Source organism: Pelodiscus sinensis, chromosome 7 (genome assembly GCF_052426305.1).
Source record: "Pelodiscus sinensis isolate ZL-2025 chromosome 7, ASM5242630v1, whole genome shotgun sequence".
Lineage (NCBI taxonomy): Eukaryota > Metazoa > Chordata > Testudines > Trionychidae > Pelodiscus > Pelodiscus sinensis.
Window position 1 is genome coordinate 6,229,798 of NC_143058.1, and position 72,089 is coordinate 6,301,886.

The following is a 72,089-nucleotide window of genomic DNA, read 5'->3' on the forward strand; positions in this document are numbered from 1 at the left end:
TAGATGGAACTGGATGTAGTCTAGACATTCTTTGTCTAGACATACCCATGGGTACATCTAGACTACAGGCTTTTGTCGACAGATACTGTCGACAACGCCTCTGTCGTCAAAGAGCATTTAGACTACAGCCAGATCTGTCGACAAAGCAAGACACTTTTTTGACACAGTCTAGATGCTCTCTTTTGAAAAAGCACAGTGAGGGTGCAATAGTGCCTTTTTTTGACAGAACTCTGTCGACAAAAGGCGTTATTCCTCGTAGAATGAGGTTTACCGCCGTCGACAAAACTGCTGTGTTCTGTCGACTTACGTTGACAGAACTCAGTGGCAGTGTAGACGCAGGTATAGTTTTGTCGACAATAGTCCACTATTGTCAACAACACCCTGTAGTCTAGACCCACCCTTAGGTGGGAGGAGCACATGGTCTGTACACCTCTTGTACAGACTTGGCCCCGCTGATGGTTATTTACATGTTCCTCTGAATTGTAGAATAATTCAGTTGGCTTCTTAAACCCCTGATGACCTAATACGACTTAGTATTATCATGTCAGTTTTCCAGGGGGTGGATCTATGGTACAGATTGGTTAATTCATTTACAAGGCTACAGGGGAACTGTCAAAATTAGACTCTTCTGAATTTTAAGCCTCAACAACACGGCTTGTGTGGAGGGAAATTACCAGGCCTAGTGTGGTTTACCTGGAAGAGAGCTACCATTCCAAGCTCAGTCTGTTGACACTGAATACCCCAGCCACCATCTCTGAGGTGTGTGCATAAGACATCCGAGCCCCATCCCAGTCTGAAATGCCGGGCTGCTATTGAAGCCATGTATAATGCAGGGTTGTTCTTACCCATATTCAGAATTCACAGTTGTGTAGGGCACCTGAAAATTTGGGGCATTGCTGGGTCTTCATACCCACCCACTTCTGGAGAAGATCTAGTTAACTTAAGTGGCAAAGTCTGCCAGACCTATGAGCAGAAAACTGGACCTGGGAAAGAGCCATTCAAGTGGCAATGAAACCATTAAACAGACATTTGCCAACTCCAGGTATCTATTGTCAGTTTCTGAATTTATTGTGTTAGAATCATAGGACACTAGAACTAGACGGGACCTTGAGAGGTCATAGAATCATAGAATCCTAGGGCTGGAAGAGATCTTAGGAGGTCATCGAGTCCAGCCCCCAGCCCAAAGCAGGACCAGCCCCAAGTAAATCATCCTAGACAGGGCTTTGTCAAGCCGAGACTTAAAAAAAACCTCTAGGAATAGAGATTCTACCCCCTCCCTAGGGAACCCATCCCAGTGCTTCCCCACCCTCCTGGGGAAATAGTTTTTCCTAATAGCCAACCTAGACCTCCTCCACTGCAACTTGAGACCATTGCTCCTTATTATGCCATCCATCACTACTGAGAACAGTCTCTCTCCATCCTCTTTGGAACCTCGCTTCAGGAAGTTGAAGGCTGCTATCAAATCCCCCCTCAATCTTCTCTTCTGCAGACTAAACAAACCCCAAATCCCTCAGCCTTGCTTCGTAGTTCATGTGCTCCAGCCCCCTAATCATTTTGGTTGCCCTCCACTGGACCCTCTCCAGTGTGTCCACATCCTTTCTGTAGAGGGAGGGGCCCAGAATTGGATGCAATACTCCAGATGTGAGGCCACATCTGCCTCACCAGTGCCGAATAAAGGGGAATAATCACTTTTCTAGATCTGCAGGCAATGTTCCTCCTAATGCAACCTAATATTTTGTTAGCCTTCTTGGCTCCAAGGCCGCACTGTTGACTCATTTTAAGCTTCTCATCCACTGTAATCCCCAAGTCCTTTTCTGCTGAACTGCTACCTAGCTAGTCAGTCCCCAACCTGTAACAATGCTTGGGATTCTTCTGTCCCAAGTGCAGGACTCTGTACTTGTCCTTTTTGAACCTCATCAGATTTCTTTTGGCCTAATCCTCTAATCTGTCTAGGTCACTCTGGACCCTATCCCTGCCCCTCAGCATATCTACCTCTTCCCCCTAACTTAGTGTTATCTGCAAACTGGCTGAGGGTGCAATCCATCCCCTCATCCAGTACTGGACTCTCAATAGGTTTTTCCCCCTCCATATGCTGGAGCTCTGAGCAATCATACTGCTCTTAAATACACTGCATCTCCTCCTCCTTTTCTCCTTCACCTGTTCCTCCTGAACATTTTACACCCTTCCATGACAGTGCTCCAGTCATGTGAGTCATCCCACCAAGTCTCCATTATACCAATCAAATTATAATTCTTTGATTGGTCCAGGGCTTCTAATTCTTCCTGTTTATTTCTCAGGCTTCTTGCATTTGTATACAAACACCTTAGATAACCAGTTGATCGCCCTACCTTCTCCATCCGAATCAGGGGTCCTCCTTTGTTGCTCGTTCCTTCTTGTGTTTCTTCCTGGTATCCCACTGCACCACTTACCTCTCTTGGTTAGGTGGATCCAATCTCTTCCTTACAATCCTCGTACCCAGAACAGAATCCCATGGTCGAAGAAACCAAAGCCCTTTTTCCGACGCCACCTACTCAACCACACATTTACTTCCACAATTCGACGATCCTTCCCTGGACCTTTTCCTTCAACAGGGAGGATAGACAAGAGCATCACTTGCGCTTCAAATTCCTTGATCCTTCTTCCCAGTGCTACATAATCTGCATTGACCTGCTCAATGTCATTCTTGGCTGTATTGTTAATTCCCACATGGAGAAGCAGGAAGGGGTAGAGATCCTAAGCTATGATCAGTTTTGGAAGACACTTAGCATATGTCTACACTACCACCCTAGTTCGAACTAGGGTGGTAATGTAGGCAACCAGAGTTGCAAATGAAGCCTGGGATTTGAATTTCCCGGGCTTCATTTGCATAAAGCCGGGTGCCGCCATTTTTAAATGTCCGCTAGTGCGGACTTCGTGCCGCGTGGCTACACGCGGCACAGACTAGATAGTTCGGACTAGGCTTCCTAGTCCGAACTACCGTTACTCCTCGTTATGCCTAGTCCGAACTACCTACTCCGTGCCGTGTGTAGCCGCTCGGCACGGAGTCTGCACTAGCGGACATTTAAAAATGGCGGTGCCCGGCTTTATGCAAATGAAGCCCAGGAAATTCAAATCCCGGGCTTCATTTGCAACTCCAGTTTGCCTACATTTCCACCCTAGTTCGGACTAGGGTGGTAGTGTAGACATACCCTTAGTCACATCCTGAATAGCAGCTCCTAGTAAGCAGCACACGTCTCGAGATTCCAATTCTGGCCAGCAGATTGATGACTTCATCCCTCTTAAGAGGGAGTACCCAAACCACCACCTTGCATCATTTTCTCTTGGGGGTAGTGGTCTTGGAACCCTCATCCCTAGGACAACGCATCCCATGCCTTGCGGTAGATGAGCTCTCCTTCTGATCTCTTCTCTGACAGGACCCTGCCAAAGCATTCTCCACAGTAGTGCCTGTGCAGACACCCTGAAAGTGGTCACTCACTTCTAGTGGAATTAGGGATACCTGAGTTGGCTTTCTTCTCCTGGAGGTTACATGCTGCCAGTTTTCTTCCTTGTCCTGTACTGCCCTCACGGGCTCTTCAGCCTGCTGTGCCTGCAGTATTTAATGCTGCCTTCTATCGAGGAAGTCTTCATCTTCTCTGATAGAACGTAGGCTTGATACTTGGGCCTCAAGTCCTCTAATTTTGTCTTCTAAAATGGCAACCAGCTTGCACTTAGTGCAGATGAAATCCCTTCTATCTTCCGGGAGGAAGACAAACATGGAGCATGCTGTGCAGGTAACAACAGCAGACCTATCACCATCCATACCTGCCTTCCTTCTAAGAGATTCCTCAGATGTTTTTAAATGCCTCCTTGAAGGGCAGGAGAGAAACAAAATTAAAGAAAAAGACCACCAAACACTATGGGGCTCCCCCACGGTGAACTTGCAGGCAAACTCCCCCGTTCGCGGCTCGCTGTGTTCACTCTGGCTGCCTTTTTATAAGGCTACATCTAGACTGCAAGCCTCTTTCGAAAAAGAGCGTCTAGACTGCAAGCAGTACTTTTGAAAAAGGTAGCCACTTTTTCAAAAGAGACAACCCACGCAGTCTGGATGCTCTCTTTCGAAAAAGCTCTGTTTGCATTCAAGAACGCCTTTTTTCGAAAGAGCACTTTCGAAAAAAGGCGTTCTTCCTTGTGAAATGAGGAGAACCGCCATCGAAAAAAAGCCGCGTTCTTTTGATTTAGTTTCGAAAGAACGCGGCTGTAGTCTAGACGCAGGTGACGTTTTTTCGAAAAAAGGCTCCTTTTTTTCGAAAAAACCCTGCATTCTAGACACAGCCTAAGGCTGCTGGCTAGGCCTGGCTCCAACCCTTTCCTCTCATTCAGTGAGCCCCGAAGGCCCACCTGGAACAAAGCACTCCCAATTCACACTTTTCAAACTTTTCAAACCGCCGCTTTTTTCAAACTGCCAAACAAACAGTCAAACAAATGCTCACAGACAGACACATGGATACTCACCTCACTAGCTCACAACATAGCCCCCCCAAAAGCCACACTTACCTGAGCTCCTCTCGGCCATTTCCCAGGCAAACTTCCCAGTTGGCTGCTGCCCTGTTCGCATCCAATCCAATCGTGAATCCAATCCCCCGCCCTCACGGCAGGACCAAGCACTGTCTAAATCATCTCTGACAGGTGTCTGTCCAACCTGCTCTTAAATATCTCCAGTGATGGAGATTCCACAACGTCCCTGGGCAATTTATTCCAGTGTTTAACCACCCTGACAGGCAGGACATTTTTCTTAATGTCCAACCTAAACCTCCCTTGCTGCAGTTTCAGCCCATTGCTTCTTCTCCTATCATCAGAGGCCAAGGAGAACAATTTTTCTTTCTCCTCCTTCTAACACCTTTTTAGATACCTGAAAGCAGCTATCATGTCCCCTCTCAGTCTTCTCTTTTCTAAACTAAACAGGCCCAATTCTTTCAGTCTTCCCTCATACTCAGACCAATAGTAGACATAATACATCTTTACTAGACCTTTAATCATTTTTGTTGCTCTTCTCTGGACCTTCTCCAGTTTCTCCACATGTTTTCTCTAAATGTGGTGCCCGGAACTGGACACAATACTCCAGCTGATGCCTAATCATTGAGTAGAGTGGACGAATGACTTTTCGTGTCTTGCTCACAACACTTCTGTTAATGCCTCCCAGAATCATGTTTGCTCTTTTTGCAACAGCGTCACACTTTTGACTCTTGTCTACAGGACCTGAGTTTAAAATTTGCTTTAAAACTTTTTTGTCAATATTTTACTGAAGGTCATAAAATCAAATCTCTAACAAACCATTGTCTCCACTCTGGCTGCCACGAGGCCACATAAATCCTAACTCCTTCCCATATGCGTGAAACAGAAATGCCGTCTCTCATCAAATTATAACCACAATTATCTAGGATCACAAAGCTGTCCAAGGAAGGGCTGTAATGAATGTAGCCACCTGTAAGCTATGAAATACATTAGCCTTCCCAATGTGCAACTCCCATTCACATCCATGGGACTCTGTTCTTTTGAAGGCAGACCAATAGTAGGCAAAATACATATATACAGTTGTGTTTTAGTTCTATTTTTATCAATCTATGGCTTTTTTCCCCCCTTTTATGGATGGGAGAAATGGTACTTATGTTTAATTGTTCTGAGATTTATGGATAAATGTTATGAGAGTATGATGTCTGAAAAAAATCTTCTGCCTGGTTTATCTGAATACAACACACAGTATAAATATAACATTTTTAGAAATCTAGAGCAACAATAATTTTTACTTCCACTTCTGGTGGAAGAAAGTTTTACCCTCTTCTGAAAAGGAGCCAATAGATTTGAGTTTGTTTTTTGAAAGGATGGGGGAATATATGTATCTTCAGCAGAGATGCAACTCAGTGGAAAGGCATTTCCCAAAGCAATAGTAATATGGTGCATAACAATTCAATCTAGGGAAGATTTGAGTGGGATTGATGGGTGGGAATTAAGCAGGGTATGGAAAACGATTGTCTTAATTACCTCGAGCAAATTATGTTGCCTCCTGTGCCTCTGTTTCCCCTCCTATGAAATGAGGGTTATGATAGTAACTTCCTTTTTTTAAGGATCTTTGAGATCTTTGGTTGAGAAGCACCATATAATTTTTTTTTACATTTATTCTTAAGGGCCCACTCTGTTGAATTCATCAACATTTCATCAACATTTCAAAAGTTGAATAATCAATTACTCTGGCTACAAATCATCCACATTACAAGCAACATTATTTTTCAATGCATTATTTATTATAGATAAAAAGATACTTGTGCGGCATACGTCCAACTGGCAAGTAATGCATGCACGTGGGTTCCCCTTGTGTTTCACTGGTAATTACAGTCACAAATGTGGAGATGCATTTTCAATTTGGATTCTTTTGCAACTCCACAGCCCATGAAGGGCTTACAAGGAGACGTGGTGACAAATGAGCCTTTTTGTTGATGTTTGCTCTTCTATACCCCCACTTCTTGGTTAGTATGAAAGAACAAGCAAAGTCTTTCAGAAGGGCTAAAATCAATTATTCTCTTTTCAGGCAGGATCAGTAGGGATGACGAGTAAAGATGTAAAGGAAATTTCATTGACTAATGCTAGGGGAGATAAGAGAGCCTTGTTTTGATCCTATCAAGAGGTGTGTGCCTGTTAGCATGTGTATTTAATGGCACATTGTATAAGCCAGTGTTTCTCAATTGGCGCACTGCGGAGCCCCGGGGTTCCGTGAAGTGAAAGTAAGGGTTCTGTGAGAACCCGGCACTCCCACACCCCCTCTTAAAGAGACAGAGACAAATTGCGGCCTTTTTTTTTTTTTTTTGGTTCAGAATCTAGGGGTTCCTTGAAATTCTTTCAAGCTAAAAAGGAGTCCATGTCCAAATGACATTAGGAAACATTGGCATAAGCAAAGGCACTCTGATTATAAATATTGGCATCATCTCAGCAAGTATCTAAAGCCTCTTTCAACCCAAGTCACATGATCAGAAACATCTGATGCTCCCTTCATAGCTAAAGGCTCAGATCCAGCAGTAATTAGTTACACTGACTTCAGTGATCCAGTTCTTAGAATTAGATTTATATGGCATTTGTTAAAGGCTCAATGGGTTGATGTGAGGATTAAGGATGGAGAGCATTTGTGTGGCCTGCATGCAAATCCAAAGAGGTTTAAGGATGCAATCTCTACTATAGCAAATGGAAAAGATTCACCTTGGGTACCTCTACACTGCATGGCTACTGCAGGATATCAGAGGTATCCTGAAATAGCTACCCCGCATCTATATAAGCCACCCATTATTTTGAAATAGTTTTTGAAATAATGGGCATGCTGTTTCTCCATCCTTGTAAACCTTGTTGCACGAGAGTTTAAGGGATGACTCAAAATAGCATGTTTAGATGCACCAACTTTCAAAATAAGCTATTTCAAAATAGATTTGGAATAAGATACGCAATTTGTCTAACGCAAGTTGCGTATCTTATTTCAAGTTTAGGGTGCTGTGTGTACAGCCTTGACTTTAGTAGAAATCAGGTGGGAGCCCTGAGAATCTTCACAGGGGAGAAGGAAAAAAGGAAACTTTCAGAAATGCCGAGTGCAAGTTCTTACATGTCCTTCTTTTCCAAATGATGTTAGGCACTTTTTGAAAATATTCCTGAAGGAAAAAAAAAAAGAAAATTCTTTAACAGCTGATCTGACATGAAATTCTGATTGGTATTCTTCCAAGAATGTGCCAGCGATATGACTCTTTTGGTATGTCTACACTGAAACACTGTTTTGAAATAACTAGCGCTATTCCAAAATAACTTAGTCCACGTCTACACAGCAAGCAGCACTGTCAAGCTGGAGCACTTCTTACTCCAACTCCTGTAATCCTCATTGTACAAGGAGTAAGAGAAGTTGGAGGAAGAGTGCTCTATTTCAAAATAAGTGCTGTGTAGACGCTCCCTATTTTGAAATAAGCTATTTCAAAATAAAATACACAATTGACGTAGCTTATTTCGAGTTCAGCCCTGCAGTGTAGACACACCCTCTGTGATAGACTGACACAGTAACTTGGGCTGTGTCCAGACTCCATGCCTCCGTCGACGGAGGCATGTAGATTAGCCAGCTCGGAAGAGGGAAATGAAGCCGCGATTAAAATAATCGCGGCTTCATTTAAATTTAAATGGCTGCCCCGATCTGCCGATCAGCTGTTTGTCGGCAGATCGGGAGAGTCTGGACGCGATGCCCCGACAAAGAAGCCTTTCTTCATCGACACAGGTAAGCCTCGTGAAACCAGGTTTACCTGTGTCGATGAAGAAAGGCTTCTTTGTCGGGGCATCGCGTCCAGACTCTCCCGATCTGCCGACAAACAGCTGATCGGCAGATCGGGGCAGCCATTTAAATTTAAATGAAGCCGCGATTATTTTAATCGCGGCTTCATTTCCCTCTTCCGAGCTGGCTAATCTACATGCCTCCGTCGACGGAGGCATGGAGTCTGGACACAGCCTTTGGGAAAACCTGGAAGAACACATAGGCTACATCTACACTGGCCCCTAAAAACGGAAAAGCGATGCAAAGCAGGTAAGTCAGCATAGGGAAATCCGCGGGGGATTTAAATATCCCCCGCGGATTTAAATAAACATGTCCGCTGCTTTTTTTCCGGCTTGGGGAAAAGCCGGAAAAAAGCGTCCAGACTGGCCCGATCCTCCGGAATAAAGCCCTTTTCCGGAGGATCTCTTATTCCTACCTGAAAAGGGCTTTATTCCGGAGGATCGGGCCAGTCTGGACGCTTTTTTCCGGCTTTTCCACAAGCCGGAAAAAAAGCGGCGGACATGTTTATTTAAATCCGCGGGGGATATTTAAATTCCCCGCGGATTTCCCTATGCTGACTTACCTGCTTTGCATCCCTTTTCCGTTTTTAGGGGCCAGTGTAGACGTAGCCATAGTGTGTCTCTCTTGTATGTAGGTTAGGGATAACTATCTTTTTCTTGGACTTTCACAAGAAGTAGGATAAAGAAAAGGATAAGATTTGGAGTATTATGCGAAAAGGAATTTTTAAATTTTGAAACAATGAATTATTGAGTCCCAAATAAAGCATGGAGAAAATTTAGAAATAGATGACCTATTGGGGGGCTATATTTTCTCCTACCTAATCAATGAAAGATGGATCCTTGTGGTAGATTTCCCATTGTGCTTTGCCAAACTAGTTTTCAATGACACCAGCAATAAGGCTTCTATGACTTCTTTTGCGGTATGTGGTGTAGCAGTCAGTTTCAGGATATTAGAGAGACAAGATGGACTGGGTGATACCTTTTCTTGGACCAACTTCTGCTGGTGTGAGACACAAGCCTGGAGCCCTATAGAGCTCTTCAGGTCAGGTGTCTCATCAACTGAAGCTGGCCCGAGAGATGAGAAACACAAGATGGGTGAGGTAATGTTGCCCTTTGGGACTCTAGTCCACTACTCTCCCCTTAGCAAACATAGTGGGACACACTTCTCTTCCTCATCCTCACGCTCACCTCCACCCCCAAATGACAGTGCTTAAGCTAAAGCCCACGTCAATCAATGAAAATACTTCCATTGATTTCAGATCATGCTTTGAATTATGGACCCATGAAGCGAAGAAGCTGCAAGTGCTCTGTTACTGACTTGCTTATTTGGGAAAGTCTGACAGCACCTGTCCAGGCAGGGGACCGGAATCCAGATCTCATTTGGGATAAGTCCGGCTTCGGCTCCGGAGTTATCCATCTGGTCTACCATAGTAATTCTGTTGCGTGACTCGAATCTGTGGGAGATCAACACTTGGTTTTCTAACCATTGTGGATAAGGCACTAGCTAAGGACATACGAAATATGGATTCCATTTTCAGCTCTTCTGTAGAATCCCTCTGTAACATGGAGCAAAGCTAGGGGAAAATCCTTTTCCCTACTCCACCATTATGCCAATTAAAACTGCTTGAAAGAATGAGAGAGGGGTTTTAATTTAGGGAAAGGGATTTGGAATCTCCCACAAACCAGCTAACTTTCCTTATTCCTCTCCATTTTGGACACATTGAATGCTTCAGATTGCAACACCTGTGTATGTTTTCAGTGGGGAGAAAGTAATACAAACTTATGAAAGTAAAAAATAAAGATTAAATTTATAGTAATTTTACCCTTAGCAATAATGTCACCAACCCAAGAATGAAACAATATTGTGATCAAATCAAGATCACAATTTTATTATTCTCTTCCGTATCATTTTTTTATACCAGACACTCGGGGTATGTCTACAGTACAGCGTTATTTTGAAATAGTTAATTCAAAATAGCTTGTTTTGAAATAATGTGTCTACACACAAAATGCATTTTGAAATAGCGTTTTTCTATTTCGAAATCATGCATCCACACTGAGAGGACATTGAATCACATTTAAAGCTGGTTGGAACCAGTTCCGGCAGGGCATCAGGTCAGAACTTACCTTGTGGCCAACAGGGCACCCTGGGAAGGGCTGGAAGCCCCCTCTTTCGAAATAAGCATCTATTCAGCGCTTATTTTGAAATAGCAATTTCAAAATTGGCGCTATTCCTCATGGAATGATGTTTACCAATTTTGCTATTTCAAATTAATTTCAAAATAACGGAATGGCTGTGTAGACGCTAGGAAAGTTATTTTGAAATAACTTTGCTGTGTAGACATACCCTCATCAAATCCTAGAACTGGAAGGGACCTCAAGAGGTCATTGAATCCAGTCCCCTGCCCTCACGACAGGACCAAGCACCATTAAATCATCCCTGACATCCCAACCTGCTCTTAAACATCTCCGGTGATGGAGATTCCACAACTTCCCTAGGCAATTTATTCCAGTATTTAAGCACCCTGATAGTTAGGAAGTTTTTCCTAATGTCCAACCTAAACCTCCCTTGCTGCAATTTAAGCCCATTGCTTCTTGTGCTGTCTCACGTATTGTGATGTTGAGCCTTCCAGGAATGCATTAAGCAACATGACTAAATTTTTGTCCTGTGGTTTCTTGCCCATATCATCTTTCTGGGGGATACAAAGAAGCAGTGGAGTATCGTCTTTGGATGGGGTATCTCTTTTAGTTTTACATGTTGCTCTGAATTGGTTACAAAAGGCAGATCCAAGAACTGTGCCTGCCTTCAAAACAGAACGGGGTGAGGTTTGTGATGGACTTCAGTTTTTGGAGGGAGGTTTTTCTAAAGTTTCAGCCCAGCCCTGGAGAAAATGATCCCCCATCTAGATGTGCTTTGTTCTCATTGAAGAGATTAAATCAATGGCTTAATGGATTAACAATGAGGTTGTTTAGAATCATGAAGGTAATGCAGCAGGCTGACAAAGGACTGCTTTTTGTAATCCTGCCTCCGAATGGATTGAAAAGGGGGAGCTGTTTTTTTTTTCTTTGAAACCCACTCATCAAGAGATCCTGTCTGGACAGTGAAACCAGTTTAGTTGGTCTAGGATGTAAGCTTGTTTTGAGGGCGTGGTTGTTTTTGTTTTGGGTTTGGTTTGGTTTTTTTTTTAAGGCTTAGAGCAGCAGTGGGGAACCTAAAGCCCGGAGGCATTCTATGGCTCCTGAGATTTGGGGCTCTCCCCCAGCATTGGGGAGCCTGCACTGGTGGTCCAGCCCCTCTTGCACTCCTCCGTGGGCCTGGAGCACACAAAATCTATCAGCTTGGGCCCCTCTTGGCTCTCATGTGTGAAGGGGCTGTGGGAAATGTCTTTCTCTTTCTCAAATGACAGAGAGGGTTTGGGGGTTTTTTCCCCTCACTTGTGTGGCCCCTGACTGATTTTTCTGAGGGTCAGTGGCCCTCAACCTAAAAAAGGTTCCCCACCCCGGCTTAGAGCCTGAATAAGAAAGACCACGCTGAATGCTAAGTGTAGAAACTAAATGCTGGTTTCTAACCACAACCACCCTAGTACTATGCATCCTCCCAAAATTGCACCATCTTAATAGCTGTTCTATTCTTCTTATGCCCTCCCCTCTTACATGTGAATCCACCAAGAGCCTTCAAACCGAGGCAATTACTGAACAATGTTTGCAGCCAGCAACGGCCGCTCTGAAAGGCACTTAAAGCTCAGACACTTTACTAATGGTATGGCCAACTTTGGGCTCAGGGATGAGGGAGTTTTTACGGCGCGGCCTCTCAGAAGAGTGTTCTCTCGGTGTTGTCTTAATGGAAGGAACATTCCTTCTTCTAATTGAGCAACTAACAGGAAAAAATTGAACAACTCTGGGTTCAGCTGAACTTCATCCGCTTCCTAGCCTTGGTGTCTGTGCAGTTCCTGGGACCAGATGATGGAGTAGGCCGGTCCGAGCTCTGAGACCAGTGTGACCCTGCCCATGAGAAATAGGAGGGGAGTATTGCCTTACATCTTGAACTGGGGAGCACTCTTCCCTTCTGGAAATGCAACTCACCCACCTAGTGGGGGTCACTGTCCCATATAGTAGGGATGTTAAATATCGGTTAATTGAATCCTTGATTAACCTTGTGAATTCCAATCGGTTAGTCGACTATTTTATCGTCCCCGGGGGTGAGACTGGCAGCCACTGTGCTCCGGCCCCACTCCTGGGGGGCACCCTGCTACCTCATGCTGCAGCCTCTGGTGCCAGGCAGGACCTGTTCTGCAAAGGGAGCCAGTTTAAAAACCAGCTCCCCTCACAGACTAGCTGCCTGCCATGCCTCTCTGATGCCTCGAATACAGAAGCAGCAGCAGTCCTTGTCTGGGGGAAGGAGGAATCTGAGCTCCTGGAGCTGAGCAAGGCTTCCTACCTGCCTGGTAATACCCCTGCTGCGGTTCTGTATTTAAAGTGTAGGTCTCAGACCCAGAGCAAGCTGGGACTGAGCTGAGCTGCTGGCCAACCTGCTAACAAATTTACTGGTGGGGGCGGGGGAATGTGTACAGTCTACAGCATTAACCTATAGGCTTTTGCTAATCAGTTAATCGACCATACTATTACATCCCTCCCATGTAGTGGCACTTACACCACAAATAGTGAGAGATGAGAACAAGGGAGCTCTACAGCCTGAGCTGAGAGCCAGCTGGTTTTATAGCTCAAGCTATGGAAACTCCTCTGCTAAGCTCCAAAGGTCCCCAGTTCAAATCTACCCTGTGGCGATTACACATAGCCTTGACCTCTAGAAGGGAAGACTTCAATTTGCACCACCTTTAGGCTTAGTTTGGTGGCTTGTGCATTCTGGTTACAATCCACACAGCCCAATCCTCTTCCAATGAACAGGCTCCAGACCTGAGAGAGTCCCATTCAGGGTTCACCATTGGCTGGAAATTCCTTGGTTGCCGTCACGTGTCATCTGTTCTCTCAAAAATAGACTCGTTTTCCCCTCTCAGGGACCAGTGTCCCAGCTGCGAGGCCAGTCTCGGGGGAGCTTGTTTTTGGCTGAGCCTGTAGCGTTGCTCCTTTTTTCCCTTAAAAATAACTACAGCATCCGCAGCAACATATACTCGCTCAGCCATGTTCTCCTCACCCACATGCTGAGGAAAGCAATTAGAAGAGTAGCAGTGGAGCTTTGAGGAACAAGTTCCTAACATCCCTGGTAACGTAATCAAAGAATGACCTGGTAGGAGAAAAGAGAGTGGCTGAAACATGGGCTTGGTCTGAGGCCTAACCCAAAGAGAGCAAGAATTACACTGAGTAACAGGCAGGTCCTGAAAAATGCAGATGTTTGCCTGCAAATCATCTGTGGTAAGAGGTTCTTCCCGGACGCTGTGTCTGCACTGCAGCTGGAAGGCTTTATTTCCATCTCTGAGACAGCGAGATCAAAATCAGTCCAGGAGAGGAGATAGGGTAGGTTCATAAAACCAGCCATAGTGAGTCACACCAAAGGTCCATCTAGGCCAGTATCCTATCTTCAGACAGCAGCCAATGCCAGCTGCCCCAGAGGGAATGAATAGGACAGGGATTCATCAAGTGATCCCTCTCCAGTCATCCATTTCCAACCTCTGACAATCAAAATTCATGGCGGATAGATCTGTCAATGGCTATTAGCCAGGATGGGTAGGAATGGTGTTCCTAGCCCTGCCCAACGTGGCTAATAGCCATCCATGGATCTATCCTCCTTAAACTTACCTAGTTCTTTTTAAAACCCTGTGGCTACGTCTACACTGGCATGAATTTCCGAAAATGCTTTTAATGGAAAAGTTTTCCGTTAAAAGCATTTTCGGAAAAGCACGTCTAGACTGGCAGGATGATTTTCTGCAAAAGCACTTTTTGCGGAAAAGCATCCATGGACAATCTAGACGCGGTTTTCAGCAAAGAAGCCCCGATCGCCATTTTCGCAATCGTGACTTTTTTTTCGGAAAACAGTACTATGCTGTCTACACTGGCCCTTTTGCGCAAAAGTCTTTCAGAAAAAGACTTTTGCCCGAACGGGAGCAGCATAGTATTTCTGGAAAAGCACTGATGATTTTACAGGAGATCGTCAGTGCTTTTCCGGAAATTCAAGCGGCCAGTGTAGACAGCTGGCAAGTTTTTCCGCAAAATCATGTGATTTTGTGGAAAAACTTGCCAGTCTAGACACAGCCTGTTATTCTTGGCCTTCAGCACATCCAAGGTGGGACTGTATTTAAGGTGGCTAAGCCAGCCTTACCCACATGCTCAGGGTTTAGCTGATCGCCATATTTGGGGTCGGGAAGGAATTTTCCTCCAGGGTAGATTGGCAGAGGCCCTGGAGGTTTTTCGCCTTCCTCTATAGCATGGGGTACAGATCACAGCTAGAGGATTCTCTGCATCTTGGGGTTCTTCAAAGTATTTGAAGGCTTCAATATCTGAGATATAGGTGAGAGGATTATTCTAGGAGGGGTGGGTGAGATTTTGTGGCCTGCACTGTGCAGGGGGTCAGACTAGATGATCATAATGGCCCCTTCTGACCTTAAAGTCTATGAGTCTATGAGTCTATGAGCCTGCTGCCAAAGCTATGCTTCCCATATTGGCACACTAACTCGATCAAAACTAGCATGTCCTAGAAATGTGTATCTCCAGCCCTGTATTAACATACCCTGCATGTGTAGCGCCTGAACCCAAGTGTATTCCAAGGTAATATTATATCATATACAGCTGTTAATAATGAAAATCACTTCCCCCTCCTGAAAATGAGACCAGTGAAACTTGCCTGCATCCATGATGTTAGAAGGAGTTCAGTAGGCTGGCCTGGTGAGGCACGTTGAATTTTAAGCAGCTTTCATCTGTTGCAATCATATACATCATGTCTTGTATATGATACTTAACTTGCATCCACACCGATTCAAAGTAATCTTGCTTTACTTAGCTTGAGACTTTAAAAATGCATTTTGCGCCTTCTCTTTATTGAACTATCCCTCCTACCCATTCATAGCCGTCACCGGATCATCAAAGCAGGTATGTAAGATGTCGGTTTAGATGAATTTGGGGTCAGCTTTTGTATTAAAATCTGGTTTGGTTGCTGTTCCGTGTGTCTGATCTACTCCATCTCACTGAATTTCTTTCCAAAACAGATGTTTCTTTTAAAATCCCAGAGGAATGCCCATCCCGCTCCTTGTGTGCTATTGGCTCTGTCTGTAAAGCATTACACTAAATAAAAATTAGATACTATTGGGTTTTTTGACATGACAGAACAGGTCATCATCAAATAATCCCTATCTTTTCCCACATTCCCAGCTTTTGACAAACAGAGGCTAGGGACACCATTCCTACCCATCCTGGCTAGTAGTCATTGACAGACCTATCCTCCATGAATTTAGCTAGCTCTGTTTTGAATCCTGTTGTTGTTTGGCCTTCACAACATCCTCTGGCAAGGAGTTCCACTGGTTGATTGTGTGCTAAGTGAAGAAATACTGAGAAACCAATTCTGTTGGTTTTAAATCTCTTGCTTATTAATGTCATTTGATGACCCCTCGTTCTTGTATTCTGAGAAGGAGTAAATAATGCTTCTTTACTTTACTTTCTCCACACCAGTCATGATTTGATAAACCTATATCTTCTTCCCCCTTTAGTCGTCTTTTTTTCCAGCATGACAAGTCCTAGTCTTGTTAACCTCTCCTCATACGGCAGCTGCTGCAGATCCTGAATTTTGTTGCCCTTTCCTGAACTTTTTCAAATGCCAGTCCTCTACATCACTGATAGTTCCTAGCTCAATTCCTGTCTGCAAGCCTTTAACTGTAGGTATTTCTCTCTCATACCCACTCAAATCCTGATTAAATTAAACGTTTTGTAGCCCATGCTCTACCCCACTCTCCATACATGCTCAAACTAAGGATGCTGGAGGCTCTATCTTGGCCTGAAGTGGTTTCCATTATACGCATAGTTTGATTGGCTCTCAGCACTCCTACTATAAAAACTGCTCCAGCCACCCTGGTGTTCCCCTTCACCCACCACACAACAAACCCAGCCTCTGGCCGGGGTCCTCCCTATACCATTCCAGGAGAGAACTCAATAGAGTGTGAAGTGGATCCAGCATGGGACTAGATGGGGAGAGGCGAGAGCATATGATGCTCCCATGCTCCTTCTGGGCCTTCTGTCACTGTTCCAATTGCTTCAGTGTATATGTAGGATTCTAGGGCAGCCACCGGCGTATGTGTGTTTGCAGGGACATATGGGTGGGAGGGATGTTTCATGTACTGTATGCTGGGAAAATAACGTGAGAATATTCAATATTTTTTTAAACACCATTGCCTCTTTTTATTAAAAGTACTAGTTTGATGCAGCAGCTAACACTGTAGCCATGTGCACACAGACGGACTCTTTAGGTGCTTCCTCCAAATGCTTCCCTCCAGCAACCTGGTTTCCTCCCTCCGTGTTCCATGCAGCTTGCTACAAGGGTGGTAGGTCCTATGAGTTGTGTTGTCCTGGAAACCGCTTTTGCTTTGATGCTGAGGAGGAGATGCTAAAGCATTAGTGCTGAGTTGGTGGCTGTCAGATATGCAGTTGCTAATACAGAGCCATTGGTAGTTAAGGGGAATGATAAGAAGTGGGAGGGTAAGCAATAAGCAGAGGGCATCCCAATCTTTCATGCTAAAGGCTCTTTAGGATGTGGCTTCTCATGTCTTGTGTTTGTGCTTAGGGATTTCCATTGTGCCTGCAGATGGGGTATAAAGACCAATAACAACTCTTTGTGATTGTTGTGGCTGGGAGGCAGAGCACTCAGGAAAGAAGGAGGCATCTTAGCAGCTTAGACCAACAGATTAACTTGATCTGACCCAAAATAAAACAGGTCGATTGATTCCCCCCCCCCCCCCCCCGATGGAAAATTCTGCTCACGTCAATCTCAGCCCTCAGAAAATTTCTGTGTCAAAGAAATACCATTTATCTAGCTTTGTTTTGAATCCTATTACAGTCTTGGCTTTTACAACATCCTGTGGCAAGGAGTTCCACTGGTTGATTGTGTGCTGAGTAAAGAAATACTTCCTTCTGTTGGTTTTAAATCTCTTGCCTATTAATGTCATTTGACAATTTCAGTGTCAAAGAAATTCCATTTACCAACTAGAAAAAAGGTTCTCTTGGAATGTTACAGAGTCTACTAGTGTTCGAGGTATTTCCAAGACCAAGTCTAGGGAAGGACAGGGAGACGCTGCACCGACTGAGGTCGGGTGCCCTTCAGCCTCACAGCTTGTGCTTGAAGAACTAACCCCTCCCCCGCCCTTACACAACATTAGTTCCACAAAGCTGAATTACTTTTTTTTTTTTAATGTACAGCCCTTCATAGGAGGCAGCAGGCCTACCTGTGACATGTCAAGACCCAGTGGAGTGCTAGCAGCAGCAAAGTGTACAGAACATATATGGAACCCCTCCTTCCATTGCTGATTAATCGTTAAACTGAGACCTCTCTCACCTCCCAGAAAATGTTGATTGAAAATGGAGGAAAATGTACTTACGTTGTAGATTCCAGTAGAGAGAGAGGGCCACCCACAGATTACTTGGCTTTAATCTCTTCCAATATCGATCACCATCAAAAATCCCTAAAATGACACATGTACTAGATGATGTTATTGGCACTCAAGCTTGAATCAACAAGGCTGTTTTAATGGGCCTTATGTTATCCTTTCCCAATTTATTTAATTGGTTCTTCCACCATGCTGCCAAAAATATTTCGATCTCCTAGCTTTTGTTGTTGTTTTTAGAAGGGGATGCTCTTTGTGATTAGAATTATGTGGCTGTTTTCGGAGGGCATTGGAATGTGGGTGAGGTTGTCATTTGCTGAGGAAAAAGCTAGATTGTGAGTTGCTCCCACCACTTTCCATACTGTGCTCATCAATTGATCTAAATCTGGCGGAAATTCAATGGCTTTACACCAGCATCTGGCTTTCATTTGCTTTGTTTCTGGCTCTCCAATCCAACTTCTAGGGAAGCTTTGTCTGGGATCACTGATCTTCTGCTCAAATCACAAAGGGATGCTCAGAAGTAAGTGATAGACGATTCCCCTTAAAAGATACAATATTCCAGAGTATGTCTACACTGCAGAGTTTTTTCAGAAAATGGCTGTTTTTCCAAAAAAAACTTCACTTACGTCCACACTGCAATCGTGTTCTTTTGAAAAAAAATCAAAAGAACAGAGGGGTTTTTCCAGCATTGGTAATCCTCTTTCTAAAGAGCTCTTTTGGAAAAAGGCATATGTGGTTGGGGAAGAGGGAGTTCTTTAGAGAAAAGAGGAAAAAGCACAGGTGCCTTGGTGGCCAATCTGTCTATAGTAATCACAGCTGACATTCAAGACAGCGTCCATTCAGTGTGAATGCTGTCTTTTGAAAAAGCAGATCGCTTTTTCGATGTGCTGTTGCTGTGTAGACACTCACTTTCGGAAGAAGTTTTTTTGGAAGATCTCTTCCAGAAAAGCTTCTTCCAACAGAAGCTTGCAGTCTAGACATAGTCCCGGTGAGGAATCATGTTGGTCACGGAAGTGCAAAATTGGGGTGACCATGAATAGGGAACCACTCCGATCTTCTAGGTCTAGGAATGTGTGAAGCCAAAAGAAAGGGAGGCTAAATTTGAACCTGGTCTAAGTGGTTGCATGTCCACTGAAACCAAATGAGATGTTGCCTCTTGCATAATGTCTAAATTTGGCCTAATGAATCCTAGGAACCAAAGAAGAAAAGAGAGATCTAACGGACATGCTTTCTCTGATCTTAACTCTGCTGAACTTACACGTTGGAGGAACAGGCCAAGACGTGATGCATGATCGAAGCCCATGCTGGACTCAGACCCTTTTTTAGTACTTTCACTTCATCAGCTGGAGATTAGTGATTAAGAATGGTGTGCCAAACTTTATAGGCTCTCTCGGGTGCAGAGGGAGGGAAAAAAAAAACTAGATTCATTTGGCTGAGATTGATCATCACACATGATCCTCACCCATGCTTGTGCTAGGTACTCTGCATACACATAAAGAAACAGCTCCTCCAGTGAAGAGCTTAAAAGCTAGCATCCAGGTTCAGCAAAACACTTGTGTGTATGCTGAACTTTAAGCATGTATTGAAATGAATCCCTATTCAGTGAAGTGCTTCAGCTGGAATCCTATTAAATACAATGTTTAGATTGTCTTTTGCATTAGTGGATAGTGCCTAGCTCTGTGTGACCCTGATCCATACCTCGTGCCTTTCAAGAGTTATCACAATGCAAATAATAATTATTTCATTGGGAGCATGCAGTACAGAGCATGTCTTACAAACACCTCAGTCTTCCCCTTTTTGCAGCCGAGCGTGATTTCTTCTGGAAAACCTCGGTTCATCTTAAAGCTACTTGTGACAGCTGTGACTTTAATAAGAGGCCACTTTTACATAAATTGCAGATTATTCAAAATTTTCCAGTCTGTCTGTCTTCCACTGATTACACTTAACAGCTTGCCTCCTGCACTTCCAGTGTGGCTTCTAATAACGTTACACATCCTATAATGATGTTATTAAGTCAGAGCAATTGTATTACCTCTGTTGTCGGCACCGCCATGTGCCAGTGGAAGCGGTCTTATTTTGGAAAGGTGGGTGGTTTTGTCAGGCTCTCTCATTTTTGGAGTATTAGCATATTGCTTACTGGGAAACAAGAATGTATGTTATTTCCTTGGGGTCTATCTTTAGATTCTATTAAACCTGTGATTTGGGTAAGAGAAAATTAATCAGTTCAAGGAAAATGTTACAAAGGCACAATTTTTTGCTCTAATTGCCTCCGATCAGAACAGTGTGTTCTTGCCAAAAAATTAAATGCATCGCTTTACAAAGCTGTTTATACTGCATGTGAATTATTTAGGATAAGTTTCATTATAGTGATTAATATGCATTACACTGCCTCACAATAAAAACTCTTACCAAGTCTGGATTGGGGAGAGGCGGTTGACTTTTGTTTTCCTTTTGAAACGGTACAACTTGTGGGGTGGAGGTGAAAAATCCTCCATAAAAATCTCAACACCTTTTCATGGGTTAAATCTCTAAGTTCATATTTCTAAGACGGGGCCATGCCTTTGAAATGTTAATTTAGACGCACAATACCGTTCGTCAAGTACACTCCGCATGGAGCAGCTGAGTTTGTGGCATGAATAAAAGCTATATTGCCCTCAGATCTGACGCTGTGTGAGTCTCTGGAGTTCTACTCGACTGGGTTTCCTACAGACCTTCTATTAACATTCAGCGGCTGCACCCCAAGACGTAGGCTTGAGTTTGGGTTTGAGCTACCCACTCCCACAATGAAAGAGAGACTCCCTTGGAACTGCCTGGTTTCACCTCTTGTTAAAAAGCACGCAAAGCTCTAAATTTTACATGCAAAGTCAGCCCCTCTTGCAGATTTACAACCCTGTGGATAAATCTGGATAGAGTTCAGAGTTATCAGTGAAGTATGAAACTAGGTAAGTTTCTCTCCCCATTCCCCCCATAGTTTCTTGTTTTGTTGTTTATCCTTCACAGAGCAGTAATTAATAGCACAGGGCTGGTGTTCTGCCATCACAAATCTCTCTTGTGCTCTACAATTTCAATACTTGCCATCTTAGCTAAACAGTCATACCCTAGTGTAAATTCCACTCATTCTGGCTGAGTCTCATGTGATCCACACAACCTGTGGCTTCAGGATTTAAGGACGGGGTCTTTTCTCACCGTCTTGCCTCTCCTGTCAAGCTCCCAAATTCCTGGTGGCCTAGAAACATTTCTATGTCCCAAAAGATGGGGGAGGAGGGGAAGCTGTGAGAAGAATTAAACATGGACACAATTTACCTTGGGAGGAGAGGATTTTTCATAGCCCTGAGTCCTTAAGGATAAACTTGAACTCTACAGAAAGGGAAATGTTAGCCCCACCTCTGCAGGAAGGTGTGTGTGTTTTGTAGGTGATATGAAAGGGCAGGAGGCTGTAGGCTGGATGGTTGGAATCTGAGAATCTCTGATTTTTTTTTCCCTTCCCTCCTCCATTCCCCTCTTTTCTTCAATGCTGCCTTCAGCCCGCTCACATGACTTTCAGCGCTGCAGGAAGATGATGATTGTAATCAAATTTCATGCATCAGGGGTTCGGCTGGTTTCCTGCTGGGGACAGCGAGGCGTCTTCTGATGCACAATTGGCTCGGTGTGTTCCTTCGAGTTTTGTTGTTGTTTTTTTCACCTTCCTCCGACGCTTTAGAGACTGTTCGCACCTCGAGACAGGACACTGAGTGAGGTGGCCTGGTGCACCAAGCTTCAAGATTCTCAATGGGTGTCTGTCTGAGGAGTGTCATACTGTGCTCCGGATTGGAGCCCAATGTAATTTCCCCCTAGGTCAGATTGGCTGGAAACTTTGGTGCATTTTCTTTTGGCCTCATTTGTAGTATGGCATGCAATTTGCCTGTAGGATCATCTGAGCATCTCTTCTCCTCCATTGCCTGCCCGGCACGAAGAGACATTCTTTCCATGTGGCACACAAAAGTTTTAAATCTCTGAGGACTGTTTTAATTTTGCTCCATAAGAACGGCCACACTGGGTCAGACCAAAGATCCATCTAGCCCAGTATCCTGTTCTCCAACAGTAACTAGTGCCAGCTGCCCCCAAGGGAATAAACAGATCAGGGAATCATCACATGATAAAGTAGAAACAAGGATGCTGGACAGGAATGAGAACCTTTAGCAAGTCTTGTCTGGTGGGCCAGGGAGACGCAATAACCTTCTAGGCAGCTCTGCAGACTTGTCTGTTGTTGCAGCTAGAGGAGTTGCTCATGTCTCCGTGGTTAATATAGGGGTGTCTGGGTGAAAATTAATGGCCTGCATTTATACACAAGATTGGACTAGATGAGCGAATCGTCTGAGAAGCTGTAAAAAATTTTGCTGTTGCTCCTCAGGAAGGAAATTCAGACGCTACTTTCTAGGGACAAAATTGAAGTCCTGTCAAGTTTCTACTTGGCCCTGACTCAAGCAATCTCCCATGGACTCTAATAGCTTTTCTGAGCAATGAAAAATGTAAAGTGAGGGCCGACTTCAGAGTTTGACCCCAGAGCGCTCCATGTATTCAGGCAGGCAATTGCCTAGTAATTCTAGGCAGATGCCTATCAGGAAATAGCAACACTTGTTCAACTAATTTGAAATTGAATTTCAAACCATTGTATCGGCTCTGTCGGCAGACAGGGTACTGGGATAGAAGGATTTTTGGTCTGACCTAGTGTGGCCGTTCTTAAACATAAGAGTGGCTTTAATGAGCCAGGCCAAAGGTCATCCTTGCTCAGTATCCTGTCTTCTGACAAGGGCTAGTGCCAGGTGCTTGAGGGGATGACCAGAATAGGGTTATGACCAGTGATCCATCCCCTGTTTTCCAGTCCCAGCATTCGGCAGGCAGAACCCTAGGGACACCCAAAGCATGGGGCTGCATTCCTGACCATCTTGGCTAACAGCTGCTGATGGATCTCCCATCCCATTCTTCTTAAACCCAGTTATAGTTTTGGCTTTCACAACATCCCCTGACATTTAGTTCCACAGGTTGACTGTGTTCAGTGAAGAAGTTCCCCCCCCCCCCCCCCCCCGCCCTTCCCCGGCTGCCTCTTAATTTCATTGTGACCCCTGGTTTCTCTGTTATGTGAAGGAATAAATAAAACTTGTTTCCCAGACATGCATGGATTTGTATAGAGCTCTATCATACCTGCCCCCCTCCCCCCCCCCCACACACATACATACATAATGCACATAGCTGTGTCTACACGAGAAAGGTCTGGCGACAAAAGTGTGTCGACATGCAGAAGTGAAAACCGGTCAAACTGTTTTTTCTGCCTCCTGTTGTTGTCATTTCATGGCCACATTGCTAGCTCCCCTTTACACAGATAGAGCAAAGCATTGTGAGTGAGCAGCCCACAGGGCAGTGTTGTGGGAAGGCAGAGCTGATCCCTGTGCTTCTTGGGATTCTCTCTGAGTTCTCTCACAGTCTCCTCAGCTGTTGGGAGCAGCTTCATGCACAGCACTGGGAGTTCTCCGGGCTGAGGAATGTCCGAGCAGCACAGCGGTCTCTCCAGCCTGCCTGCCGCTGTGTTTCTAGCAGGGAAGAATGGGAGCATTTCAGTTATTTGCTCTTTTTGTTTGTTCCCCTAATGGAGCAGTTTTCTCAGCTGTCAAATACTTCCCAAAGGCTTGAAAGGGGAGGGGTGCACAAGTGCAGGGCAGCAGAGATCACAAAACACTAAGCACAACCATCAGGGAATGCATGGTAAGATACTGGCGGAAGTCAGTTCTCTGGAGACACCTGACTCCTTGTCAATAATAAAGGGAGAGGAAAAGACAAAAGTCTCTGGCAGGGGTGGTAGTGTTTTGTCACCAAAATTGGGTGTTTTTCCCAATAAAGTTGCCTTGTAGTGTAAACGCTCTAGCTGTTTGGTTAACAAAAGGCAGGTTTTGGTGACAAAACATGCCAGTGTAGACTTAGTCTCAGTCTCTTTTCCAAGTTTTTCCAGTTTCCTTTCAGGATCTCCTCCCATGGAAACTGTTCAATACCTTTCATCAGTTTTTGTTGTCTTTCTCCCTACTTCTTCCATTCCTAAGATGGGGTGACTAGCACTGTATGCTGTATACAAGGTATGAACATAGCAGAGATTTATATAATGGCATTATACTATTTACTGTCATCTTATCTTTTCCTAACATTCTGTTAGCTAACATTCCGTTAGCTTTTTTGACTGCCTTTGTGCATTGAGTGGATGTTTTCAGAGAATTATCCACAGTGACTCTAAGATCTCTATTGAATAGTAACAGCTAATTGAGAGCCCATCATTTTGAGTATGCACTTGGGTTTATTTCCTGTATGCCCATTCTTTTGCATTTGTCAACCCTAAATTTAGCCTGCCATTTTGTTGCACAGACATCCAGTTTTTTGTAAGATCCCTCTGTAACACTTCACCGTCTGCTTTGGACTTAACTATCTTGAGAAGTTTTGTATACTATGCAAACTTTCTCACCTTGTTGTTAGTCTTCCCTGAATTTGTTGCCAATACACATCTGTGGGGAGATACTACTGTTTAACTCCTTCCTATTTTTTAAAAAATGTTTATCTCTACATGTTTTCTGTCATCTTCTTACTTACTGTTCCATGAGACAACCTTCCTTCTTAAGTTTATTTAAGAGCTTTTGATCAGAGACCTTCTCAAGGCTTTAGAAAATTCAAGTATACTCTATCCCTTGTCCACATGGGTGCTGACGCCCTCAAAGAATTCTAATAGATTAATGAGACGATTGCCTTTGGCAAAATCCATGTTGATTTAATAAATCACGTTCATCGATGCATCTGATGTTTCTGTTCTTCACTAGGCTTTCAACTAATTTGCCGAAACTAAAATTCACCTTACTGGCCTCTAATTGCCAGGATCATCCCTGCAGACTTTTTTTTTAAAAAATATGCATCACATTCGCTATCTCCCAAGCATCTGTTACAGAATCTGATTTAAGTGATTGCACAGATGATAGTTCTGCAGTTTTATCTTTGAGTTCCCTCAGAACTCTTAAATGCACCCCATCTTGTCCCGGTACCTTATTACTGATTCATTTATCAATTTGTTTCAAAGCCTCCAACTGACACTTCAATCTCAGACAGTTCCTCAGCCACATCATCTAATTGCAATTAGTTACATTCACTAATGGCAAATAAATAACGAGCAGCAAAATAGACGAGTGGCTTGTGAGCAAGAAAGAGGGCAAAAATTGCCGGAGAAGTTGTGTGCTGTGAATGACACACCCAGTTAGAATCATAGACTACTAGAATTGGAAGGGACCTCGAGAGGTCATCAAGTCCAGTCCCCTGCCCTCACGGTAGGACCAAGCACCATCTAGATCATCCCTGATAGATGTTTGTCTAACCTGCTCTTAAATATCTCCAGAGATGGAGATTCCACAACCTCCCTAGGCAATTTATTCCAGTGTTTAACCATCCTAAAATGAAGGGTTTTTTTCTAATATCTAACTTATACCTCCCTTGCTGCAATTTAAGCCCATTGCTTCTTGTCCCGTCATCAGAAGCCAAGGAGAAGACTGTTTCTCCCTCCTTCTTGTAACACCCTTCTAGGTACTTGAAGACCCTCTGTCCCTGCAGCACAGAGTCATGAAGACTGCAGTGCAGGTAAAAACAGGACCTTGATCTGTATTCTTTTTCTAAGGAACACAATGAATGTGAGCCACCAGTCCATTAATTTGCAGGTAAGGTGAGGAATTAGGATCTTGTGACTCAGAAGAATCGAGCGTCAAATCCTGTACAACTAAATAATACAGACTGTATTAGTACCTAATAAACTGCCGTTAACCACCCAGGGTCGACATTTACCAATTACCAAACTGTTCCAGTTATGGAGCTACTTGCTGTTTACTGACAACACGTTAATGAATCTCCAGGCTTCCCTGAATTCATGAATAACAATTTGGCTACATGTTGTTCCTATGAAACTGGGACTTCAGTGGAGTCTAAACATTGGTTATAAGGTTGAGATGATAAAAAGAGAACCCGGCTCCATCACTGGAAATTTAAACTCTCCTGAAACTGAGCACCTGTCACAATGATAAATAGGTTTTCTTGTTATCTCGGTGTCTGTATTATTTCCCAGTCAGATTCCAATCAAATGCACAGACAACTCTGTGGAAGCTGACGGTACAATTGCTTTGATCTTTATTTTATTTCTAGGGAAATGAGTAAAGGTCACAAAATTTTTGTTTATAAAATACAGTTGGCTTCCTTTTTGATGGAGTCCGTTGGCGCACTCATTAACTTGCTTGTGTGTGAATAGATAAGCCAACAAAAGCATTAAGTGTCTATCAGACCAGTCATCTGTTATGGTTTGCTCCGTGCCACTTCGTACGGTAGTGGTTTGATCCCGCGACCACTGCCATCAACCGAGAGACTTTCATACTGCGCTGAGGAGTTGTGCCTCAATAGGTTTTGAATCTGGGTTCAATTTGGATCAGCTCCCAAAAAGTTTAGAGGGTTATTTTGTGCCTAAGAAATAGGACTGGAAATGTCATCAGAACAAGCCCTTGAATTTAGCACCCCCAGCATGTCTTGTTTCCTGGCAAGCCACAAATCGTACCAGAAAGGATTGATTTTTCTTATTTCCTCCTTTGTGATTTAATTCTTTTAATTCCAGTCCCTGTTGCAAAGCCCAGATGCCAAACATGGGGGTGGGGTAGGGCTGCCTAAGGAAAAATAAATAAGACTTAAGACTGAAATGTAGTAGGTCACGTTCTCTGGTATGAATTAAAGAGGCACTCAGAGTAGGTGAGTGGTGGTCCCTTCTGGTCTGGGAAGCTATGAGCGAAGTATAGTTAGGAAGAGAACTTACATATCGTATGAACTACTGAAAATGAACTAATTTCAGGGCTAATCCTTGTCAAAGTAGCCCTATTTCCTTTTGGGTGGTAATCCATCCCCCAGCATGACGTGGCTAAAGCGCTGTTGCTCAGCATTGCTAGACACCAAATTGTGCATATGTATTTGCACAATACAGTAAAACCTGTGTTATCCAGCACACTTGGGTTGTGTCTAGATTACAGGATTTTGTTGACAAACGTGGACTTTTGTCGACAAAACTATACCTGCGTCTACACTGCAGCTGAGTTCTGTTGACATAACATTGACAGAACTCAGCAGTTTTGTTGGCGGCTGTAAACCTCATTCTACGAGGAATAACGCCTTTTGTCGGCAGAGTTCTGTTGACAGAAGGCGTTATTGCATCTACACTGTCCTTTCCATTTACACTGTCATGTCGACAAAGCAGCTTGCTTTGTCAACAAAACTGGCTGTAGTCTAGACGCTCTTTGTCGACAGAAGCTTTGTCGACAGTATCTGTCGACAAAACTTCTGTCGACAAAAGCGTGTCGTCTAGACGTACCCTCGGGGATTAGTGTGTTATCTAAAATTTCCGGTTATCTGAGGGTCCCATCAACCTAGGAAAATCCAATGGACAATAATAGTAAAACTCAAGTTTTTAATATTGGTAGTTTTGTAGTGTGAGGCAGTTGGTCTCACATTTCTATTTTGAGTTAAAGACGATTAGTACTTCTTAAATAAAAAAATGTTAAGCCAATCTTGGTAAACCACGCCAGGCCTGTGTGCCTAAAGATGTGACAGTATTGTGGCTGGGGGCAATGGTGGTTAACAAAGTTTTCTGGTTAACACAGCGCCAGATAACAAAGGTTTTACTGTAATTGGTTTTATTGGTTTATCCTGGAGAGCAGCCTGTGATCAGTGAATGGGGTAGGTGGAGGGAAGGAATTTTGTCTCGTCATCTTCATTTGGGTGCAGATTTTCAGCCTCTGAGTCACAGTGGCCATAAAGTTTTGATTTATAGTAGAGACGGAACAGGGACATTTTGTCAGGGGTATAAATGCGGAGGCAGGTGCCAGTCCCGTGTCACTTTCTTGGGGAACATGGTGACCTAAGACGCAGCATCTGCTGAGTAAGAGGTGTCTGGCTAATGCTTGTTCCCCTCATATAAGAATGGTCGTACGAGGTCAGACTAAAGGTCCATCTAGCCCAGGATCCTGTCCACCGACAGCAGCCAATAACAGGTGCCCCAGAGAGAGTGAACAAAATAGGGAATCATCAAGCGATCCATCCCTTGTCACCCATTCCCAGCCTCTGACAAACAGAGGCCAGAGACACCATCTCCACCCATCCTGGCTAAAAGCCATTGATGGGCCTAACCTCCTTGAATTCATCTGGTTCTGTTTTGAACTTGTGCACTCTAGCAAGATCCACAATGACTTTATACAAATGAGAAGCAAATTACATTGACCCATCTACCTCTTTACATGCCTGGCTGTGCCCAACGTATAAGTACCCATCCTATTGCCAGGGAGAGCTGCTTTCCCCCAATAAAAGAAAAATCATCAGACACGAAGCAGTTAGAATCGGCTCCCCTTTGTTCATTGGAAAGTCACATGATCTGCAATCTCTTGGGAGAAATCTATTTTTGTTAACATGTTTTTTGAAAACGGAAAGTGATTCATTTTCAAAAACCATTCCTAGGGTTGGAGAAATGGGTGAAAAAAAGTGGTGCCAAATAGTGGCCACCAATAGGAGACCCTCTTTTCCCCTACAAACTCAAACATGCAGATCTCCAGATTCGATATAGGATGGGCCGTAAATAGAGGATTTATGGAACACCTAACTGTGGTGCTCACCGTTACCGAAAATTCTGTGAGCACCAGTGTTCCCTGTAAGATGAGCATGTGGGCAGCCACCCAGAAGAGATTTGCAAGCCACCCAGCTGATTAGCAGAGCTCCTGAAGCTGGCAGCATGTGTTTCTACTGGTGGTGCACATCCATATATACCTTGGCGCACACAATAAAATTTAATCTGCACATGGAAGGGAAAATTTGAGGCACCATTCGTGAGCTCCTCACTCTTTTTAATTCATGTGTCCTCCCAACCCCCTTGCTGAGGTGGCAAAGTGCTTTTATCTTTATTTGACAGGTGGGAAGCTGAGAGATGCACAGACTAGCATGATGGTTCTCAGACAGAGGGCTGGAACACTTCAGGGGTTCACAGGGTCACTATATGTGGGATAATGAGCTGTCAATGGGACACAAATCCCATTTTGCCTCCAGCATTTTATAATGGTGTTAAATACAAAAAAAGGGGGTTAGCTTAAAAGGGGAGCTGCAATCAGAAAAAAGGCGACTGCAAGAGGGACGTGAGAGCAGTTTTCAAGTACCTAAAAGGCTGTTACAAGGAGGAGGGAGACAAATTGTTCTTGGACTCTGAGGAAAGGACAAGAAGCAATGGGCTTCAACTGCAGCAAGGGAGGTTTAGGTTGGACATTAGGGAAAAACTTCCTACCTGTCAGGGTGGTTAAACACTGGAATAAATTGCCTAGGGAGGTTGAGGAATCTCCATCACTGGAGATAATGAAGAACAGGTTAGACTGACATATATCAGGGATGATCTAGATGGTTGGTCTGGCTGTGTGAGCAGGGGACTGGACTTTATGACCTCTCAAGGTCCCTTCCAGTTCTAGGGTTCTATGATTCTCTGAAACCCAATTTTCTCTTCCTTGTAACCCTGCTTTAACCACCACACCATCCTTCCCCCCAGCCTTCAGTTCAGTACCTCCCTGAAAAAATGGGCAAGTTCTTGCATCAGATGCAAAGACGCCTCCGGCCAATAGAGTAGTATTTCTCAAAGACCACTGCGGGGAGATTTTTCTGACGCAATTTAGTTGGGCAGTAAGCATGACCCTGCTATCAAAAAGGTTTTGAAACACTGCACTGGAGTATCGCCGTAATTCCCCTCCCGTGGGTCGCTATAGGAGTTTTGTTTCACATAAGTTGACTGTCATCCGCTCTCTGAAAGAGAAAAATAAGATTTATCTACTCTAGTGACATTTGGGTTTGCCAAAAAAAAAAAAAAAAAGAGAGAGAAATGTGTGCAGCACGTACTACTTATTTATACTTCAAATCTCTTGCAAGGGCTCTCTCTTAATCCTACACTATTCACCTGCACATAGGATAATGAAGATCTTACATATTTAATCACGGAACTGAAAGTGGACCGAATTAATGAACAACGTCAACGTTTCTATGGGGGGTTGGGATCGCCTTATCGGAGGAGGTCGGTGAAGGCACTCAGCTGACTGACATTTTTACATCTCCAGTCAAATGTCACTGTGAATTGAAAGTAGAACATATGGAAAAAGCGGCAGCCACTTTCTAGAGAATCTGCAGAAGACAAATCCTTCTTTTCCATAAAATCATATTAAAAAGGTCACCCCTCTGCATAGGGAAATACCATGGCAGTTGCTGAAGTGCTCTTTGAGTTTGGAAGAGGCACCTGAATGCCATCGGAGAGGAATAGCAGATATTCAATAATTAAAAGTAGCCTGTGAAAATATCATCGTGCCATTATTTAAAACTATAGTATACCCATGCAGGGCTGTCCCTAGGGGGCATGGGCCCCAAGACAGCCCACACTCCATCTCTTCCCATCCACAGCCCCACCCCACCCCGTTCTGTACCATCCCTAAAACCCCCGACACCTCTTTTTCTGCAGGTGGCCCCAGGAACCGGCGAAGTAGAGTGAAACAGCTCTAGGGACACTGCCACCAGCTTCCATGCCGCCTAGGCCCCATATTCCCTGAAGTGGGGGGTGGGGTGGAACAGCAACGGGCTAGTAGCTTTGCTCCCAGGCTCCATGTCCCCCTATAGTGATTCCCCCAAACCGTCCAATGAACTCTGCTCCCAGACCTTGAGTTCTCCATGAAGTTCTCAATCATGCCGCCATCTGACAAAATAAATGTTGGAACTGGACAAAGTGTGGTTAGGGATGCTGAAGAGCTTTCGTAGGAGACGGGGACTTTTCATCCGTGAAAGACAAAAGGCAGCAGGTAGTACCAGCTAAGAGAGGCACAGTCACTGTCATGACTGCCACCTGGATGTGGGTTTAGTGGGGGAAATTTTTGCTTAATATTATGCACCTTCCAGGCAATGCACCCCATACGGTCCTAGCACAGCAGCCTGTGAGGACACACTGCTCTGGCCTTGCTTGCTACTAGGGATGGCGATATGAGGTCTCTTAGGCTGTGTTTAGACAACAGGGTTTTTTGGGGGAAAAAAAGGGGCCCTTTTTCAAAAACACTTCCCCCGAGTCTAGACTGCCGCCGTGTTCTTTTGAAATTAAATTGAAAGAATGTGGCATTTTTTTCGAAAGTGCTCTTTCGAAAAAAGGCATTCTTGAATGCAAACTGTGCTTTTTCGAAAGAGAGCATGCAGACTACCTGGGTGCTCTCTTGCGAAAAAGCGGCTCGCTTTTTCGAAAGAAGTGGTTGCAGTCTAGACGCTCTCTTTCGAAAGAGCCTTGTAGTCTAGATGTAGCCTTAGGGGCTAGACACTCAGGCCCCTTGTTCTCTGGAGTGAAGTTTTGGCTCCGTCCTCAGCAGCAGCAGAACTTCCAATGACTTCAGTGGGGCCCCGGTTGCTGCGTGCTTTGTGGTGCTCTTCTGGATGGGCTAGCATCTGTCAATCCCTCCTCCTATAGCTCTCTCCATCCTGCTGGGGGTGGAGGGGAGACTCTGCAACAAAAGGCTTGTGTTCCTTTAAAGGAGTAAAGTGGGAGGGATTTAATAGGTAGGGCTCCACCCCCTTTGCTCCTTATCCACTGGTCTCTGGCAAATAACTTCACTTCTCTCATACTTGGTACGTCTCCTTTTTTTTTTTTTTTTTTTTTTTTTTTTTAACAGCACTTGGGACAAGGACTTGCTCTTTGTGTGTGTTTGGGCCAGGCGCAAAGCACGCCTGGTCTCAGCTGTAGGTTCTCGGAGCTGCTGTCGGGCTAGTGACTTAATAAGACCAAAGCATCTGCCCATGGACAGCGGGTGGAAGTCCAGCTGAGAAAGGCAAGCTCCATCCCCACCCACCCAAGGCTACGCCCCTGGAGCCAAGCCCCCCCACTATCTCTAGCCTGATCATTCTTTGCCATGTGGAGGGCTGGGGGAGCCGGGCTGCCATGCCGCAGGCCCATCCTTCCCTGGCAGCCGGGCAAACCAGGCTTCTGCGCTGTAGCCCCACCCATCCCCGGCGGTGGCCCCAGCCTTTGGCGGTTGGGTGTATTGGCAGCTTTGAGAATGCTGTGCCTTCCCTTGCCTGGGCATGGATAGCTGGTAATGCATTCTCCAAACTCCTCAAGTCTGCACAAGGGGCTGTGAACGGGAGGCCAGACTTTCTCACGAGATCCTAGTGCTTTCTGCTCTAGGCCCAGCCGGGCTGTGCTGTTCTCGTGCTATTTGGCGGTGGACTCTGTAAAGTGCATAGAGAAATGGGAGTGACATGTATCTGAATATTTTCTGCACCTTAAAATATTCTTTTCTGGATTGCTTCTGGAAATGGGCAAGGTTTAAATAAACTGGTTGTTCCATCCCCCAGCTCACCCATTTGTCGTGCAGCCTCATTGCATGAGCTCTGCCGGCTGGAATACAGTTAATTTTCAATATTCTTGGGTGCCAAACTCCTGTTACGAAGTCTGTAGTATTAGACGAGGCTTTGTAAAAGCTGAAATCAGCCAATCAAACCTCATTGTTGTTGCATAAAAAAGCATCCGCCTGAGCTTACTTGATTTATATACATGGATTTTCTGAAACTACACCAAACTGTAGGGTCTAAGGTTTTAAACTGCAACTCGTTGTGATCTTTGTCAGACTTTGTAATCTGGCAAGTATCAGAGGGGTTAGTCTGAATCTGCAAAAGCGACGCGGAGTCCTGTGGCACCTTATAGACTAACTGAAGTGTTGGAGCATAAGCTTTCGTGGGCAAAGACCCACTTCGTCAGATGCATCTGACGAAGTGGGTCTTTGCCCATGAAAGCTTATGCTCCAACACTTCAGTTAGTTTATAAGGTGCCACAGGACTCCTCGCCGCTTCTGTAATCTGTGTAACTCTCATATTTACTGTAAACTGCAACTTTAACTCTCAGCCACCTTGCTTCTAACTTTCCCTAAGCTGCATTCTCCCCTGAATGAATGGAGTGAGAGTGTGTTTGAAGAAGGCTGGGAACAATGGAGCACATTTTAATGAGTCATCACAGTCTGGGCATGCTCCCTGCTGGATAAAGGCAAGTCTGGGCATGCTCCCTGATGACAAGGTGAATGAGTCACAGGAGCCATTCAGACACTATATAAAGAGAAGGAGCACATGTGAGACTCTCTCTTTTTCCTTCCCCTGCTCCTGAGAAGCTCCTCTCCTGTGTCTCTCCTCGGCCGTGTCCACACTCAGGGGTTCTTTCGAAAAAAGTACCCTTTTTTCGAAAGAACTTCCCCTGCATCCAGACTCAAGCCGCGTTCTTTCGAAATTATTTCGAAAGAACGCGGCTTTTCTTTCGATGGCGGTAAACCTCGTTTCACGAGGAAGAACGCCTTCCTTCGAAAGTTCCTCTTTCGTACAAGGAGACGTACAAAGTATATGAGAGAAATGAATGGGTGTGAATGAATGGAGGGGTGTGTGCTTGCTTGCTTGTCTGTGTGTGTGTGAGGGAGAAAGTTCTATCTTCTTTAGTTTAAACCTTTAGTGGCTGCTTTCTCCTCTTTAGTTTTACCTAGCGGAAATAAACCCGTACTAGTGTAACCCTGGGTGGTCTCCAGTGAGAATATTTTGGGGGTAACAATTGTAATGACATGAAAGTATGTGTGTCCAGAAAGATGTAAAGCAATAAGCCCAATCCTGTAAATCCCTTGAGCTCTGCCTTTTTTAACTGACTGGAGTATTGTGTCCAGTTCTGGGCCCCCCACGATAGAAAGGATGTGGACACACTGGAGAGGGTCCAATGGAGGACAACCAAAATGATGAGGGGGCTGGAGCACATGACCTATGAGGAGAGGCTGAGGCATTTGAGTTTGTTTACACTGCAGAAGAAAAGAGTGAGGGGGGATTTGAGAGCAGCCTTCAACGTCCTGAAGGGAGGTTCCAAAGAGGATGGAGAGAGACTGTTCACAATAGTGACAGATGGCAGAAAAAGGAGCAATGGTCTCAAGTTACAGTGGGGGAGATCTAGGTTGGATATTAGGAAAAACTATTTCCCTAGGAGGGTGGGGAAGCACTGGGCTGGGTTCCCTAGGAGGGGTGGAATCTCCATCCCTAGAGGTGTTTAAGTCTCGGCTTGACAAAGCCCTGGCTGGGTTGATTTAATTGGGATTGGTCCCACTTTGGGCAGGGGGCTGGACTCGATGACTCCTGAGGTCTCTTTCAACTCTATGATTCTATGACACCGACATATCTCAGGATGGATGCAGCTGTTTACAGGACATTTTTTCTTCCCTATTTTCTATAGTCTGCACAAGTCCATGCGTTTCTTGGCTGTCGCACTTGTGAAATTAAAGCCATCTCTTATACCTGCAGATGGGACTTTCATCAAATTACAATGACACCATCCTTCTTTTCATCTGCCTTTTGTCTTGAGGTTTGCTAGCAACAAGAACATGTGATATTAGTCCTGGACTAGAAATTGTCTGTGCCCCAAAGTGCCGAACACTTAAAACAAAACAAAACAAACCCCCTGGCTCGGGGCGAGAGTTCACTTTCTTCTTTTCTTTCCTTTGTGTGCAGGCTTTGTAGCGACTCGGTGGCGCTGTGAGATTAGAATGACAATGTGTGAAATGAAAACTCCTGCCTATCATTCTGCAATCGATGTGTTGTAGTGCTTTTTTTTTCCTTCTCGGCTGCTGTTGAGTCACCAGCTTGAACTTTGCTCGGTTGGTTTACCTTTGTCTTGACTTTTCTCAGCTCCTTTCAATCCCGCAGAACTTGTGCCTGTTGGAGGGTATACGGAGTTGTCTTTCGATGTCTCATTGCTTTTGGAGATGAGTTACACCCTCTCTGACCTAATTAGTCCTGATGTGACACTCCCATCTCTGCATTCCTTCTTTTTCTGTGTTCCTTTTACTTTTTTCTTCCGCATCTGAGACAGTGAGTTCTAGCTCACAAAAGCCTATGTCCTAAAACCCTAATAAATTTGTTAGTCTTTAGAGTGCTACCAGACTCATAGAATCATAGGGTTGGAAGAGACTTCAAGAGGTCATCGAGTCCAACACCCTGCTCAAAGCAGGACCAACCCCAACTCAATCATCTGAAGAAGTGGGCTGTGCCCATGAAAGCTCATGATACCATCTACATGTTTTGTTAGTCTTTAAAGTGCTACCAGACCGTTTGTTGTTTTTTAAATCTACCCAGCCAGGGCTTTGTCAAGCCGGGACTTAAAAACCTCTAGGGATGGAGATTCCACCTTCTCCTTAGGGAACCCATCCCAGTGCTTCCCACCCGCCTAGGGAAACTGTACTTTCTAATATCTAACCTAGATCTCCCCCACTGAAACTTGAGACCATAGTTACCACTGAGAACAGCCTTTCTCCATCCTCTTTGGAACCTCTCTTCAGGTAGTTGAAGGATGCTTTCAAAACCCCCCTCCCTCTTTTCTTCTGCAGACTCCGTGTTGTTTTGGCTGAAACAGATCAACACAGCTACCCCTCTTGATCCCATTTCTCTGTTTGTAATTGGACAGAACCAGGATACCACTGGACAAATGTTGACTTTGCAATGGCCCCACTGAACATTGTATTTATTACTGTGGTTTTATTTTGTTATTTATTGATTGGTTGAGTAGCAAACTCTGTTCCATACGAGACCCAGAAGGAGATGTTCACAGAGCACACAGGAAGAGCTGATATTGACAGTTGTACTTGCCATATTGGACAGCACAGATGACATTGCTTGTGAAATATCTTTGGCTTACACTAGTACCAGAGTGTTCAGTATTTTTTTTGAGTGATGCTTTTGAGTTCTTCACCTCTCTGTGTTGTTGAGAGAGAGCTCACCAGAGCATGCTGGATTTTGGCATTTGCTTCTCAGCAGGAGCAGCACAGCTGGCTTTAGAATCATAGAACACTAGAATGGTAAGGGACCTCGAGAGGTCATTGAGTCCAGTCGCCTGCCCTTAAGGCAGAACCTATTTCCTTTATTTCTTTACTTCTAAGAAATGCTTTTGCAAGGGATAATTTAGTGGCTGTGATTCTAGCTGCAGTCTTCAGGCACGTTATAAAACCAGGCATTCAGCAAAACAATGCAGCCTGCTCTCCTCTCAGTATCCCCTGGTTACATCTCACCAGGAGGGTGGTTCATGGTCATCGGCATCCCCCATGGGGGAGGTAACGGGTGATGGTTCTAACGTCTGTTATCTGTCTTTGGGCATTCAAAGTATTCTTATTTTTGGAATGTGCTTAGTGAAGGAGCAGAAGGAAAGAGAGAGTTAACTTAAGCTTTGTGTTCACTTGCGGTTGCGTGACTAAACTTTTGCTGTACACAGGTGCTTAAAAGGATCCCCCTTTCTCTCCCCAAAAGACCAAAGTTTTACTTCATCAAGTATCGGTGGAGACAGCGTGTGGTCGGCAAGAATGCTCTTCTGTGGATAACGTGAACCCTGCTTATAGGGGGTGGAAGTATTCTGTTGGCACCATTTACACCGCCTCATTTTAATTACACAGCTGTGTAGCAATACGGACAATCCTCAGTCTCAAGTTATAAAGTGGGGGAGGTCTAGGTTGGATATTAGGAAAAACTATTTCACAAGAAGGGAGGTGAAGTACTGGAGTGTGTTACCTAGGGAGATGGTGTAATCTCCATCCCTAGAGGTTTTTAAGTCTCGGCTTGACAAAGCCCTGGCTGGGTTGATTTAGTTGGGATTGGTCCTGCTTTGGGCAGGGGGCTGGACTCAATGACCTCCTGAGGTCTCTGCCAGCCCTAGGATTCTATGAAAATACCCTCCCTCCCCCCAACTGACAGAACCTGCTAATCTACTGCCCAGGTCTCGAGACTCTTACTTCTGTTCATAATTTGACTTTGAAGTCACTCTTTGTTGACAGCATCTTGCAACACGGAGGTAAAAGCCCTCCAGTTGTCCTTCAGCCCTGCTTCCCAATCTAGTTCCCAGCCTCTGATGTTCCACCATTGAGTAGGACACCTTAGGAGACTTAGGTTTGGGTTAGTTCACTTGGAGTTCATCATGTGGCTTCATCTCGGTGCTCATTAACATAAGCACGCTTGGGCACTGTTGACAAACTGATCAACACAGAGATCTCCAAAAGCAGCAGATCCAGCCTAATGCACTGGAGTTTCTGGTTCACTTGAGTCTTTCTGGAACTCATGGCCATGTCTAGGCTATTCAACCACATGTGGCTGTTGTAACCCTTGTGCCTATTAGGGAGAGATCTCTTTAAGAGACACATGGCAGAGAGTGTGAGTGAGGGCGGGGTGTAGGAATGAGTTGTGTCTGGGTCATTGTTTCCAGGCAGAAGCACAAGTCACTCTCCACACTGTAACAGACCCAGACCAGCTGGCTGCTGCACTCTAATGGTGGGTAGACATGAACGGTTTCCTCTTCCCTGAGGAAACAGGGCCAAATGTAGTGCAGCATAATCAGACAGGCTCCTGGGGCCAATTAAGAGCTTGCTGGAAGCAGCAGGCTAATCAGAACACCTGTAGCCCATCGGGTCTGCTGGGGCTTGCTTATAAGGCCGCCATGAAGGGAGGACAGAAGTCCAAGATGTGAGAAGGTGCACTGGGTGAGAGCTGAGGACTACGAGTAAGGCAGAATGCCGTGGAGGAGCAGGACGGATTTGCTCAGGTACCAGAGGAAAGGTCCCAGGAAGGATTGTTTAGGGAAGTGGCCCAGGGGAGAAGCTGCCAGACTGGGAGCAGAAGAAACCCTGTCTCTTGCCACTGCCTTAGTGACCTTGGGCCAGAACTCGGTGTACTGGGCAGGCCCAGAACCCCCCAACCATCCCCGTGCCATTACAGAGCCTCCACCTGAGAGGGGAGACCAGGACTACGGAGAGATTTTCACCCCTAACTGTGGACTAGACCATGATGAGTATGACTCAGTAGGCTGTGACCCTTGCCTCTAGAAAAGGTTGTGTGGAGCCTCTGAGGCAAAAACTATCCACCAGAAGCACAGGATGCATGGCCAAAGCTTTGCCATGACGCTCAGAAGTTTCTGGAATTGGGTGTGGTAATTTTGGGGTGTGCTCAGTAGGTTCTCTGTTGCTGGACTCTGACTCTATGAAGGCCAACAGTCAAAGTAGGTGCTCTGCAAAGGCTATTTGTGTGTTGGGAGAAACTGAGCCTCCGGTGCGGAAACAGTCTGCTTTCTTGAGCTCTGAAACATTTTACAATAGGGAAGCTCTGGGACAGTGTGAATGGGGAAATTGGAAAGGAAAACTCATTTGTTTTCATTTAGTTTTGTACCCGGAATGTTGTTACATTGTCTCAAGTGATATGAGTCACCAGCATTTGACTATGAGGATGGTGAGTCATCTATTTTGCTAGTCTCGGGTTTTGTATTTTTTTTTCTTGTAACAGTTAAAAAAAATCTATATAATTAAGTGGTTGGTTAATTAGTTGACTTGCTGAGTGATTGCAGCTTAGGAGGAAAAGTCTGCATGGATTCCAGCTGATGTTACTACAAACGAGTGCAGGGAACATGATGTTGCTGTGCTTTTGACTCAACAGACTGTAAACATTTTGGTGATCTGAGACTCGGGTGAACTCAACATAAGTTTTTGGGAACTCTGAGTTTCTTTGCGGGGGTGACCTCTTTAGAGTTAATGTTTATTTGCATGTGTTTATTAATAACCATGAAGATCATGTGTATCCTATAGAGTAGCCATGTTATGAGGTACAATTAAGCTATTTATTCTTTATCACAAAATTTTAGAAAGTTGGTACTTAAGAATTTACATGCTTTCTGGATTGTATTGTGGGACAGTTGACCCTGTGCGATCCTTCTGAAAATGTTCTGTGACTGAATTCTGGATCCCTATTAACTTTTCTGTTGGAGTTGTTTTTAGGCACTAGGAGAGAGGCTGTGAAGTAAACTCATGTCCACCTAAAGGTTATACACTCATCCTTCGGTTCCCTGCCCAATTGTTGTCATGCCTTAAATCAGTGTTTCTCAACCTTTTTTAATAAAGTACCCCTTTAAAAAAATTTTAAAAAATTAAGTACACCCAGTACCTACAGTTTTCAGACACACCATTTCTTTTCTACCACTGCAACACATTTGTTTAAACAACTTAATTGTAAGCGGGTATATCTGCAGAATGAATGACAAGTGAAAAGTTAAGACCCTGGCATTCAGCATAATGGATGGTCCAAACAGGAGAGGCAGACCCCACAGAGAATGGGTAAATGACATAGTAGATTGGTGCAGAGCTAGTCTACAGAAACTAAGCCACTCTGCTCTGGACAGGGAAAGATGGAAGGAAAAAGTGAGGGCATTGAGCTCAAGGTTGTTGATGAGGAGGCGGGCAGGCGATGAAATTTTTGGATGTAAAAAGTACAACAATAATGAAATGCTGTAAAACTTTAAAAAAAATTCAGTTTTCTCCAAATTTCAGTTGTGTTGACGTACCCCCCAGACTTCTCTTGAGTACCCCTAAGGGTACTCATATCACTGCTTGAGAAACACGGTCTTAAGTCAGGACCTGATTCAGCAAAACATTTCATCATAATTGTACCTCGTTCTTTTATAGCGCTTCTTGCCTGGTCTCAAGGTGCTTTATAAAGGGGGTCAACAGCATCATCTCAGGGAAGAAAAGACTTGCCTAAGGTCACCAGCAGGCCAAGCCCAGCCTAGCACAGAGGTCTTCCAAATGCCAGGCTAGTGTTAAGTGCTAGGTGACATTGCCTCTTAATAAGGCATCGGTACATAATTAAAGTTAAGCACATGCGTAAGTGGTTAGCCGAATAGGAATAGTTTTGACTTAGATTCCTGCCCTGAAGAATTTAAAATTAATCTTGTACAGAACCTAACACAGTGAGTCCTGATGGTGGAGCACAGTCATAGCGAGAACTGTAATGGAAAAGGTGTTCTCTTAATGGAACAAATGGTGAATGGCACACGAGATTGGAATGAATGGAAATCTGCTTTCTTCTGATTTAACGTTCACCTTTTTCTATCTGAGGTAGCCCCACAGTGTTCAGTTGAGAGTCCTAAAGCTACGTCTACACTAGAAGCGTCTTGCGGAAGAACAGCTGTCTACACTGTACAAACGTTCTTCCAGAAGTAAATTTACAGTATAGCATTGTAAATTGTATAGCTCGGCACTCCAGCTGTGATTTAAAGGGCCGGGACTGCTGTGCACCACCACTCCTGAGGTGGGCACAGTGGCAGCTGGGCCCCTTTGCCCCTCCCCCTCCCCCTGTCGGAAGACCTGGGCACTAATCCAGTAGAAATGCTAGGAAAATGGGCATATAATGGGCATATGATTTCTGAGCCTTCCGTTGATTAGCCAGCGGGTATAAAGAAAAGAAGTCTTCCAAGTACGTGTGATCTTTATACTGCTATCACCTGACTCTCCCACTAGCTTCGTTTGGTTACAAGCCTGTCTTGTGGTGTCACATTGAACTGAGTTTCTTTGCTCCCCATGGCAGGGATTGCATCCTTGTTTGTGTGGGGTGCTTGGAGCACACAGCGAGTGGCAGAATGTGGTGATCCTTTAGAAGGCCTGGACGGTATCAGCACCAAGTGGAGAACGATCCAGTGGGTTAACTGGAGTGATGGGTACATGCAAATGGAACCTGAGTGTGAGGCATAATGGAAAGTTTCCTGGATCATGGCCTACGCGCCATGACATTAGCTGAGGGTGAAGGAGTTCCCAGCATTGAACAGCAAACTCCGATCTGAAGGAGAGTCCCTGTCTCATAGAAGTTCGAGCTTGCGACGAGACAATTCCTGATTAATTTAACACTGAACTGTAGAAAGGCTGCACAGTGGGGGAAAGGGACCTATCTGGTGCTGAACTTCGGGAGTAGAATCGAAGATCCGGTGGGCTTTTCGAAAGCATTCAGCTTTGCCCTGAGTCTGCTCCCATGGAAGCTAGTGCAGAACTCAAGTGGAACTGGTTAGTGCCTTTTGAAAACCGCAAGCTAATTGTATGGGCTAAATCTGGAGATTTCTTTCAGCCCCTAGGAAAAATCCTCTTGACTTTAATGGCATTTGTCCTGTGTGAGGGCTGAGCAAAAGCTGTATAAAGCTTTCAGGATTGTGCTATGTGTGTAATCATGGTGTAGTACTATGCAACTTAACAGCATAAGAACAGCCATGCTGGGTCAGACCAATGGTCCATCTAGCCCAGCATCCTGTCTCCCAACAGCAGCCAATGCCCAATGCTTCACAGGGAATGAACAGAACAGAGCAATTATTAAGAGATCCATTCCCTTCCATTCTGTCCCGTCTTCTGGCTCTTGGAGGTTTAGGAACACCCAGAGCATGAGGTTGCATCCCCTGATCATCTTGGCTAATAGTCATCGATGGACCTGTCCTCTGTGAACGTATCTATTTGACTTTCATAGGATCCCCTGGCAAGGAGTTCCACAAGTTGACTTGGTATTCCCACCGGGAACCCTGTTTTGATGGAGCAGCATTTGCTACTGGCCTCTCTTCTTGGCTATATTCCCTAAATTCCCCTTTTCATGTTGCTTGTTCTCTAACCATGTGTCCGACATTTAAAACATTGTAGCAGCACAGCCTCAGTTGTCCCTCTGTGGTGCTTCAGTGTAGAAACTCATCTCAGTGAGAGAAGGGGTTTGCTTGTCGCTTTAGTTAATCCACCTCCTCAAGAGGCTGTGGCTAGGTGGAAGTAAGCATTCTCCCATCAAGTGTAGCACAGTGTGTACTGAGCGTTGGGTCAACTTAACAGGCACTCCGGGCTGTGGCTATTTCTCACTCTGAATTACATCACTGGGTTGGCCTCCCTTTTCAATGGAGACCAGCTTTATCCAACCTCTGGAACAACCTTACTAACATCTCCCATGACACGACACTTCCAATGATGTAGCAGGTCCTCCAGGTGTTCCTGTGTGATGTACCAAGGAGCTAGTGTATCTTACTCCTGAAGGAATTCTCCTCATACGTCATGTGCTCCTCTTTCTTTCTTTCTTTCTTTCTTTCTTTCTTTCTTTCTTTCTTTCTTTCTTTCTTTCTTTCTTTCTTTCTTTCTTTCTTTCTTTCTTTCTTTCTTCCTGCACAGTGGCACAGAATTTCCCCAAGAGTAATCTGTGTGTGTGTGTCACAAACACTGTTGTGTAAATACTGCTACAGATGTTGCCACATTACATTAGTCCAACTCATCTGTTAGTACCTAAAGGCAAGGACACATTGGCCAACTCCTTAGCTGGTGTAAATGATCACTGAAGTCAAAGCAGCTTGGCTACTTTATACCCATTGAGGAGTCAATGCTTGAAATTAAATGTTTAACCTGCCAAGACACGAGTGCAGAGATCCATGAGACAGTTCCAAGAGGCTGACCCTGGTTGTGGAAGAGTAAGTTAGTTCTTGCCAACACACTGGTGAAATAAGAAGCCCAGTATAAACCAGGAACATCTCAGAAGTATAACCTGGGCCTCTGAATAGTCACAAACATAGGCTAGTTTCCCAATCAGTACAGTCACTAGACAAGGGCAAAAGCAAATAATAGAATCATAGAATAATAGGACTGGAAGGGACCTCAAGAGGTCATCGAGTCCAGCCCCCCGCCCTCAAGGCAGGACCAAGCTCCGTCTACACCATCCCTGACAGATGTCTATCTAACCTGTTCTTAAATATCTCCAGAGAGGGAGATTCCACCACCTCCCTTGGCAATTTATTCCAATATTTGACCACCCTGACAGTTAGGAATTTTTTCCTAATGTTCAATCTAAACCTCCCCTGCTGCACTTTAAGCCCATTACTCCTTGTCCTGTCCTCAGAAACCAAGAGGAACAAATTTTCTCCTTCCTCCTTGTGACACCCTTTTAGATATTTGAAAACCGCTATCATGTCCCCCCTTAATCTTCTTTTCTCCAAACTAAACAAGCCTAGTTCATGAAGCCTGGCTTCATAGGTCATGTTCTCTAGACCTTTAATCATTCTTGTCGCTCTTCTCTGTACCCTTTCCAATTTCTCCACATCTTTCTTGAAATGTGGCGCCCAGAACTGGACACAGTACTCCAGCTGAGGCCTAACTAGTGCAGAGTAGAGCGGCAGAATGACTTCACGAGTTTTGCTTACAACACACCTGTTGATACAATGAGAGACAACAAGGAAATCCAGCCACACCACTGTGAACAGTGCCAGGTGATTACATTCCCCTTCCAGGAGAGGAGACTGTCAGAGTCTTAAAAGATCCAGTGAGATTGCAACTGTTAGTTTGTTCTGTTTCCCACACGACAGCTCACTGTAAGCCAGCACAACAGCAACAAAAGACAGAAAAGAATAGCGCTAGAGGATGGAACGTTTCATATTGTCTTTCAGATGCGCTATGCAGCTCTCTCCTCAAACACCTATTCTGTGCACACGTTTCTTCTCACCTCGGCATTCATTCTTTGTCAGTCTTCATTACAGTAGCAACATTTATTTTCTTCTCTGCCCACAGCCTACTTGCCTATTTTTTAGCTAAATTAGCTAGGCTGTTTGTATTGCTCTCCCACGGGTCACCTAGCGGCTTCAACTAATAACACTTTTTTTTTTTGTCAACATGTTACGCTCAGAGCTTGTTGGAGAACATTTTATTTGTCCAAATTGCAGCAATGTATTTTGGGGATAATAACACAAGTGGAATTAATGCCTTTTGCAGCTTTCCTTTCTTGCAAGATTGGGCATATCTGGATAAATGGCTTTCTCTTCTTGTTTTTTTCCCCCCCGAACTCCTCTGAATTTAATAATGTTGCTCTTTGATTTTACTAGCTGTTGTCACTGAAGCCATTTCTATGTTTCACTCAATTTATTTTGTGACAATGGCTCTTAACTGTTTTATTTTATGTATTTAAAATACTTTTATCCCACCTCTCTATTTAAAGTATTTGAGGCGGCTGACAAAATTTTTAAAATTCTCTCTCTCTCTCTCTCTCTCTCTCTAATATATATATATATATATATATATATATATATATATATATATAAAAATTAAAATATGAGATCCCAGGAGGACATAAAACCTGCTAAGACATTTCAAGATGAGGGACACACAAAGTACAAAGTTGTGGTTTTAGCCTCGCTCCAAAACAATGCTAGCATTGGTGCCAGGCAAATATCCCGAGAAAGAAAATTCCACAGCCTAGGAGCAAAAGCTGAGAAGGCCCTGCTCCGGGTAGATGTTAATCTTATCTCCATAAGTGGGGGGACACTGAGCAGAGCTTCCCCAGCTGATCTCAATCCCTGGGCAGGTTCATATGCGAGAAGACAGTTCTTCAGATACCCTGGACCCCACCCACTTAGGGCTTTATAGGTCATAACCAAGACCTTAAACGGTGCCTGGAAACATACCGGAAGCCAGTACAACTGCCACAGCACTGGCATAATGTGCTGCATATAATGAGTGTTAGTTAAAACTCGAGCAGCTGCAATCTGGACCAGCTGAGGTTCCAAAGGCTCTTCAGAGGCAGCCCCGTGTAAAGCGCACGGCAATAATGTAATCGAGATGTAACGAGAGCATGGATGACTGTGGCCAAGGCATCCTTGTTCAGGAAGGGTCTCAGATGGTGGATCAACCGAAGCTGCCCAAAAGCAATCCTGGCCACCAAATAAATCTGGTTCTCAAATGTTAGGAAAAGGTCCAGGAGGACTCCCAAGCTACGTACCTGTTCTTTCATGGGGAGCGTAACCCCATCTAAAACAGGTACCATGCCACATTCCCGAACAGATGGCTTCCTGATCCACAGGACCTCAGTCTGATCTGGATTCAGATTCAGCTTATTTGACCTCATCCAGTTCCCCACTGCCCCCAGACCGCGGTTTAGATCAGTCACCGCCATACCTGGTTCTGATGTCACAGGAAATAGAGTTGGGTGTCCTCTGCATATTGATGGCACAATCCTCCAAAACTCCTTACAACCTCTCCAAGCATCTTCATGTAGATGTTAAACACTATAGGGGACAAGATGGACCCTTGCAAGACCCTGTAGCACAATCGTCATGGGGTCGAGCAGCTGTCCCCTAGCTCCACCTTCTGAAGGTGCCCCAACAGGTAAGACTAGAACCACTACAAAACAGTGCCTCCAGTACCCAGCTCTACCAGGTGCTCCAGGTCTATGGTATCAAAAGCCGCTGAGAGGTCCAAAAGAATCAACAGGGACACACTCCCCCATCTATCTTCTGGCGTAGGTCATCTACCAGGGCAACCAAGGCAGTTTCAGTTCCATAACCTGGCCTAAATCCCTAGGAGGCCTTTTCGGGCATGTCTACACTGGGAAATTATTTTGAAATAACTAAATTTGAATTAACTCCCAAAATAACAAAATCGAAATAGCATGTCCCCACTGTGGGGTAGCCTCAAAATTAGTCTGAGGCAGGCTCCGTTATTGTGGACACGCTACCTTGACTTTACACCCCAGTGCTTCCTGGGGCGCTATTATTTGAATGTCTCTGGGGAGTAGTTATTTCAAAATAGCAGCAACGGAGCATCCACACTAACGCTATTTTGAAATAAGCGTTATTCCCTGAGGAAAGCAGGAGTACAGACTTCAAAATAACCATCCCATTATTTTGAAATAACAGGCCCTAGTAGTGTAAACTCTCATCTTACTATTTTGAAATCACTCCCTAGTGTAGACCAGGGCTTAGAGGGCACACCAACTCCTTTGGATATTTGCCTAGTTGTGCAACAGGCTACATAAAAAGAACTAGCAAAGTCAGTACAGCTATATTTCATAGACAATGATTTGCTTACACTGTTCTGTATACTGCTCACTGAAAAGTATGTATAATATTTATATTGCAGTAGATTTTTTTATAATTAGAGAGTAAAATGAAAAATCAAGTACTTTTTCAGCAATAGTGTGCTGTGACACTTTTTTTTATATTTGTTTGATTTTTGACTGGTTTAAGTGAAATGAAACTTGGGAGTACACAAGATAAATTGGACCCTTGAAAGGGATACAATAGTCTGGAAAGGTTGATAGCCACCGCTCTAGACTTGCCAGATATTTTCACAAAAAATACCGAACATGGTGAGAAGAAAAATCACCGTGCCTTTAAATATCCCAGCTTCCACCACCCCACCAGATGAGAAAGAGAAAAATGTCCCAAGTGGTCTTCCATCCATGAAAAACAGAAAATATCGGACATTTTATAAGTCCAGTATTTTCTGTTTTTTTGGTTTTTTTTACTGGACAGAGGCTGCAAATACTGGACTATCCGGGCCAATACTAGACACCTCGAAACACTACACAGCTCTAGGAGATTAGCAAGTTGTGACTAATTAAAAGATAACAGAAATACGTTGGGATGACAGGTGCTCAGGAATTTTGGAAGCTACTGATTCACCAACATTGAACCTTTTCACTAGATCATAGCAGTTTTGAGAAAACATGTTGGGAAAGTTTTCTCAGGATGGGATTTCTCATGCGGAAGATCACCCCCGGGTAGGCAAAAGCCCAATGTTTAAGGCACTCACCCAGGGGTTTTACTCTGCTTTCCTGCCCAGCTCTAATTCAGATCTCATGCCCAACATCACAGTGTAATTTAGATTTGGGGAAGGGATTTATATGTGTGTAAAACACCCACTAAAATGGGATCTACTCAGTCTACTGTAGGGCCCCAAACACTGGGCTGTAATGAGGTTCACCCTCTACTCATGAGCACCCTTGTGCTATTTCTTCTGGCCCTGGGGCAGGATGGTGCCTCAGAGGTCACTTCTCTGGGTCGCCTTATTTCCAAGCTTCTTCACCCCTGCCCACTACTCTGGGTCCCAGCCCAGGGACCCTGAAAATAACTGCTGTGTTCTGTTCATTAAAGTTCTGCTGCTAATATAACTACCTGAGCCACTTCCCCAAAGACCCTGCAACATCCTTGCCCTTCCCCCAGGGCTTTGTCTCAATAAAATCCCAGTGATACCCTAGCCAGGATTCTATAGCTCTTCCCATCAGCCAAGTACCTGGTCTTCAGCAGCCATCCCTGGGTCTCACTCCTGTCTGCAATAAGCGCTCCGCAGTGACCTGTCCATGGTACTGCTGCTCTATCAGCCAGCCAGTCACCCAGTCTACACTCCTCCAGGTCCAGAAAGGAACTGCCTGGCTCTGCCCCAGCTGTGTTCTTTATGCAAGCTGCTTGGGTCCTTATTGGCTGCTCCTCACATGGCAGGACTTCTCTCCTGGTCTTTTCCTGGGGTGGGGTATGGCAGGACCTCAAGAGTCCAGCAAGAGGCTACAGGGCCTACTCCATCCCATCACAGGGCCCTTTGAGTGCTCATTCATTATAAATAATGAGAAAAAAGACCACGCTAAATTACATTAGCATGAATAGATAGATACCTCTGTTACTTGGGTGCCTCTGGGAAATTCTCTAATCAGCTCTACACATAGATCTTGTCGTGTTACAACAGTTTCCGTTTAGAAATCAGCATAGTTGAAAGCAGTACAGTGTCCTAGTGTGGGTGGTGTGGCAGGGTCAGTCCCACTCTTGGGCCCCGACCCCTGTTCAGCCCACTGTCCCACAGTCTAGTAGTCACAGTAATATGGCTTACTTGCCTTGGATTGAGTTTTGTTGTCTCCCTATAGTCTTTTAACAAGGTCGATGCTGTTCTCTTGACTCCTCCGGTGTCTTTCTCTCTTCAAACTCCTCCTCCACTCTCCAAAACCCCTCCACAGCTCTCCAAACTCTCTCAGTTCTCCAAACTTCTTCTCAATTTGCTCCACACTCTCCAAACTCCTTCTCAGCTCTCTCCACACTCTCACAACTCTCCAAACTCCTTCCCAACTCTCCCTCCCCTCACCCACAGGGAGGGTTCTTAAATAGGCCTCCAGGCATGACCCGTGCCAACCACGACCATGGTTTCACCTGGGCCTTAATTGATTTTGCAGCCGCCCTGTCTCAGCTGCCCCTAATTAGCCAGGATTGCTGACTCTCTCTGCCTCTTTTCCCTTACATCAGGTTAAAGAGCTTGATGGATCACCCCTGCTCTGTCACAGTGGAATTACATTGATACAAAGGCATCTTATGTCAGTAGAGTTTACTCTCATACAGGTCTTTATACTGGTGTAACTGTACCTCTACCAGGAGGATGGACTGCTTTAATTGGTGTAGATGGAGCTTGGTCCTGCCTTGAGGGTGGGGGGCTGGACTCAATGACCTCTCGAGGTCCCTTCCAGTCCTATGATTCTATTATTCTAATTATGGGCAAGTCAATGCTACAAAAATAAGTCAATCTAAGTTATGTCAACATAGATAGTCAAGGTCACACAGGGAGTGTGTGGGAGAACCAAAGGTAGAATTCAAGCTCTTAAGACCTAGTGCAATGTCTTCACAAAAAGGCCAGCCTTTTTTTGCAATCCTTTTCATACTAACAGATAAATGCTTGAGCACCAAAGGCTACTCTTATGGCACAAAATGCCCCTAAGTGGATTCCTCTGGCTCCCACTGATGGTTTCACCAAATAGCAAATTCCTCCTGGTTTAATATTCAACCAACAAGAGCCCTCAGCTTCATGTGAAAGCGGATGTTGGTTTTTTTATTCTAACCTTTCCCAAACGGGTTCTAGTAGGGTAGGGTGTGCAATGAAACGTGGCTATGTTCAACCATCAAGCATATCCTAATGCTGTTCCCCACAAATGAGTTCCAAGGTGAATTGGATTATGGCCACAGCATCAGAGAGGAGGCTGTGGAGTGGTTTATGGGCCTACAACCACATCCAGAGAATGTTGCGGTGCAGATGCCAATGGTGAGGGAGAAATGAAACATGAAGCCAGTTGGGAGATATGAAGTTGTGAAAGATAACCCAGTGGCTACTGCTAGCCTGGGACATGGGAAGCCTGGATTCAGTTCCCTTCTCTTTCACAGTCTTCCATTTTGTCCTTGTGTCATTCTTCCCCTCTACTCTGCGCTGGTTAGGCCTCAGTTGGAGTACTGGGACCAGTTCTGGGCACCGCATTTCAAGAAAGACGTGGAAAAATTGGAGAAGGTCCAGAGAAGAGCAACAAGAATGATTAAAGTTCTAGAGAACATGAGCTATGAGGGAAGATTGTAAGAATTGGATTTCTTTTGTTAGGAAAAGAGAAGACTGAGAGGGGATATGATAGCAGTTTTCAAGTGTTTAAAGGGTGTCACAAGGAGGAGGGAGAAAAATTGTTCTCCTTGGCCTCTGATGATAGGACAAGAAGCAATGGACTTAAACTGCAGCAATGGAGGTTTAGGTTGGACATTAGGAAAAACTTCCCACCTGTCAGGGTGGTTCAATACTGGAATAAATTGCCTAGAGAGGTTATGGAATCTCCTTTTCTGGAGATTTTTAAGAGCAGGTTAGATAGACATCTTTGATGGATGGTCGAGACGGCACTTGTCCTGCCATTAGGGCAGACATCTGGACTCGATGATCTGTCAAGGTTATGTCCAGTTCTAGTATTCTATGATTCTATATCACTTTATCTCTCGCTTGCCTCAGTAGCCCATCCAAACTGGGTGAACAGCCCTGTCTTACCTCAGCAGCTCTGTCTTTCTTCAGAAGGTTGAAAGGATGAATACATTAAAACATTGTGAGGTAATCTGATACCATGGAGAAGGGGACCATAAAATACCATTGATAGACCATCCATATTTTGTTGTGACCATGACACATGGCCCAGCTGGTAATAAGCATATTCTCTAAAGCAGTCTGAGGCATATGCTTGTAGACTGCTGTAGTCATTTGAATTAACAAAGCTGTGGCAATGCATTATGTAACACACCTGAGCCAGCCCAAGACTGGGACGGGAGTAATAATATTATGAGTACTCAATAATGTATTCAACTTCTTTCCCGTGTCCATGTCATTAATGCATGCACTAATGAATTGGGCATTCATTTATGAGAACAATGGCCATCACTTCACCCCAAGGCAGATAGACCCTGCATAGAGGCAAACTTTTAAGGGGTGTTCAAGTAGCAGCTGCCATGGTTCTTAGGGGGAGTTCCTTGATTCTGAGCTCTCCCGAGGAAACTTAATGGCCCAAGACTCGTGGGTGGCTCTGCTGGCCACCTGGAATCTCTTTCCATCAACCTGTGGTGTTCCTTCTTTCGATGTTTTCTCCAGAGTCAAGGCAGGTGAGGGAGATACTTAGCAGGTGGCCACCACTGAAAGAAAACCGACGCTATACCTCTGAGCTGGTGTCAACCACCATAGATCTATTGAAGGAGCTAGCCAACCCATTACTCCCGTATCTGTGGTATCTATCTTTACTGCAATACAGGTTGAAACTCTCTAGTCCAGTGCCCTCAGGACCTGACCTGTGCCAAACCAGAGAATTTGCCAAACCACAGAAGGTCAATATTGTTTAGCAGCATCACCAACACTTCCATGGCTTGCTGGGCTCTGAGAAGACATTTAGGGGCAAATTAGAACTAAACAACAGTACAGAACCCTGACAGCCAGGACTGGTGGCTGTCAACAAACTTTATGAGACTAAGGGGAAACATGGCCGCACCCATAAGTGGACCAGCCTGCTAATTAAAATCATGCTGGACCATGGATGTTGCCAGACCAGAGAGTTCCGGATTAGAGAGGTTGAACCTGGACTATCCCTCTTTCTTAGTATAAGTGCAAATCAGGAATGCCACGGCAAATTAATTAAAGTTTTTTGTGTGTGACAGCCACTAAAGGAAGTATCAAACTTTTTTTTTTAATTCCCAAGGAAAGGGATTTTAAAGCAAATGTCTTTTTACACACTCGGATCCCAGAAGAGATTCCCTTCCACAACATGTCCACTGAAGGATTAGGGCCTTTAAATTGCAAACCTTTGTCCCAGCTCTGCTGTAAAGCTCCAGAGAAATCAGTAAAATCTTCTGAGACACTCCCTCGCTCAAGATCGGTTTTCGGATCTGACACTTGGGTTTTGCTTGTCCGTTGTGTTTGTCTTTTAGGTCGTGCTTGGCTGTCCAAGTGACAGCCTCTTCTTGCTAGAAGCATTTACTTCGGAGGTGATTGCAGAGGGGTCTGAAATCTCAGCTGTGGTTCTGCCCATACTGGCTTTTTATTTTGCCCAAGGAAAAGCTTGCAAATTACACTGCCACAGGGATAGTTACTTTGGAAGAAACTCATCATTTTGCTTTTTTCACGGCTCCTAGCATTTTGCAACCTTTTCCGCACAGTAATGGACACCTGTCAGGTTGCAGCAGATACACATTTGGCAACTCCTTGTTTCAACATCATCCTTGGGTAGTTTCCTTTTAAGTTGAAATCACTGTTCTCTGCCCACTGACCCCACCACACTAGTGAAGAGAAATAAAATCTTTCGGTTTTTGTAATGATTCTCATATTCACCCACCTTCCACCTGCTATCAAAGCACTAAGCCTGTTTACTTCCCTGTGTTGACACGTAAGTATGCCAAAGATATAAAGCCTAAAGTCAGTCTCTTCTCTTCTAGGTATAATTCATGGCTTACAGCAGCGCTTTATGGCTCATGTTCAAATATTCTCCAGGAGTCGTGTATGATATTTGCTGCCGTGACATAACCGGGTGCCATCATATGACTCCAGACGTTTTGCTTATGGTAAATTCATAACACTGGTCTCAGTTTCAGGTTTTCTGTAACTTTGAATTGGAATGTAATTTTTTGTTGTGCATTGGGTTTTTCTGTGAGTCAAGTTCACGTGAAAAAAAACCCTCCCCCAAAATCTCCCCCTCAATTTTTATCGAAGAAACCATATGAAGGCTGAGATTTTTTTAAAGGGCCTAAGGGAGTTAGGCACCAAAATCCCATTCAAATCTCCAGGTATAAGAGGACTGCACTCAAGAGTGAGGGCGAAGCAACATTTAAGAAGTTGTGTAAGCTTAACTCTGCCTCTGTGTGTTACAATTCAACATTTAGTGACACAACTGTTTCTCTAAATACATAGGGAAGCACTGGAACTTAACTTCATTTATCTTACCTGGCTAGCACACTACCTTTCACATCCTAATGAGTAACCAAACAAACAATAGGTACTTAAGAACAATTTGCAGCTTTATGTAACAGGAACACTCTAGTATCAGAGGGGTAGCTGTGTTAGTCTGGATCTGCAAAAGCAACAAGGAGTCCTGTAGCATCTTATAGACTAACAGGTGTTTTGGAGCATACGCTTTCGTGAGCAAAGTGGATCTTTGCCCATGAAAGCTTATGCTTCAATACATCTGTTAATCTATAAGGGTATGTCTACACTACCACCCTAGGTCGAACTAGGGTGGTTAATGTAGGCAACCGAAGTTGCAAATGAAGCCCGGGATTTGAATTTCGCAGGCTTCATTTGCATCTTGCCAGGATCCGCCATTTTTAAATCCCCGCTAATTTGGACTCCGTGCCCGCGGCTACACGTGGCACAGACTAGGTAGTTCGGATTAGGCTTCCTATTCCGAACTACCGTTACTCCTCCTTAGCTACAATTGACTCTTTGCAGGAGTGTAACATTGGCAGTGGTGATGGGGTAGCACTCTAGCTACAGGAATGATGGTTGACCCTAGTACAGGGTGTCATGATCATGAGGGTTAGCCAGCAGCCTGGGGATTAAGGAGCTAACTATGTCCCTTACCTAGCCAGGTGGAGTGGCCAATAGGAATGTAGGTAAGAATTTCAAACTGGGACAAAGGAATTTTTGGTTTTTCCCTCTCCTTTGTCTCTGGGCAGTTCTCTCCAGTTATTGAGGAGAACAGACACTATGTCTCCCTCCAAGAAATGACTCTTCCTTCACTTTCTGTAAGTAGGGTAAAGTTTAGATAAATCCGTTAGGTTTTCTTGTTTTATGGCTTGGGTATGGGATCTGATGTCTGTGCACATTTTAAGAAATGGTTTGCTTTTCTTTGTAACTAAGTTCTAGGCTCATGGGCTGTGTCTACACTGGCCACTTATTCCGGAAAATCAGCTGCTTTTCCGAAATAACTTGTCAGCTGTCTACACTGGCCCCTTGAATTTCTGGAAAAGCACTGACGATCTAATGTAAAATTGTCAGTGTTTTTCCAGAAAAACTATGCTGCTCCCGTTCGGGCAAAAGTCCTTTTCCAGAAAACTGTTCCGGAAAAGGGCCAGTGTAGACAGCACAGTAGTGTTTTCCGCAAAAAAGCCCCAATAGCGAAAATGACGATCGGGGCTTTTTTGTGGAAAAGCGCGTCTACATTGGCCACAGACACTTTTCCAGAAAAAGTGCTTTTCTGGAAAAGCATCCTGCCAATGTAGACGCGCTTTTTCCGGAAATACTTATAACGGAAAACTGTTCCGTTTTAAGCATTTCCGGAAAAGGGTGCCAGTGTAGACGTAGCCATGGAGTTTCTCCATGAGTATATTATTTGTTACTTTTCCATCTAGGCATTATACTTGCAACAGGAATATTGTGGTGATAATAAAAGTTTTTTCTTTTCTTTTATTAACCTGGTATTGGTTAATGGTTGTGTCTTGCTTTGTACTTTAGGGCTGAGATTTCCCAAGTGATCTCTCCCCTGATTTTTCACAAGTTTTATTCCCAATATCTAGGGTTTTAAGACTCCGGGGGGAAGTTTTATACCAAAGCCTGGTAGATATGATTTTGGGGTACTTGCTGGCCCCCACTTCTGTATTTATCATGCCAGAGTGGGGAAGGAGCCATGACAAGGGGCATGACTACAAAAGAGAAACACTTTGAATTTTTACCTTATTTCTCTGCAAAATGGTCTGTCCCAGGTGTGAGCAGGCTAGCCCTAGAATAACTATAATTCAAAGTGAATTTGTTTTTGTTTTGTTTTTAAGTGAGATGCAGTAGCATTTCACATCCCCAATGAACATGCGGCCCCAGGGACATTACTAGAGCTGGAGGATTGGACATAAAACAAGTTAACGTGCTCCTTGTCAAATTATGCCACGGATTTCTAGCATAATCCCCGGGCTGCTTTCTTTCCGGTCGCCACTGATTTGTGAATCCCCATTTGTCAAAGTGTGACCTTTGGTTTCTCACACTTCCGCTCAGCTCGCCGTATGTGCGGGCACGTTTCAGATTTGGCTTCCAGGGCTAGATACGATTTTTATTCCCTTGATGCCGTGTGTGGACTTAAAAGGTTAAAGTAAAGACTGTGTGTGTGTACAATGTGTAAATACACGGGGATTCTGACCACAGTTTAAACCTCTCAGTGTTGCTAAAATACAGATAACAAAGGAAAGAACTGGAAGCTCCCAGTTATTAATACAGGTTGCACCTCTATAAACCAGACCTTTCTGGTCCAGCAACATCCGGGGTCCAGAAGGACCATGGATGTTCCAGGATCAGAGTCCCATTGTGCTGCAGGGGCAGGGAGTCTGGTACAATACAGGGGGGTGATGCTTGGCTGAGGTGGGCTTTGCGGGGACGGCAGCTGAACTGGGCTGCACAGGTGTTAGCCGGTGGCCAGGGTAATGAGTGGTCTGTGAGCCCTATCACACCCGAGTCTTTAACTGCTCGGACAAAGTCCCTTTGCAGCAGGAAGCCAGGGAGGCTGACAGGTGCCCCAAGAGTCTGCCCCGTGGAGGCGGCACGACTCAACTCTCAGCTCTTATTGCATTTACCGTTGACCGTGGCAAGATAGCCAAACCAGCTCTGGTTCCTTTTGATTGTGTTTGGTTCTGTCACAGCAGCAGGAGGAGTCAGGTTAAAGCTTAAACAGTTACTATTTTATTGTTACAAGGCAAGCTTAGCTGTTAAATATTACTGCTGTGTCACAGAGAACACAGCCACTACAAAGACAAGAAAGAAAAATACAATAAAAGTCACTTAAAGGTACTGTGGAACCCTTTTGGTTCTATGAGCTCTTATTGAATGTGCGCAAAATAGACACATAGCAGGTATATTCTCACCTCCGCGATCCTTACTCCGGCGAAGCCAGTGTTCCTCTCAATCCCAATGGGAAGCAGTCAATACAAGACGAAGGCATCCCTAAAGTCTCGGGGGTCCAAGACCTCCTGACCAGCAGGTATATGGTTGGATCTCCAATTAGAGTGAGGCACAGGGCCCCACTCTATATCCCTATGGTCACGTAGACGCTTCTCTTGTCATTAAAATGCCAATTAAGTTGGAACGTCTTTGTGACACCTATTCCCACAGTGGGTCCAAAGCTTAATTTGTACCTGTGAGGTGGAGGTAACTAAATCATTGGGGCCGGACATTCTTTTCTGATGGGTCGGCAGATTCCTCCTCTGGGAAGGTGTGTCGACGTATCAATTATTGGTATCAGCCAAGGGCGGCCCAAGGCCCCGATCGTTTCTTGGCCCAATTGCCACTGTTATCTGGCTCCTGTCTAGCATCCAGGGCCATAGTTATTCCAGCCCTTCTGAAGGCCCTGGAGCCTTTGAAGACAGAGTTTCGTGGGGGGGGACGCGGTTCTGTCTGGCTACAACAGGGAGCCAGGAAGCCTGGTGGGGGGCCAGGACAGGAAGTGGAGCTGGCAGCTAGGGGGTCCAAAATGACCTTCCCTGGTCCAACAAAATCCCTCATTTGCGACCTGTCAGGTCCTGAGATGCCAGACCAGGGAGGTCCAACCTGTAGTCCCATTAAGCTGTGAATACATGTAGGGCTCTATTCTTACACTATATATTGTTCTGGGTCTTGTTCTGCTTCCTTCACTGTAATACCGGAGCCCATTTCAGTAGAGAACTAATTGGCCCGATTAGCATCAATTAGCATCTATTGAGGTCTTTAGAAGGAGGCTTTTGGGCCCAGAGGCCTAATCCTGTTTCCATTAAATCAGGATGTTTGCAAAGACTCCTGTTTGCCAGGAGAAAATACCCACATTAGTTTCCTTGGAGAAATTCCATAACTACTCCATTTCCCTTTCCCAGTGCATAAAATGGGGCTAATTACCCCCTTCCTGCTTTCGAGGCGTGTGTTGAAGATTAATTCCTTGCTTGTAAAGTGATGTACAGGTGAATAGAAATAAAGCCGTTGGCTGTATCTCATCCATTTTATGGCAAATGACAACCATAGACCAGAAACTGTGTCTGCTTTAAATCAGAACTAATAATTCAGCAGGGATGAGCCAGCCTGGATTTCTGTCCCGTAAGCAATCCAGATAAAGTAAATCATAATCAATCAATGGTGTTATATTTCCCGAGGGGGTGTCCTTACACAGCTCCCTCAAAAGGTTAATTGTCAAACTTTACTTTGGTCTATATAATGCATTTGCCTGCTCCAAAGCTTGACTTAACTACTGACATAAAAGTGGCAGGTGATAAAAGCTGTTTTTTCCACTTTATTTTGAAAGGTCAGGCCCATATCATTATTGATGATTGAGTAAATAGGGTTGTTTTTTTGAAAAATTGCCAGAGGACTGGCAGGGCTAAAAATACACTGCTCTTTAAAGTTGCCTCTTAGGACCTGAGTCACAGCCAAATCAAGCGGATGGAGAGCACTACCTTGACTGCAGCAAGTGCTGCATCAGATTCTTCAGAAGGTGGCCACAGTTTGCTTTTTGTTGTGCATCTGGGAGTGAGCAGCATTTTCAAGGGGGCTTCTCTGACCTAGATGCAAAAATCCCTTGGAAAGTCTTTAGATCAGTGATTCTTCTTTTTTTTTTTTTTTTCATTTGCAGAGTCACCAAAATATTGTGGAAGGGCAGCGTGAACCCCTTTGGAAATCTCAGGCGTAGTCAGTCCACAGACCACAGGTTGAAACCCCAGTGTTTGAGGATGAGGTAGGCTGAAAAACCAGATTTGCTTGTCAAACTTCACGTTATCTCTTGACCCTTTGCTCTGCTCATGCACCTCCCCAAAACTCCCCTTGCAACAGCTTCTCATGTAGTCACAAACGCTCCTTCTTCCATGCACCTCTCTTGGCATGGCTCAACATCCCTAAGCCTTCATACTCAATCTGATCTGAGCACCGGTAAGTCCTTTTTAAAGGCTTGGTTTGAAATGCTGTATAATAAGCTTGTTGCCTAGCGTGGTAAAGGTTTGGGGTTAAATTATGGGCAGTGTTGCCTAGTGGATAAAACACTGGACAGGGACAAAGCGGGTTCCATTCCTTACTCTGCCACTGGCCTGCTGGGTGATGTTGGTCAAGTCCCTTCACCTCTCTGTACCTCTGTTTCCTCCTCTGTAAAAGGAGGATAATGATACTGAACTTTTTGGGTAAGTGATTGGAGATGTATTGATATAAAGCACTTGTGGACAAGTTTAGTTGTACAGGTTGAATCTCTCCGGTGTGGTAACATTTGTAGACTAGCATGATTCTAGTTGTCCAGATGTCCACTTTTCATGTGTGTGGGCAAGTCTCTTGTGGTCCCATCAAGTTTGCCTCCAGCCACCAGTCCTGACTCAGTGTTCCGTGCTGTTATTTAGCTCTAATTTACCCCAAAATGTCCCCTAACAGCCCAGTAATCAGTAGAAGTGTTGGCAATGCTGCTAGACAATATTGACTTCCTGTGGTCCTGAAAATTCTCTCATGCGGAACCAGTCAGGTCCTGAGGGTGCCGGACTAGAGAGGTTCCACCTGAATTATATTTGAGGACGCGTAGTGGTTATTGCAAAGGTCTGGGATGCAGTTCATGGGTGAATCTCTTCATTATCAGGCCTTAGAATGAACCTGTGGAAGAGAGTGAGGGTTTCCTTTCTGCTTGTCTACCCAGGAGGCTGGGAGCGATAGGGGGCAGTCGCAAGGGGGTGAGCCTCTGTTCTGACTCCCCCAATGAGCTGCTGAGCCAGCAAGGAGGGAGAGAGAAGTTATGCCAGGAAAAGAACTGGTGCTGAAGCTTTTTTCCTCTATGAAACATGAAGAAATGACTCTGGTCTACAATTGGGTCCCTGCCTACTCTGGAGGCTGGAGAGCCCTGGATTGCAGAGAGGGGCCACTCCACTCCATGATGGTCTACAGCCTGCCCTTATCTATGCTGGGTAAAACGGGCTGTCTCGTCCTGTTGAGCAATACATAAGGACAGTTAGACGAGGCTAGTGGCAGGCCAGGACATGACTACATATCACACGGTGTTTTCCTTCATGCCCGGGGACTATGGTTAGGAACTGGCATCTTCTCTAAATAAGTCTGCTGCAAAGTACAGGTTTCCAGACAGAAAAGTTGAGAGGATGTTTCTGTAAAGGAATTCTCTCTCTCCTAGCACAGCGTTAAGACACGGCTGCAGTTGAATGAGTCCTGGACCCCTTAAAAAACGCGTGTTTTAGGCTTCGCAGAGCAGAGAGAGCTTTACAACCTTCATAAAGCGGAGAAGGACAAACATTGTGGCTCCAAAAGCTTTTAGGAATTGATCTTTGCTTCCTGCCCACTTGTCTGTGGTGGTTAGATTAAATTTGCTGTCCTCTGTGAGTTCCTCAATAAGCCTTCTCTTATTACAAAGCCAGGACAGAAAATACTGTAATGTATGACAGGGCCCCCAAACATGGCAATTCATAAAAAATGCGGCTGCATTGTTTTGGTCAATTACTAATTCATCTGGTCACATTGTCGAACTAAATTATCCAGGGAGTCTGGGGAAAACACACAAGCTGTGTACTGGGTAATAACCCATGAGGACTGCATGTTCTCTTGAAACTAAAGTAGCTCTTTTGTAAGAACTATTTACAGAGGTTTATCAACTGCAGCTAGCATTGCAGCCACCCAGACACAGGCCACATCTCCACTTGTGGGAAGATTGACACTGCAGCAATCGATCTTCCGGCATTTGATTTAGCAGGTCTAGTAAAGACTGGATAAATTGAATGCTGAGTGCACCCCCATCGGTGTGGGTACTCCTGCTCCTTGCAAGGAATAAGGAAAGTCAACGGGAGCATTTCTCTTGTTGACCTCCCTCTGTGACAACGACTCTAAAGCTTGGCTTAAGAGACAGTGACTCCAGCTAAGTTTTTTACATTGCTGGAATTGCGTACCTTAAACTGATCTTCCCCCCATAGTGTGTACCCTGGCCACAGTCTCACATGCATCCTCCAATCTCTTCCCTTCTGCAAACTGTGCTCCTTCCTCTGAGCTCCATGCAGGTTAGTACAGGTTGTAACTTTCTTTAAATAGGCAAAATAACAATGCCTTTACTAAGTTTATTTTTTTTAAACTTGCAGCTTATTCAGAGCCAAATGTGGCTGAAGTTTGTGACAGTATTATTTGTATTCAACTAGCCCCTGGAGGCCTCAAACTAGGATGGTCAAGGCTTCACTGTGCTTGCCATGAAATACACATCAATTAAGAGAAAGCTCCTTCCCCAAAGAGTTTGTAGTCACCACAGGAAAATTGGAAGGATTATTGTCCACGTTTCATAGAGAGAGAACTGATGCATAAAGGTATTCAGTGACTTGCCTACAGTTACATGGAATTTGTGGCAGACAGTAATTCAAACCAGAACTCTTGAGTTCTAATCCGGTGCTTTAGCTAAATTAAGGGTGGTCTCCTGGTTAAATAAATACTGGACAGCAACTTCTAGAAACCTGATACCTATTAATTTCATTTGGTGGCCCTCAGTTCTTGTATTAGGCAACCAATAACTTCCTTATTCTCTTTCTTCATACCTGTCATGATTTTATAGATTGCTGTCATATCCCTCCTTAGTCTCTTCTTTTGTATGCTGAAAAGTGTCAGTCTTTTTAATTAACAGTGGGATAAGTCAGGTCAGAATATGGTCGGTTGTGGACTAACTAGCCAAGCTGTTCCTAGTTTCACTTTCTAGTTCTTCTCCAGCAGTTTTCTGATCTGGTGGCTTCTCCTCCTCCATCCCCTTTCCCCATTTTGTAAACAATTAAGTAGTGTTTGTCAGGAAAAAGCACAAAAGTAACCATGCAATCAGTTCAGATTGGCCGCTGTGGCAAGACTTGTTTTGTGCTGTTTGTAAAGCTGGAGAGGGGTGTTTGTTTCCTTGTGGGGACTTTGTACAAGTGCTTTGGCATCTAGTCTTCAAGAAACTGTGTGAGCTGGTTCCAAATGATTACCACAGGACTGCTCTGGTAGCTGAAGAGCTGCAATGAGGTCAGCAATTGGGGGAATATTACCCTCTGATTACAAAAAATAATATATATATATATATCCCTTAGAATTCAATAGAAAATTATCTCCCTGCTGTGCAATTCTATGTAACACTTTAAAAAAATCTATAGAAAGCAGCCAACGTAACTGTATTAAAACAGAATTAGATGGGTTAATTGAGGACAGATCCATCAGTGCCTAGTTTTCAAGATGGTCAGGGATTTAATCTCATGCTCTGAGTGTCCCCAGCCTTTGGCTGCCAGAAACAAGGAATGGGTGACAAAACCTCACCCAGCCACTCCAGTGACAGGCCCACAACCTCTAGCTAAGTTGCTGACATCCTCGGCATTTGATTACAAGATTTTAATTGCAGAAAATTCACCATTTACTTGAGATCAAAACAGGAAGGGAGGAGAGGATGAGGGAAGGGGGAGGGGAGAAAATCACTCGATAATTATCTTTTCTCTTCACTCTCTCTGAAGCCCCTGGCATTGGCTGCTGTCCAAAGAGAGGATATTGGCTTAGGTGGGTCGTTGGCCCAGTATGGCCATTCTGATATGAGAGAGGCATTCTTAACAAAGTCCTACAGGCCCTTAGAATAATTTCTGTGGGGCCCTCTTATTATGGACCGCTATTGGCATAATCCCTGGTCAGATACAAGTTCAGCAAGTAGAATTAGGCTTTAAGCAAAATGTGTGCCTGAGGACAATCCCATTGAAATCAATCGGGGCCCAAATTCTGTAGCGCTTTTCTCCACGGATGAAGCTCATGCTTCACTGAAATGGAACGCAGTGTGGAGAGGAAGCTGCTCATTTTGTCTCTTGCTTCCTCTGGTATGACAAATGCCCTTCTGCTTTAGCCTCAGGTGTGGGGGCCTGGAAGTAGCAAGGGGAGCCAACAGGGAGAACAAAGCATGACCCTAGAATTCTCATTGAAATCACTGGATCATAGCACCATTCGCTCAGGTAGACTACAAGCCAACAGCCACTTACAGGAGCTAAGGCTTTGAACCAGAGTGTTAAAGCAAAGCAGAGACGCCTGGCTTCCAATCCTGATCTCAAAAGACTATTGGCCCACTGCTTCTTAGACTCATGGACTTTCAGTGCAGAAGATCATCTGGGTCTGACCTCCTATGCAGCACAGGCCACAAAACCTCACTCACCCGCTCCTGTAACTCAACCTCTGGGTGAGTTGCTGAGGTCCTCAACATTTGGTTTAAAGATCTTAAATGGTGAATTGTCTGCACTTATGTGAGAGCAAACCAGGAAGGGTCTAGAGCAGGCATGTCCAAAGTCCGGCCCGCGGGCCAATTGCGGCCCGCGGTCGGATTTAATACGGCCCCCGCTTCTCCCGGCTCCACGGTGTTCTTTTCAACTGGCGCGCGCAGCGCAGCACGCCGCTTCGGGCCGTGCTGCCGCCGCCGCCGCAGTACTAGACCCAGCACTGTAGGGCACGTCCGCAGCTCCGCTCCCCCGCTTGGCTGCGGGTTCGCCCTGCCCCCGTGCCGCCGTGAGGCCAGCGTGCCCTGCGCTCTCCTGTGCTGCAGTCCAGATCTCAGTTTCACCCTTCACATTAGTGTAGGCAAGTTTTTTTTTCAATTGAGATGAATACATTGTAAAATCTCAGTTAATGTCAGTTGGTCTAAATCAGTTATAAATATATTTGGACACAACATGTATAGTTGGTGTTATGTTCCTGTTCATATTTTTTGAACTTAAAAGTTGATAATATGTAATGTACTTTACAATGTTCCTGACATATATTTCAGCTTCCTGGATTTTTTTTTCATCTGGCCTTCAGATATGAAAGGCAGAGTGATTTAACACCTGTTTAGATTTGTCATCCATGTGACGAAATGAAAAGTATGCCGTTTGCAATAAACTTTGCATAAAATAGTTAATTTGCATTTAATTTTAATGGTTCAAAGAATGTCAGGCAAAATGGTCGGCCCTCACGCATGTTCACTTCTTCAAATCTGGCCCTCTTTGAAAAAAGTTTGGACACCCCTGGTCTAGAGGAAAGCTGGGGAAAAAAAACCCAACAGGCTCTCTGCCAATCTCACATGGGAAATTCCTTCCTGGCTCTCAATATGGTGATCAGTTAGACCCTGAGCATGTGGGAGAGCCCAATAAGCTGGATACTTGGGAAGGAATTCTGTGGTAACTCCGTGACTTTGCAAACTTATATCCCATCTCTCGCCAGGGGAGGTTCTGGTTTGTAGGTCTTTCAGATGGGCCATATACAATCTCATCGTATGATCCCCTCCATGACCTTATCAAGCTCAGTCTTGACTGAAGTTAGATATTTTACACCCCATTTCTCCTCTCCCCGCACACTGCTCCCCTTGTCCTTCTGTGACATGTTCCTTTTAAATATTTCCTGAGGTAATAATCTAATTAATGCGCTTTTGTGAGCAAGGCTAATCATGGTTCAGCTGTCGGCCTGCAGAGGGGGCTGTTGTCTCACAGGCTGTGTTTATACAGGAGATTGGTGCCAGCAGCTCATGTCTTTGTCCACGGAGATTGTGTGACCAATTCTTTAATCCTCGTAATGAGGCAGAGCTGTTATGTTTCCCTTTGATTATCGTGGAGGCCTGAAATGGTTACGGTTCTAGACGTGCCTTCCTAATTGCATTTGGATTGTTGTGCTCTGTGGTGAATAGCTTGTGTCACAGATGACACGTCCGGTGTCTCTGGATGATTAAGCCATCAATGTCCATAGCAGTCCATCAGGTAGGAAGCGTGGTTTCCTGAGGAGCTGTGCAGTGTATGGAGTAGTCCGTTTCTTGACCATTGGGGTAGCAATTGCATCACCTTGATTGACTGTGACCCATCCTTTCAGCGCAAACCTGGATGTAGGTGTCCAAGCCCTTGAGGCCTGTAGAATGGACTACTGAAGGTCACTACCAGCATGTTAAATACTAGTGTGGAGTGTAGCAACAATCTCCTCAGCAACGCGAGCCTCCTGGTACGATGTCTCTGTGTTGGCTTTTCACCCAAGACCCCAGCTCACTGTGCCTGCTGAGTATCAGGTCAAAACCCAGGTCCTGGTACTTCCATGGTTTTTGATGGAAGAACACACAGGAGACGCAAGAGAGGATGGAGTAAAGGGACAGCTTTATTGCCCATGAACGTTTACCTCAGACTCCCAACACACATTCCGAGTTACACTCCTTTATACATTTTAGTAAGTAAATTCACATCTATCACTACTTTCCATAAACCCTTATTTAGTAAAGTTAACTCCCACACAATGAATATTAATAAGCAGGTGATGAATACAATTATACCTGCCCCTGTTTGTTGTTTCCTGATTTTTAGTTGAATTGGCATTACGTGCTGTCTTAATTAGCAGCTTACAAAGAGGGGGAAACTCTGACCCTGATAAGTTTTACAGAGAGTGAGAACAGGCAAGAGAGTGAGAATAGGCAAGGGATACGAGGCAACGTTAAAACTGGGTGCGTTTATCAAGTTGCAGCTTAGTGCAATAATGCTTCTATCTATCTCATCAGTAGCAAGGGAGAGCCTCACTATCTTTCTATGTGCAGCAAGGAGGGACAAAGCAGGCCTCATGCAAAGAGAAAAACGGGCCTTTAATTTGCAACCCTGGCCAGATCTTTACCGATATTTCGGGCCTTCCCAGACTCCATTAACGCCCACAAGGCCCCTCTGAATGATGACCTCTCCCTCCTTGGTGATGTCCCTCAGGAAGTGTGGAGTCATCTGCTTCAGATCGGAACATAGTGAGAGCAAGAGACATATCTTTGTCCACTACGGAGCTGCCTCTCATCACCAGAGCAGCTTAGACGAGACAAGGTGTGTCAGCCTTCAGAGCAAGATGTGAAAGTTATCCCTTCGCGCTAGCCCTCCCACAGATACCACCTGTAGGGTTCCTTGTCCCAGGATGAGGCCCAGTGTTCAATTATTCTATGGTTGGGAACCCTAAGGTGCCCCATTGTAACACTCACGTTATGGGGACTCATATATATTTACAAATATAGTTTATTAATACAGTTAGCAGTCATAAGTACCCCAATTTCATAAGACAGATAGGGAATGTACAGTCCTATTTCCATACCACATACTCACACCGTTCCTTCTAGAACAATCCGAGGTGTTAGCCATCAGCGTCCTCATCACCTGCAGCTTCCCCATCAGCACCAGGGACCATCATTTTGGCATCTCCCAAGGATGACAGCTCCTTCTCCTCCCACCCCTCATGCATTCTCTCCTGGGGCAGAAATTCAGGAGCCCCAGTATATGGGGGTGGCTTATCATGTTATGCTGGCATTGTTATGTTTGATGCATATTCAGTCGGGGATGTTTCCTTGGTTCCTTATTTGTATTTCCTCACCTTACTAATGGTGAAATGTCTTTTTCCAATATCAGTATATTACTGATCTTGACTTATTATCATATGCATAACTTTGTTACCATGGGCCTTTTTTGGTTGTCCATTAGAGTGATTATTTCTGTCCTACCTGCTTATTTGGTCTGGCCCCAAGTGGTTATTTCAGGGTTTTTCTAAGTAATGTTGCACCTGCTAAGTTTGAGGGCATTCTTGAAAGCCGTATACCATGGAAAGTCTCTTGATCTTACCACCATCTACCTTGGTGAAAGGTCCCAGACACATGTGAGCTAACTGTGCTGTCTGGGTCAAAGGTCCCAGACAAAAATACTTACTTAGCCTTAGCTCAACATACAGGACGTAACCCGTAAGTCTCTTGTGTTACAGCCATTGGTTTTTTGTGACCGATGACGGTACGCCATTATGGGCCATACCATTTTCCCAGAACACAGTAAAGGAATTTCACCCCTGTGTACCAGCATCTATCTTGCTGGTGCCACTCGGGACGTGAGGTGTTTTTTTTTTTCCAGCTCGTTTTGGCTCTTAAAGGGGCTGTGACTACATTTCACCCCCTCCCTTTTTTTTTCTTTTTTTGCTCAACAAGTTTGAGCCTGAAGTACCAGCACCTTTTTTCTTACAAAAAAAGCACTGGTTACAGCCAAACTGCCAGTATAAACCTCCTGTAACTTCTGATAAGAAACACATAGTCAAAACTATAAGAAAATAATACATTTATATATGGATAGGCAAGCATGAAAGTTAGCCCGATACGCTACAAGCTTGACCCAGATCAGTCCCGAATGTAGCTTCAGCACCTGCAATCCAGGATGGAGCAGTGCTCCAGCAATTCACTTTGCGAAGCGCCAGGGTGTGGCAGCTTTACCTGGCACATGGAGTCACAATGCCACTCAAATTTGGCTTGAACACCTCTGTGTCTGCCGGGAAGCAGCTGGAGGGAGAGAACTGAGGAAGGGCTGTGGAGAAGGGAGCAGCTCTCAGAGACTTTGATCTGAGGAAGCGGGTCTGGGCCACGAAAGCTCATCATCTAATAAACCATCTTGTTAGTCTTTAAAGTGCTACATAGTCCTGTATTTTGTTTCATCAAGATGGGAGGCATCTCACAACGCTGACCACCTTAGGTGGGGATAGTATAGCAATAAGGAGCAGGCAAAATTATGGCCCGTGGACTGGATTCACCCTGCCACCATCCCACAGCCCAGCAGGTGCCTCAGACCAAAGAAATGACTGGAATCAAGGTGCTAAACAGAGATAAACAAGGGCCTAATTGGCTTTAGAGTGCTTACTTTTAAAGCTGCGTGTGTGTTGGGGAGGGGGAGAGGTTGCGCACGCATAAATATTTCAATTAATTTGACTTCAATCTTTCATTAAAAATTCCAGTACACAATAGACTGTAACGAAAGCAGAAGAGATATTTCCAATTAAGCTCATGAAAGCTCCAGGCCCCTACATTACTTTGCAGGCAGTAGACTGTATGGGGACTGATGTGAAAATATTTTCCTCACTTTGGAGGAAGAAGACCCTCCGGGGGTGTAAACAGGATATTCAAACCGTGACAGGTCAATTGTTGGTTTTCTAGAGAGACAGAAAGAGGTTCCTTCCGTTTATGTCTTAATATCTTTAGCCACAGACAATTGCCTTCCATCCCAGTGAATTAAGCAGATTCAAAATACTAGCGTGACTAGGTGGGTCTGCGAAGTAGTGGCAGTGGGCATGTAACCCTTATTCGGGAGGTCTTTGCTTTGAGCAAGCTAAACAGGATAGCCTTCAGGGTGTAGCAATGTTTCATTGCTATTTGGTAGCTTTTGGATAATGAATGTGGTGCTTTCGGTCCATTGGTAGCCCAGCACCCACTTAAGAAAAATTATTCCCAATCCAGAAACTGTGACCCCAAACTATACTTCAGAGTGAATAGGAACAGATAAGGAGGGAAGGAAGATAGCATCGTTAACACATGCAGCATTCATTCAGAGTTACATGCTGGGGACAAATACATGCTTATCTACATGCAGGGTCTATTACCATAGTTGCTGCTCACAACGTCCCTTGTTTAATCCTTACATACCCCGACAGTAAACTGTGCACTGGTGTGGCTGACCAGGAGAGTTTCAAATGCCATCCAGCTGGCTAACAGAGCACCCACAGCTATGGTTTTTCTTTCTACTGGTGGTCCATATGCACACTTGCCTCGCAGCAAATACAAAGTATTCCACACCCCCGATGGAAAAAAAATCTGCACAGAGATGGAAAAGATTTGACAGACCAGTGATGCAGACCTCTGCTTGTAGCTGTATCCGCACATAAAAACATTCAGAGGAGCACGTGTGCAACCGTGGGTGGGGTGCACGGCGAATCGGCCCCATCCTGGCAGGACAGTTCCGACCCCTCACAGTACCCATCTGTAACCATCGGCTAACACCATCTGGAAAAGGTTGGGAACCGCTGCTCTAATCTGTCCAGGTCACTCTGGACACTTTCCCTGCCCGGAGTAGAGCCACATGGAGCAGTGAACAGCCTGCAGCAAATAATCTACCTTGGGTTTCTGCTGCTAAGGGACTCCCAGACAGAGCCTGCCTCTGGCACCCTCCCTTCCCCAACCCTCTGCCTCCCCTCCACATACCCAAACCCTCTGCCCCCTCCTGCATCCAAACCCCTTCCCAGATCTGGCACTCCAATCTCCTGCCCCAGACCACAATCCCCTCCTACTCTTGGTCACATCCCAAAAGCAGCTGCTTTTGTGGAAAAACTTGCCAGTCTAGATGCAGCCAGTTTGTGGGAGGAAACAAATATAATTAAGAGGGCAAATCAAGGTGACATGTATACAAAGATAAGGAAAACTCCTCCAGAACAGTTTGCTGTCACAGAAGCAAAGTTTAAATCATCAGTACATCTAGTCGAATGAAGATCTTTCCTGTACGGCTTTACTATTGTTCGATTTACTTGAAAACTAGTGGGACTATTACAGGCCATATCCAAAGTGCACTGAAATGTAAGAAATGTTTTCCATTTATTCTGGGGTCTCCTAAGTGAAGGGGATGGGAATACTGCAACTGAAACCTCTAAAATGGGGTCTGGAAAATAATATATGGAATGGATTTAGGATTGAGAAAGAACCATTTAACTGCAATAAATAATGTAGCCCACTCCAAGTGAGGAACATTAGGAATCGTAACATAAAAGACTGGTTTCCTGGAATGTAAATATCTTAGAGCAAGATTAATTCAGTGCCAGAATTGATCAATGATGCTGGCCGGAGGGTAGAAAAAGTGCTCAGCATTGTAAGCAGCAGAAGAATTATGCCAAAGTGTTCTGGATTTTTATCGAAATCAACAGACGTTGTCTAGACTCCCACATCTGTCACTTACTTGTTGGTAAGGACTTTTGAGGAAGAGAGTCTCAGTGCAACCTGTTGGCATTCCCTAGAGTTCTGTATTCCTTCCCTGTTTTGTAGCATTGCTGTACGTCGTTGAATAATTGCCATATTCCACCCCAGAGGTGGCTGCATTTCAATTCAGTGGTGGTTGAAGCAATTCCAAGAGGGTATTCACATTAATATAACATTCTGTGATCATGGGACTGAAAAGGGGTCTACATGTTGTGCATATCTCATCTAGCCTTGTTTATAAAAACATAGACTCATAGAATACTAGGACTGGAAGGGACCTCGAGAGGTCATCGAGTCCAGTCCCCTGCCCTCATGACAGGACTCAGTACTGTCTAGACCATCCCTGATAGACCTTTATCTAACCTACTCTTAAATATCACCAGAGATGGGGATTCCACAACCTCTCTGGGCAATTTATTCCAATGTTCAACCACCCTGACAGTTAGGAATTTTTTCCTAACGTCCAACCTAAACCTCCCTTGCTGCAGTTTAATCCCACTGCATCTTGTTCTATCCTCAGAGGCCAGGAAGAACAATTTTTCTCCCTCCTCCTTGTGACACCCTTTTAGATACCTGAAAACATCTAAGTCACCTGTTGAAGGCATAAAATTCGGAAGCTTTCAATAGCCCCTTTCCCACTCAATCTTAATTCAGAGTCAATATTCATGCCCTTTCCTTTTTACTATAGCTTAGTGCAATATGGCACACCCATGCATTTCCACATGTGCTTGTGTTTTCTGAACCAGCTCTTGACTATTTAATTAACAGCAGCTAATTAAAAAGCAAATTTATTCCCAGAGTGCTGCGAAAGTGATGATGATCCAAGGATTAAATAGATAAGGACAAATAAAAGGTAAGTTCATTAAAGTTTAAGAAGGGTGATTTCAGTGATGATAGTGTGATATTTCCTCCAATGTGTTACAAGGGTCTTTATTTGCAATAGTGGGGGTGAGGTGGGCAGATTCTAAGGTGGATGAATAAAGCTGGTCAGGATTATTTTTTGATAAACCATTTTGCATACCTATGACACCAAATTCCATATCCTTGACAACTGAACCTGCTGGAAGAACAGATTTGTGGTAGAAGAATCTTCTGGATACATATTATCAAGAAACCTTCAAAGTTGTTGATGTGTCTCATTTTTCCCAATAGGAAATTTCTGATTTTTAGTAAATTTAAATTAAATGTAAAGAAAAAGAAAAAGGCAAATGGAAAAGCAAAACTAAACCACTTATAATTATGGAAACAAATATTTTTCTTTACCTGAAAACTTTTTTTGATTTTCTGTTGGGGAAGCGTTTTTGAGATTTTACTGCTTTTGTCACTATTTGGTATGAGATTTTTTTTTTTATTCGGCATCCCAGATTTTCATGGGATAGAAGAACTGTTTCTGAATTTTCACATACAAAATCATTTTTGAAAGGAGTGTTGAAGTAACTCTTTTGACCAGCTCCACTAAACACTGTACAGCAAGTCATTGGTAGAGTTCAGGTGAGAAATGTTCACTTGGAATTTTCCAGTTAAAATAATAATCCTAAAATCGATTCCCCCCCACCACCAATTTTTCTTTCCTCCCTTTCTCCCTTTTTCCCCCATTACCCCACTTTCACTTTTCTTTTCATTGAAAAGAAAGGCTACAAAAGGAGAGAGAAACCCTAAAAACTCAGATTTTTGCATTAAAAATCATTTTTAATTGTTTTTAAAATGATTTATTTTCTCCCCACAAAAGGTACACAACCTTTTTAAACCAGTCCGAGACTCTGCTGAAAGACTTCCCCTTCTTTATCCCCACTTAAATACACATCCCTCTCATACAGCTGTGTGGTGTCTCAACTTTGCTATCTGTAAGCATCCAGTAGCTGATGACTATGTTGCAATGGGCATAGAAAGGGTTAGTCCGTGAGTACTAATTATAACCATTTAATTACGAACACTGATCTCTCCCCAGCAAAAAAGTGCATTTGAGGTAGAAACCTGACACGTTATCTAGTCCCTCACCCTGCCAGAGAAGAATTGCTCCCCATAGTATGTTCTGTAATGTCTCCTTTAGTCCTCTTTTAAATGATGGGAGTGGTGAGGTATCCGCCTATGGGACACTATTCTATAATGTAATACAGGCAGTCCCCGGGTTACGTACAAGATAGGGACTGTAGGTTTGTTCTTAAGTTGAATTTGTATGTAAGTCGGAACTGGTGTCCAGATTCAGCCGCTGCTGAAACTGACCAGCGGCTGACTACAGGAAGCCTGAGGCAGAGTTGCTCTGCCCCGGGCTTCCTGGAATCAGCCGCTGATCAGTTTCAACAGTGGCTGAATCTGGATGCCTCGGACGGAGCAGCTGGGGCGCTGCCGGGTAGGTCCCCGCAGCGCCGCACCTTGGCACTGCGGGGACCAACCCGGCAGCACCCCAGCTGCTCTACCCCAGGTGTCCCCAAGTCAGCTGCTGCTGAAACTGATCAGCGGCTGATTCCACGAAGCCCGGGGCGGAGTAACTCTGCCTCGGGCTTCCTGTAGTCAGCGCTGGTCAGTTTCAGCAGCAGCTGACTTGGGGACGCCTGGGGAAGAGCAGCTGGGGTGCTGCTGGGTTGGTCCAGTAGCACCAAGGAGCGGCGCTACTGGACCAACCCAGCAGCACCCCAGCTGCTCTGCCCCAGGCGTCCTGATTCAGCCGCTGCTGAAACTGACCAGCAGCGGCTGAATCAGGACGCCTGGGGCAGAGCAGCTGGGGTGCTGCCGGGTTGGTCCAGTAGCGCCGAGGAGCGGCGCTGCGGGACCAACCCGGCAGCACTCCAGCTGCTCTACCCCAGGCGTCTGTGAGAAAAGCCTGGTCTGCTGGGGGGGAGGGGGGGCGCTAGCTGCACACACACCCCCACCGAGCAGACCAGAGAGACGCGTGTGGCGGGACTGCCGAGATGCGCCGCGGTCCCGCCGCCCGCATCCTCCGCGGCTTTGCTCCACGTCTCCCTGGTCTGCTGGGGGATCCCCCCCAGCAGACCAGGGAGACGCGGAGCGGCTTTTCTCGCCCCGGAGGATGCGGGCGGTGGAACCACGGCGCGTCTGGGCGGTCCCGTCACCCGCATCCTCTGGGGCGAGAAAAGCCCCGTTCATAAGTACGGATCCGACATAAGTAGGATCCGCGTAACCCGGGGACTGCGTGTACAGGGCTACTCTACTCTGGAAGCCCCAGGGGCCACAATGATACTCACAGCACATGCTGAAGCCCACAACATAGGTGTGATTGCATATCCATGCAAATATATGCAAACAGATTCTTTCACAATGACGGGCATGAATACAAAGATTAAGGCAAAACTACACAACACACAGGCCCCATAAAAGTCAGTTCTGCTGATATTAATACAATGCAATAGTTACCCACTTTCCACCCATATGACAGCAATGACAGTCCAGGAATTTAACCACTACACCGCATCTCAACAGAAGACCATGATATTGACTTGCTGTTGTGGAATGTGTTCCTAGTGGATGCCATGTTCAAAGGACACTACCCACGGGCCATCTTTTTTTTTTCTTTTCTTTTTTTACCAGCTTCAGTGTCTTGTTTCCATGACTCAAGGCCACTGGCCTATAGAATGCTTATAAAGATGAGCCCCATAGAGCCTTGCTCTTCTATGACATGACTGTAATGAAGCACCATCCGCTGTTAACCCCGCCTCTGGGGTGCATGGTGTCACCAAGGGTTGAGGCTGAGAGAGGATTAGTAACTCTACCCAGGCATGACTTTGGTGGCCCGGAGCCTTTCATGCTGGATTAGAAAAGCACCAGCCTCTTTCCCTGCAGAACCAATCCCAGACCGAGCACTGTCTTGGAAGACTCTAGCATCAAGCAGCAAAGAGACAAAGGGAGGGGGGTAGTTGCCCCAGATTTCAGCAATTTAAAAGTGTGTGGGTAGCAGTAGCAGTGACTGGAGTCTTGGGCCATTTTGGTAGCACTGAGGGCTGGTTGCCTAAGCCCCACCCCTTCTTCCAGAGGCCCCGCCCCTTTCTGCCTGAGGTCCTGCCCTGTTGGCCCAGGACCTGAAGTGTGAAATGTGTTGCTAGCTCCGGCAAGGTTTCCCTTGTGCTCACCGAACAAGAAGGATGTCGGGGGATGAGAAAATGCAATTGAATTAAGAACTCTGTATTGATAGGAATTTCTCTGCAGGAGAGAGCATCCTGTTAGCTTTCCTGGGATTCTTATTAAGGTAAGTAATTGATTTTAAACAGAATCTGATCTCCTTTGTATAATCTGATCTCCTTCTGCTATTTTCCATTAGCCATGATAATACCTTTTGTGCGTCACTTCTGTGGGGGGGAGGCATATAAAAGAGTAGCCATTGGGTTCCCAGCCAAAATAGTTCCTTCCATTTAATTCTCAAGGTCTTGGGATTATCTGGGGAAGTAAATGAATCTGCCTCCATTTCCTATGGGCCTCTTACTGACCGCGGGGAGGAAGGGAATGCAATTGAGCAAGGGGGGAGGTTTTCCTTATTAAAAACGTACGTCCATTATCGCTAACGTACCCAGACGGAACTGTGCTATTGATGGGAGTGTCATCATG